Here is a 72,089-nt window from a genome sequence, read left to right as displayed (position 1 = left end):
CCCCACTTAAGCTTTGTGAAATTTTATGTTGCACCTCGTTAAAAAGTCTTATTGAGTTTATATTATTCATAATTATCTGCTAACACTACATTCATATTAGATAACTAATTATAATTTTTGATACACAGCAATTACCTTGTTGCTGCAGCAGTGAATTCTCAATATCATTCTCTTGACAGAGTAGCCCTTTGCAGATATGAATCTATGATTAGCCTAATTACATTTTAGTCATTTAGCAGACACTCTTATCCAGAGCAACTTACAGTTAGTGCATTTATCTTAAGATAGCTATAGTGCTGGGAAAAATGGGTCCCATTATGACTGACGAAAACCAAGCACTGCATTCCACAGTAAGAACTTCCTACCAACGGTCAAGCATGGTGGTGGTTGTGTGATGGCTTGGGGATTCTTTGCTGCCTCAGGACCTGGACGACTTGCCTTAATAGAAGGAACCATGAATTCTGCTCTATATCAGCAAATTCTACCTGAGAATGTCAAGCCATCTGTTTGTGACCTGAAGCTGAAGTGCAGCTGGGTCATGCAGCAAGACAATGAGCCAAAAACACACAATCAAGTCTACATGAAAATGGTTAAAAAAACTACAGGGAGAGTACATCAACATTGCCTTTGAACAAAGGCGCATAAACCCCTGGGTGATCAAGGTAAATCAATGTCAAATCCCAAACACAAGCTTTGGACAAAAGAGATTAGCTTGAACTTTGTCTACTTTGACTCACACACAAAGCAGTCATTACACATCAGTAACTATTTTGCTGGTGGGGCAATGTTCTCATGAAAAATAGCTTAAATTCTCCCAGTTGAATCTTGACTTTGATATGACAATCCCCAGCACACCATGTCACCACACGGCGACACAAAGAAGAAATCAAACAGCACGCTAAGCCTTCATCACAAAGGAGAACACTGAAATGTATTTTCTTTTTTCCCCCCTTATCTTGCTCACTCTTAGAGAAGGGGATGTTTTAGAGTTTTATGTTATTCTAAAATGAACTTCAAGAAAGCAATTTGTCTTTGGCAAGAGTTGCTATGCGTCACCAAAGTCCAAGGGAGATTCAAAATACACAGTCTCAAAAGGCAAGGCTGGGGAGGGGGGAGCGTTCAGCAATCTGTGTAGTTTGTGTAAATCCCAAAGATGAATACTTCTGGGACTTGTATTGGGGCTTCATAGCTAAATTAAATGTCCTTGCTTCACATGTGATGGTGCAGAACAACCCAGGGACTCTCATAAAAATACAGCTGCTTCTCTCTCTCTGTCTTATTGGCTCCGGTCCCTGCTTGCTGAGGAGTTTCAAGCTCTTGCCACACATTTTCAAAGTGTGAACTTAGTGGCGGCCTGAAAAGTGAACTGACAAGAAGTGTCCGACTGCCATGTCTGTTAGACCACACTGTGAGTTATTGACAGTGATTCTCTTTTCCCCGGAGAGGAGAGATCAATCGAGGCAAACGTCTGGGTCATAGCTCTTGTCTGAGACCTGTCGAATCAAACTGACCTTATTGTGTCTCTCCACATGGGTGACTACAGAGCTTGTTTTTATGGGGGCAAGGCCGGCTCTAGCCTTTTGGGGGCCCTAAGCAATTTTTCTTAGAGGCCTCCCTGTGCATTTTAAAGTACATTTCCTGCAGTTCTACACATTTAGCCATGGAGAGAAAATGGTTCAATTTTATTACACATTTCATGCAATTTTACTCATTTTGCCTAGGAGCAGAGATACATTTGCAAAGTTTTAAAGTTAATTTCCTGCAATTCTACACAGTTTGCCATGACTTATGCCATGTTAATGATATCTGAGTGAGTGACTAGCAAAATTTATGGTGGCCCCCTGGAGGTCAGGGCCCCTGGGTACGTCCTCTATGTACCTGTTTGGTTTTCGGCCATGTTTAGATAACTGGCTAATTTACCAATCTAAAAATTGTTCGCTGACATGGTGACTGACAAAACTACAGGAAAACCGCTGATGCACAACCACATTTAAAACTTGTACCTTATGTATTCTACTATTCTAACTCTCAATTGTTAGTTGAGACCCCGACTGAGTTCATAAAAAAAGTATATTTTTATGTGTCTCGGGCCCCTTAAGCAACTGCTTTTGCCACTTATGCCTGGAGCCGGCCCTGATGGGGGGGGGGGGGGGGGGGTGAAGGCTGAAGTACGGCAATAAGATTTGCCACCAATGCTTCTTATAGGACACATCACTGCGCTCTATACTCCTCTGTTAACTGGTCATCTCTGTATTCCTGTCACAAGACCCACTGGTTGATGCTTATTTATAAAACCCTCTTAGGCCTCACTCCCCCCTATCTGAGATACCTACTGTAGCCCTCATCCTCCACATACAACACCCATTCTGCCAGTCACATTGTCACGTGTGTTCCCTCTCCGGCCTCTAGGTCACCAGGCTGCTCATTATGGCACACACCTGTCACCATCGTTACGTGCATCTGAAATTTGTGAAGTGGTTGAAAAACGAGTTTTAATGACTCAAATCAAATTTATTTGTCACATACACATGGTTAGCAGGTGTTAATGCAAGTGTAACGAAATGCTTGTGCTTCTAGTTCCGACCATGCAGTAATATGAGTTCCGACCATGCAGACTCCAACATAAGTGTATGTAAACTTCCGACTTCAAGTGCCAAATAAAGTTACAGGGTTGACCGTGCAGGGTTGACCTTGTAACAAGGGGAATGGAAGCTTGTGTGCAACAGGGAGTGGCAATTAGGTAACATAGTCTCTCAGTTTTCCACCACAAAACACAAGCAAAAACAATAGAACCAGCTCACCTGCTTTTACACTATGATTTGACTATGTTCAATGTTTTTTGTTGTTGTTGAAATATAAAAAAAGTGTAGTTTCACCATGTTAAAACAGGAGTTCAGTTCACTTAAAGTTCACTTATTTGACCTTAAAATGAGTTACATACGTAAATGAATCACGAATCACATGAAATAAATCATAATCTTCATAAATGACTTTGTTAGAACAACAGAATAACTAGAGCTTTACAATGATGTTGAAACTTGGAGACATTTTGGGGTGAAGTAGGTTAAAATGTTCCTAAAAGTCACAGAGGGTGCATGGAGGGACATGTCAAAATGCTGAATTTTGGCACTTTAGCAAGTCTTTATTCATATAGAAAATCATTTTTATTGAATTCTCCATGTGGTCTATATTAAAGGGCACTTCATTTAATATAACATGCTTTTATTGATTTGCATGTCAATATTGGTGCACAATTTCTACCATCAAAGGAATATAAAAGGCACTCATTTTGTGGAACGACCCATGTGTCATTTTCGAAAACTTGGAAATAGTACGTTTGACTTGTAATGCCTTTTATTTGCTTTTAGTTTAATTTACCTTGAAGGAAATAAATAAAACATTTGAGCTTCAAAATAATTTGTCAACATTAATATTTCACCAGTTAAGAAAACATTTGTGGTGAAGGGGACTTAGAATAAACTCCTCCCGCATGAATCCGGTTATCCCGCAGAGCAAAAGAAACCAAGTAATATTTTATTTCTTACTGCTGCTGAGGCTAGCTGGGATCTTTCTGCTCTGTTTGTCAATGTCATTGGTCTCCTGTCAGTTAAGAATGGAACAAATAAATGAAATGGAGGGACGGATGGAGAGCTCTCTGTTTGAAAGCATTTATTACTGTATGCAATACACTTACAGTGAAAGTCAAGGGAATGGCCTATTGCAAAGAGGGCAAAAAGCAAACAGATGAAGCACAATTCTGGGATAAATCTACAGTTATGTAAGAGCTTTTGCTACAGTGCCTTCGGAAAGTATTCAGACCGCTTGACTTTTTCCACATTTTGTTACGTTACAGCCTTATTCTAAAATGTATTAAATAGTTTTTTCCCCCTCGTCAACCTACAAACAATACCCCATAATAACAAAGCAAAAACAGGTTTTTAGAAATGTTTGCTAATTTATAAAATAAAATAAAAATGAAATACTACATTTACATAAGTATTCAGACCCTTTACTCAGTACTTTGTTGAAGCACCTTTGGCAGTGATTACAGCCTTGAGTCTTCTTGGGTATGATGCTACAAGCTTGGCACACCTGTATTTGGGGAATTTCTCCCATTCTTCTCTGCAGAGCCCCTCAAGCACTGTCAGGTTGGATGGGGAGCGTAGCTGCACAGCTATTTTCAGGTCTCTCCAGAGATGTTCGGTCAGGTTCATGTCCAGGCTCTGGCTGGGCCACTCAAGGATATTCTGAGACTTATCCCGAAGCCATTCCTTCGTTGTCTTGGCTATGTGCTTAGGGTTGTTGTCCTGTTGGAAGGTGAACCTTCGCCCCAGTCTGAGGTCCTGAATGCTCTAGAGCAGGTTTCCATCAAGAATCTCTCTGCACTTTGCTCCATTCATCTTTGCCTCGATCCTGACTAGTCTCCCAGTTGCTGCCGCTGAAAAACATCCCCACAGCATGATTCTGTCACCACCATGCTTCACCGTAGGGATGGTGCCAGGTTTCCTCCAGACGTGACGCTTGGCATTCAGGCCAAAGAGTTCAATCTTTGTTTCATCAGACCAGACAATCTTGTTTCTCATGGTCTGAGAGTCTTTAGATGCCTTTTGGCAAACTCAAAGCGGGCTGTCATGTGCCTTTTACTGAGGAGTGGCTTCCGTCTGGCCATTCTACCATAAAGGCCTGATTGGTGGAGTGCTGCAGAGTTTGTTGTCCTTCTGGAAGGTTTTCCCATCTCCACAGAGTAACTCTAGAGCTCTGTCAGAATGACCATCAGGTTCTTGGTCACCTCCCTGACCAAGGCCCTTCTCCCCCGATTGCTCAGTTTGGCCGGGCGTCCAGCTCTAGGAAGTCTTGGTGGTTTGAAACGTCTTCCATTTCAGATTGAAGGAGGCCACTTTGTTCTTGGGGACCTTCAATGCTGCAGAAATGTTTTGGTAGCCTTCCCCAGATCTGTGCCTCGACACAATCCTGTCTCGGAGCTCTACGCACAATTCCTTCAACCTCATGGCATTGTTTTTGCTCTGACATGCAGTGTCAACTGTGGGACCTTATAGACAGGTGTGTGCCTTTCCAAATCATGTCCAATCATTTGAATTTACCACAGGTGGACTCCAATCAAGTTGTAGAAACATCTCAAGGATGATAAATGGAAACAGGATGCACCTGAGCGCAATTTCGAGTCTCATAGCAAGCATCTGACTACTTATGTAAATAAGGTATTTCTGTTTTACGTATTGAATACATTTGTAAACATTCTAAAAACCTGTTTTTGCTTTGTCATTATGGGGTATTGTGTGTAGATTGTTGAGGATTTTTTCTTTTTTTAATCCATTTTAGAATAAGGCTGTAACGTAAGAATATGTGGAAAGAATCAAGGTGTCTGAAAACTTTCTGAAGGCACTGTATATGCTATTTGTATTTGTTATGGATCCCCATTAGCTGCTGCCAAGGCAGCAGCTACTCCTACTGGGGTCCAGAAAAATTAAGGCAGTTATACAATTTTAAAAACATTACAATACATTCACAGACTGTGTGCCCTCAGGCCCCTACTCCACCACTACCACATATATACAGTACAAAATCCATGTGTATGTGTGTGTATAGTGCGCATGTTATCGTGTGTGTATACATGTCTGTGCCTATGTTTGTGTTCCTTCACAGTCCCCACTGTTCCATAAGGTGTTTTTTTCATTCTAATTTTACTGTTTGCATCAGTTACTTGATGTGGAAAAGAGTTCCATGTAGTCATGGCTCTATCTAGTACTGTGCCACTTTCATTGTCTGTTCTGGACTTGGGGACTGTAAAGACACCTCTTGTGGCATGTCTTGTGGGGTATGCATGAGTCCGAGCTGTGAGCCAGTAGTTCAAACAGACAGCTCGATGCATTCAACATGTCAATACCTCATAAATATAAGCAGTGATGAAGTCAATATCTCTTCCACTTTGAGCCAGGAGAGGTTATCGGCCATACTACTAATATTAGCTCTCCGTGTACATCCAAGGGCCAGCCGTGCTGCCTTGTTCTGAACCAATTGCAATTTTCCTAAGTCCTTTTTTGTGGCACCTGACCACATGACTGAACATTAGTCCAGGTGTGACAAAACTAGGGCCTGTAGGACCTGCCTTGTTGACAGTGCTGTCAAGAAGGTAGAGCAGCGCCTTATTATGGACAGACTTCTCCCCATCTTAGCTACTGTTGTATCAATATGTTTTGACCATGACAGTTTACAATCCAGGGTAAATCCAAGCAGTTTAGTCACATCAACGTGCTCAATTTCCACATTATTTATTACAAGATTTAGATGAGGTTTAAGTGAATGATTTGTCCCAAATACAATGCTTTTAGTTTTAGAAATATTTAGGACTAACTTATTCCTTGCCTTCCACTCTGAATCTAACTGAAACTCTTTGTTAAGTGTTGCAGTAATTTCAGTCGCTGTAGTAGCTGACTTGTATAGTGTTAAGCAATTTCATAAATGTGTCAAGTGCATTGTCTGTTTGCTCCTCATTACACACCACGGACCAACATATATTCTATACATCAATAACATAGGCATCACTACAACACTTATTGTATGACCTCTTATACACTATATTAGGCCCAGCCTTAGAAACGTTGGTTTTCCTAGATATGGCTACAATATTGTCATCACTACATTCGATGGATCTGGATACTGCTTTCAAGCAAATTTATGCAGCATTAGTAAAGATGTGATCAATACATGTTGATGATTTCATTCCTGTGCTGTTTGTAACTACTCGGGTAGGTTGACTGATAACCTGAATCAGGTTGCAGGCACTGGTTACAGTTTGAAGATTTTTCTTGAGTGGGCAGCTTGATGAAAGCCAGTCAATTTTTAACCTGTTGGGGCTACAGGTTAGCAATGAACCCCGAGTCGGGATTGCTAACAAGGCTGGAAATTCAAAACATCAAAAATCGAATAATTTCAATTTCTCAAACAATCAACTATTTTACACAATTTAAAAGATAAACATCTCCTTAATCTAACCACATTGTTCGATTTTCAAAGAGGCTTTACGGCAAAAGCATAAAGTTAGATTATGTTAGGACAGTACATAGCCACAAAAGTACAAACATCCATTTTCAATTCAAGGTCAGGCGTCACCAAAAGCAGAAACCAGCTAGAATTATGCACTAACCTTTGTCAATCTCCATCAGATGACACTCCTAGGACATTATGTTATACAATACATGCATTTTTTGTTCCATCAAGTTCATATTTAGATCCAAAAACAGCATTTTACAGTAGCGTGAAATTCAGATTTTTTTCTTCTCTGAAATGCTTCCGGTGAACATAAAATTACTATTCGAAAACATTGGTAAATTATAATATTGTCATTCAAAGAATAATATATTATCATCTCGTAATTGCTACCGAATGGCCAGATCTCAAAATAACTTTACTGGGAAATCACATTTTGCAATAAACGGGGTGCTATGCTAAGAACAATAAGCTATGCTATACAGTTAGCATCATCTAATATCGATAATAACATTGTAAATATCCCCTTACCTTTGATTATCTCCATCAGAAGGCACTGCCAGGAATCCCAGTTCCAGAACAAATGTGGTTTCTTTTGACAAAGTTCATAATTTATGTCCAAATAACACCAAGTAGTTAGCGTTCATTATGCTCCCACAAAACGTGGTGGGAGGGGGTGTAAAATCCCGCCGAAAAGCTAAAAAAACCTAGTAAATAATCTATTTACGTTCGTTCAAACATGTCAAACGTTGTTTAGCATTAATCTTTTGGTCCATTTTTAACGTTAAACATCAGTAATATTTTCACACAACCTATCCTATGTCTAGATAAACAATTATGACAAACTCACGCTTCTCAGATTTATGCACAGGCGCAAAAAAATTAAGTGACGACATGTCAACTTCCTTGCATTCTAATTTGCTCTCTGTTTATCATAGACGCTTCAAACAACTTTATAAAGATCGTTGACATCTAGTGGATGCCGTAGGAGTTGCGAAATGAATCCTTTCTCACTATGGTATCTATAAAACAATGACACTAAATAGTACAGTCACAAAATTCACATTTTTTTAAATCTATTTTTCACAGGTTTTTGCCTGCAATATGAGTTTTGTTATACTTACAGACACCATTCAAACTGTTTTAGAAAATTCAGAGTGTTTTCTATCCGAATGTGTTAATAATATGCATATCCTAGCTTCTGAGTTGGTGTAGGAGGCAGTTAAAAATGGGCACATATTTTTTTCAAAATTTCTCAATACTGCCCCCTAGCCCCAACAGGTTTTAAATCACCCAGAAAATATCTGTTTGTTGATATCACATACATTATCAAGCATTTCACACATGTTATCCAGCTGCTGACTGGTAGCACTTGGTGTCCATAGCAGCTTCCCACTAGAATGGGCTTTAGGTGAGACAGATGAACCTGTAGCCATATTACTTCAACAGTATTTAACATGAGATCCTCTCTAAGCTTTACAGGAATGTGGTTCTGAATATAAACAGCAACACCTCCACCACTGGCATTTCTGTAAATGTTATGACTTTGTATTCCTACCAGTGTACCATCAAAGGTATTATCTAATTGAGTTTCAGAGATAGTCAGAATATGAATGTCATCTGTTATTAGCAAATTATTGATTTCAAAAACATTGTTTCTTAAACTAAATATGTTAACGTGGGCTAATTTGAGCGCTTTTCTTCTGGGGTACTTACTTGCTTTCATTGTTTTACTGGGAAGCTTAGCAGCAGTAGATGTGCTCATGTTATTTATGTTAGTGCAGAGTGAGCTGCACACAGTGGACTTCCTCCTAGGGCACACCGGTTTAGTGCTAACAGTATAAATCTGGTTCATAGGTACAGGATTACTGCATACATTAGCTGTAGGATCAGTAGAGGTATTCAGGGCAGTTAAAGGGAGATAAATTAGGTTGTTTGTATTGTGTCTACCGACGCCGCTGGTGTAATGTACATTTGCTGAAGCATTATGACAACTCTGCGTCACAATGGTAGGGATTAGCTGAGCTGGGTTTGAGTCATTGATAAGTCATTGTCTCTACACAGCCTTATAGTGCTGTGAAAGGATCCAGGAACCTGCGTCACAATAGTAGGGATTAGCTGAGCTGGATTTGAGTCATTGATAAGTCATTGTCTCTACACAGCCTTATAGTGCTGTGAAAAGATCCAGGATTCCAAATGATTTGGGTGGATCCCATATCCTCCTTATAAAAACTGTTTTGTTTCCAAAAGGTATCAGCATTTTCAAAAAATGTATACCCATTGAGCTGCAGTAATCACATAGCCAGTTGTGAAGAGAAAGAATCCTGCTAAAGTGTTCAATGCCATGATTCAGAGAGGGCACAGGGCCAGATATGATGGGTCTTTTATTAGTGTCTAGCAGATAGTCAATCAGCTCTTTGAAATCCAGTTTCAACTGTTCAGAGCTGCCCTTCATAATGCCATTAAAACCCACCGAAATTACGACTGAATCGATGCCCTGCGTAGTACATTCAGGAGCAGCTTAGTAATGTCATTTACTCCAGCTCTGGGATAGAACACTGTTTTTGCACCAGGAACAGTCACATTTCTTACCATGGAGATGCCCAGAATCACGGCTGGCTAGAAGGACGAGGAAATACGCCCACTCCCACTGTTACAGCAGTCGTCAGAAGGAGTGGACCAAAGCGCAGCGTGGTAAGTGTTCATAATTTATTATATATAATGAAACACTTAAACAAAGAAACAAAACGAAAGCCAACAGTTTTGTCATGTCACTGATAACAAAACAGAAAACAACTACCCACAAACACAGGTGGGAAAAGGCTGCCTAAGTATGATTCCCAATCAGAGACAACGATAGGCTGCCTCTGATTAGGAACCATACTCGGCCAAAACAAAGAAATACAATACATAGAATGCCCACCCCATATCACACCCTGACCTAACTAAACAGAGAAAAACGTCTCTCTCAGGTCAGGGCGTGACACCCACGCTCCTCAGGATTCAGAGAACCCTTTATGGATGGGCGAGAGGCATGGCTATGCCATAGCAAAGCCATGCATCGTCTTACTACAACTCTTTTCATTTTTTATCCTGTGTTAGGAAATTACTAGAGAGAATTTCATTATACTCAGCAGAGAATAAAAAGAGAATAAAAAGGTTTTGTTCGGAAGTGTCTTACGTTCGCTAACGTGTGATCGAAAAAAAGTGGCCGCCCTGTGGAGAGTGAATAACTATATTGTCGTGTGTGTCGTATACATGTTTGCAGAGAGTTAATCATACCTGCATCAGCACTAGTTATCAAAGCTAAATGTGCAGGGGAGCCATCTAACTTTTTGGTCTCTAACAAGCCTGCTGTTTGAAACAAGACAACTAATTTCTTTTCAAACTTGGCAATTACAGAGACAAAGAAAAGTTCTGCAGAGTTTTAACATTAATCATAGCCAACAGAGAATAGGGGGGTTGGGAAATTAAAATGAGTTTTGGAGCTTGGGGGTGTATTTCCAGTTTCCATTTCCACCACAATAGAATTAATTGACAAAAAAAATATTTCCTTAGTGTTCTCATTTTTGTTTAGTATCATCCTGGCAGAAAGTCACAAACAATATCTAATGAATGGAGTTGTTCTTTCACTGAGTCAGGGCAGCTATATCTGGAAATGAGGTGTACTTTAATATTGTATTTTTTTTGCAAGGCAATTTAAAAAGCATCATTACAATGTTCCAAGAAATAATCCCACAAATAGTTCCACAAACAGGGTTACAGCACTTATCCATCCTCAGACATTTGTACAGGACTCTCCGGCTCTGACTGAATCATCATTGAGTTCTGCACCAATCCCCCCCAAAATTATAGTCTGTAATGTCCATTCAAAACATTTTATGGACACAAACCACACAATACTTGAAGAATCAATAATGCATTAAAAAACATTTTTTATTATTTAGTAATGTTGAGGTGTAATTTATTAGGCCCAAATCAGGATGGGGAGACCACAATATGTTTGGTTTTCTGTGGCTATCCAAAGAGCATGTCAGTTTATACCTGGAATTGACCTAAGTCAGTGGACAGGCTGCTAGTGAGAAAATACAATTAGGAACCGGTCTGATCCCTGGTTCTCCCTGTCTAGGACAGAGCATCACTTTGGCCTTCACAACTAACTCCATCAGGGTAGGTCTTCCTGCATTTTCATAGTGCCATCAGAAAGTATTCAGACCCCTTGACTTTTTACACATTTTGTTGTGTTACAGCCTGAGTTTAAAATTGATTATATTGAGATTGTTTTGTCACTGGCTTACACACAATACCCTATATTGCCAAAGTGGAATGATGTTTTTTCAAAATGTTTACTAATTAATAAAAAATGAAAAGCTGAAATGTCTTGAGTCAATAAGTATTCAACCTCTTTGTTATGGTAAGCCTAAATAAGTGCAGGAGTAAACATTTGCTTAACAAGTCACATAATAAGTTGCATGAAATCACTCTGTGTGCAATCATTTTGTTTAAGATGATTTCTGAATGACAGCCCCATCGCTGTACCCCACACATATCATTATTTTTGAGGTCCCTCAGTCATGAAGTGAATTTCAAACACAAATTAAACTACAAAGACCAGGGAGGTTTTCCAATGCATCACAAAGAAGGGCACCTGTTGGTAGATGGGTAAAAATAAAAAAGCTTTGAGCATGTTGAGTGTTAAAACAGACAGCTTCAGTCAGCTGATTCTAGCCATCCTTTATGGTTAGTTCTAGTTGGGCAGCTTCATCCAAATACTTACAGTATCACCACATCTCGTTCAGCTTATCAGCAGCCTTGATTCCCAGGACTTCAGTTTCAGTTGGTTTATGACCCCAGCACGCTGTGTGGTCATCCTGATGAGCACTTCCACAGTTTTCCCTCCTGCGGATTGAATTCCTGAACCACATAGTTATGTCAGTTCTCACTGGAGATGATTCTCAGTTATCTGAACCATGAGTGGTCAGATGTGTGTGTGATGTGTGAATGTGGACATCTTCTTCCATTAAACTCCCCTTAACCTGGACATCCGCCTTATCCTTCTTCTGACCAGACATTCTGTAGTGGTTGCTACCGGCCAGCACCTAACGTTTCTTATTATATTCATGGTCCTTCGATTCTCTACCCTAACCCTTTTCAGTGAGGTTATTAATTACACTTTGGATGGTGTATCAATTTTTAAATTGATTTTACTTTTATTTAACCTCTATGGGCTAGGTGGGACGTTAGCGTCCCACTCTATTCAACAGCCAGTGGATTCGCGTGGCGCGAAATACAAATACCTCAAATGCAATAATTTCAATATTTCAAACATATGACTATTTTACACCATTTGAAAGATAAGACTCTCGTTAATCTAACCACATTGTCCGATTTCAAAAAGGCTTTACAGCGAAAGCAAAACATTAGATTATGTTAGGAGAGTACATAGACACAAATAACCACACAGCCATTTTTCAAGCAAGCATATTTATGTCACAAAAACCCAAAACACAGCTAAATGCAGCACTAACCTTTGATGATCTTGATCAGATGACACTCCTAGGATGTTATGTTATACAATACATGCATGTTTTGTTCAATCAAGTTCATATTTATATCAATAAACAGCTTTTTACATTAGCATGTGATGTTCAGAACTAGCATTCCCACCGAAAACTTCCGGTGAATTTACTAAATTACTCATGATAAACGTTGACAAAATACATAACAATTATTTTAAGAATTATAGATACAGAACTCCTTTATGCAATCGCTATGTCAGATTTTAAAATAGCTTTTCGGCGAAAGCACATTTTGCAATATTCTGAGTACATAGCTCAGCCATCACGGCTAGCTAATTTGACATCTGCCAAGTTCGGAGCAACCTAAACTCAGAATTACTATTAGAAAAATTGGATTACCTTTGCTGTTCTTCGTCAGAATGCACTCCCAGGACTGCTACTTCCACAACAAATGTTGTTGTTGTTCCAAATAATCCATAGTTATGTGCAAATACCCCCGTTTTGTTTGTGCGTTCAGGTCACTATCCAAAGGGTAACGCGCAAGCGCATTTCGAGACCAAAAATTTCAAAATGTTCCTTTACCGTACTTAGAAGCATGTCAAACGCTGTTTAAAATCAATTTTTATGGTATTTTTCTCGTAAAATAGTGATAATATTCCAACCGGACAATGCTGTATTCATTCAAAAAGGAAGAGAAAAAATGGCGAGGTCTCGTGAACGTGCATTTCCAATCTCTTAGCCACCAGGCAGTCCACTGACAAACTGTGCTCCTGTACTCTGCCCGGAGACAGGAGACACGTCAATCCGCTTTCTGAACGCTTTAGAGAGCCAATGGAAGCCTTCGAAAGTGCTACATAACCCCACGGGCACTGTAGTTTCGATAGAGAAGCAAAGGGAGAACTACAAAATTGCAGACAGACCACTTCCTGCTTGGAATTTTCTCAGGTTTTTTGCCTGCCATATGAGTTCTGTTATACTCACAGACACCATTCAAACAGTTTTAGAAACTTCAGAGTGTTTTCTATCCAAATCTACATATTCTCATTTCTAGGAAAGAGTAGTAACCAGTTTAAATCGGATACGTTTTTTATCCGGCCGTGAAAATACTGCCCCCTAAGCCCAGACAGGTCAGTTGAGAACAAATTCTTATTTTCAATGACAGAGTTAACTGCCCCTTGTTCAGGGGCAGAATGACAGATTTGTACCATGTCAGCTCGGGGATTAGAACTTGCAACCTTTCTAGTTTGCTAGTCCAACACTCTAACCACTAGGCTACCCTGCCACCCCAATACACCAAGTCACCACAAAGATACTGGTGTCCTTTGTAACTCTGTTGCCTGAGAGGAAGGAAATCGCTCAGGGATTTCAACATGAGGCCAATGGTGACTTAATAAAACTACAGAGTTTATTGGCTGTGATAGGAGAAAACGTAGGATGGAAGTTGGAACATCCTAATTGACAACGTGAAAAGAAGGAAGCCTGTACAAAATACAATTATTCCAAAACATGCATCCTGTTTGCAACAAGACACTAAAGTAATAGTGCAAAGCAATTGGGCAAAGCAATTCAATTTTTGCCCTCAATACAAAGTGTTATGTTTGGGGAAAATCCAATCCAATACATTACCGAGTACTACTCTCCATATTTTCAAGCATAGTGGTGGCTGCATCATGCTATGGGTAGGATTTTAATCATTAAGGACAGGGGAGTTTGTCAGAGTAAAAAATCGACAGAATGGAGCTAAGCACAGGCAAAATCCTAGAGGAAAACATGGTTCAGTCTGCTTTCCACCAGAGACTGGGAATTGAATTCTCCTTTCAGCAGGATAATAACCTAAAACACAAGGCATAATCTATACTGGAGTTGCTTACCAAGAAGACGGTCTAATGATGTTCTGTATTATGTAATTCTGTATTATGTTTTATGTTTTGTGCGGACCCCAGGAAGAGTAGCTGCTGCTTTTGCAACAGCTAATGGGGATCCGAAATAAAATACCAAATACCAAATGTTTCTGAGTGGCCAAGTTACAGTTTTTAGTTAAATTTGCTTGAAAATCTGTCAGGACCTGAAAATGGTTGTCTAGCAATGATCAACAACCAATTTGACAGAGCTTGGAGAATTTAAAAAGGAATAATGTGCAAACGTTGCACCATCCAGGTGTAGAAAGCTCTTAGAGACTTACCCAGAAAGACTCACAGCTGTCATCGCTGCCAAAGGTGCTTCTACAAAGTATTGACTCAGGGGTGTGTATTTATTTTCAATAATTCTGCAACATTTTCTAAAAACATGTTTTTACTTTGTCGTTATGGGGTACTGTGTGTAGATTGGTAAGAAAACCCCCTGATTTAATACATTTTGAATTCAGCCTGTAACACAACAAAATGTGAAATAAGTCAATGGGCATAAATACGTTCTGAAGGCACTGTAGCTGGTTTAGCTCTCTCGTTATCTCTTAGTGTATGTAATTAACTAGTTATTAACCAATGATAAAGTAATTCAGGGAGCAATGAGTCATATTCAGTATTTTGGTAAGGGCACATTGGTGATTCAATTCGTACAGTCAGAGTTGCTTCCTTAGACATCGTTTGTTCTATGTTTTCCTCTGTCAGTGTACTTGAGAGCAGAGGAAGAATTTGAGCTTGCTGACAAATTTGTTGAGAAGTTTCTTCATTCCAGAATATCTTTCGTTACAGTAAGTCAATAGTTTGTTTTGTGAGCTTGCAGAGAACTTCTGTCAGTTCACTTCCTTGACTTTCTAAATAGACACTTTGGAGAAGATTCCATTGCTGTTTGTGAATTCCAAGTCTGTATTCCAGGAATACTTTTTCCACAGAAGGCATAGCTATGGTTCCTTATATCCTCATGAGATGCTTTTTTTCTGACAGGTCCCCAAAGGAAGATGTTCCGCATGACAAATTAAGAGTTTCTTTCAATAACGATATATAGCCATTTTCAGAAATGTTGGAAAATTATTGTTTATTGTTAAAATAAATTATGAAAGAGATTGGAGTTTTTACACAACTCAATATTAGGAAGATGTTGCTAATGTTTGGTATACTCAGTGTTCTGTTTCAAATGTGTCACTTGAAGGTTTCATTTCAGAGAAACAAATAATGTATATTTTTTACATTTTACACAGTCAAATGTAACAAATAGCATTCTTTTTATAAAGAACTATACAAATAATATATTTGAAACAATATTTATAGTCTATTCACACACCTGTGCATCAGTCTAATTAACATAAGAAAATCAAAATCAGTCAGCTAGAGTTTGGCTGCGTCTCAATCCACTGCATCCACCTATGTCGGGCTTTCGCATCTGCGCTGGAAAGTGGCAGAGATACAGTGCTGTTTGTCAGACCAGGACACATCCCAAAAATCGGTCTTCTCATGAAAACGTCTGTAGTGTCTGAATGGTTTGGCCTACTAACTAATATAACCAAATAGAAAGATGTAAAGATGAGACTCTCACGAACACGGTGATGTTCTCCTCTATGACCCACACGGAACTCGTCTGAAGTTGGTACCGCCGATGTGCCAACTTCTGTCTGTAGCATCCAAACCATTTTGGCCACAAACTAATATGACCCCACTATGAACACAAGTGCCATGGGACTCGTCTGAAGGCCACCAGGTAATGGTTTAAAAAATGAATGGAAGTATGGAGGTAGTTTTGTGCCAACAAACAAAAAAGGGGGTAAATATGTGTATTTCTAAAATATTTCCTGAGCTTTCTTATTTCTCCTAGATTTATGACAGACTCTTCAAAACCTTATTCCTTATCATTTATTTTTTGACTGTCTTTTTTGCAATTGATGATGATGTTATTTAATGAGTTTCCATGGGCTGTAGTAGTAAAGATCAAATTCAATATTTTATAATATATTTTTACAAATATTTTTCGGGGGATACCTGCAGGGATCCTAAAAATGTAAATCCAATAGATAAATGATCCATGGTATGACATCTTAAAACAATTCCATATGTTTACATTTTACATTTAAGTAATTTAGCAGATTCTCTTATGCAGAGCAACTTACAGTAAGTGCATTAACCTTAAGATACGGAGGACAGGGTGTCACGTCCTGACCAGCAGATGGAGCTATTGTATTAGTTTTGGGGTCAGGACGTGGCAGTTTTTGTATGTGAATGATTGTGTTGTTGATTGGGACTTCCAATTGAAGGCAGGTGTGTTGAGTTGCCTTTGATTGGAAGTCCTATATAGGTGTGTGTGTTTTTCTTTGGGGTTGTGGGTGGTTGTTTTTGCACTGCATTTAATAGCCTGCAGAACTGTTGCTGTTGTCACCTTTATTGTTTTGTCAAGTGGATGCTTTACTCCTTTTTTGAAATTAAATATGAGTATTCACATACCTGCTGCGCCTTGGTCTTCTCTCCATGACAACTTCTGTTACAGAACCACCCACCAAAGGACCAAGCAGCAGAAGAGGAGGAAGCCATGGGAGAAAAAAATGGAGGAATGGACCTGGCAGGACGAAAGACAATTCTGGGAGGACAAGTTAACCTGTTGGGTCTAGGGGGCAGCATTTGCACGTCTGGATAAAAAAAATGTACCCGATTTAATCTGGTTACTAATCCTACCCAGTAACTAGAATATGCATATACTTATTATATATGGATAGAAAACACTCTAAAGTTTCCAAAACTGTTTGAATGGTGTCTGTGAGTATAACAGAACTCATTTGGCAGGCAAAACCCTGAGACATTTTCTGACAGGAAGTGGATACCTGATGTGTTGTATTGACTTTAAACCTATCCCATTGAAAAACACAGGGGTTTAGGAATATTTTGGCACTTCCTATTGCTTCCACTAGATGTCACCAGCCTTTACAAAGTGTTTTGAGTCTTCTGGAGGGAGATCTGACCGAACAAGAGCCATGGAACGATGATGTCCCATTAGACACCTGGCGCGCGAGTTCATGTTGGGTACCCTCGTTCCAATACGTTATAAAAGAGTATGCATTCGTCCACCTTGAATATTATTCATGTTCTGGTTAAAAAAGGCCCTAATGATTTATGCTATACAACGTTTGACATGTTTGAATGAACGGAAATATATTTTTTCCCCTCGTTCATGACGAGAAGTCCGGCTGGCTTACATCATGTGCTAACGAGACGGAGATTTTTGGACATAAATGATGAGCTTTTTTGAACAAAACTACATTCGTTATGGACCTGTGATACCTGGAAGTGACATCTGATGAAGAGAATCAAAGGTCATGGATTATTTACATAGTATTTTCGATTTTAGATCTCCCCAACATGACGTCTAGTCTGTATCGCAACGCGTATTTTTCTGGGCGCAGTGCTCAGATTATTGCAAAGTGTGATTTCCCAGTAAGGTTATTTTTAAATCTGGCAAGTTGATTGCGTTCAAGAGATGTAAATCTATAATTCTTTAAATGACAATATAATATTTTACCAATGTTTTCTAATTTTAATTATTTAATTTGTTACGCTGACTTGACTGCCGGTTATTGGAGGGAAACGATTTCCTCAACATCAATGCCATAGTAAAACGCTGTTTTTGGATATAAATATGAACTTGATAGAACTAAAAATGCATGCATTGTCTAACATAATGTCCTAGGAGTGTCATCTGATGGAGATTGTAAAAGGTTAGTGCATCATTTTAGCTGGTTTTATGGTTTTGGTGACCCTGTCTTTGACTTGACAAAACATTACACACAACTCTTGTAAATGTACTGTCCTAACATACTCTAAATTTATGCTTTCGCCGTAAAACCTTTTTGAAATCGTAAAACGTGGTTAGATTAAGGAGATGTTTATCTTTCAAATGGTGTAAAATAGTTGTATTTTTGAAAAATTTGAATTTTGACATTTATTTGGATTCAAATTTGCCGCTCTTGAAATGCACCTGCTGTTGATGGAGTGCACCACGGGTGGCACGCTAGCGTCCCACCTAGCCCCAAGAGGTTAAGGGAGCTAAGGGAACCCGAGAGGCAGCCCCAACATTTTTTTTGGGGGGGGCACACGGGTAGTTTGGCCAGGCCAGGGAAGAGCCGTAAGCCAGCTACCCGTGACTACAGGGAGGTGCGTATGAGGTGGAGGGCGCCATGTTACGCTGAGGTACGCACCATCTCACCTATACGGAAGCACAGCCCAGTCCGCCCAGTACCAGCACCCCGCAGGTGCCAGGGCAAGGTGAGCATCGAGCCGGAAGGGGTGATGCCAACCCTGCACTCAAGACCGCCAGTGCGCCCTTTCGGTCCGGTGTTTCCCGCTAGACGCACTAGCATGGAGGTGCGTGTCTCCAGGCTGGCACGTCCAGTTCCAGCCCCACGCATCAGGAGTCTAGTGCGTCAGCCCAGCCTCGCCAGTCAACAGTCACCAGAGCTGCCCGCCAGTCAACAGTCACCAGAGCTGCCCGCCAGTCAACAGTCACCAGAGCTGCCCGCCAGTCAACAGTCACCAGAGCTGCCCGCCAGTCGTAAGTCGCCAGAGCTGCCCGCCAGTCAAGAGTCACCAGAGCCGCCCACTAGTCAGGAGCCGCCAGAGCCGCCCGCTAGTCAGGAGCCGCCAGAGGGGCCCGGCTGCCCAGAGCTGCCAGAGTAGCCAGACTGCCCGGAACTGCCAGAGTGGCCAGACTGCCCGGAACTGCCAGAGTGCCAGACTGCCCGGAACTGCCAGAGTGGCCAGACTGCCCGGAACTGCCAGAGTGCCAGACTGCCCGGAACTGCCAGAGTGCCAGACTGCCCGGAACTGCCAGAGTGGCCAGACTGCCCGGAGCTGCCAGAGTGGCCAGACTGCCCGGAGCTGCCAGAGTGGCCAGACTGCCCGGAGCTGCCAGAGTGGCCAGACTGCCCGGAGCTGCCAGAGTGGCCAGACTGCCCGGAGCTGCCAGAGTGGCCAGACTGCCCGGAGCTGCCAGAGTGGCCAGACTGCCCGGAGCTGCCAGAGTGGCCAGACTGCCCGGAGCTGCCAGAGTGGCCAGACTGCCCGGAGCTGCCCTCCTGTCCTCCGGCCCAGCCCGAGTGGCCCTCCTGCCCAGCCCGAGTGGCCCTCCTGCCCTCCGGCCCAGCCCGAGTGGCCCTCCTGCCCCCCGGCCCAGCCCGAGTGGCCCTCCTGCCCCCCGGCCCAGCCCGAGTGGCCCTCCTGCCCTCCGGCCCAGCCCGAGTGGCCCTCCTGCCCTCCTGCCCAGCCCGAGTGGCCCGCCTGTCCTCCGGCCCAGCCCGAGTGGTCCGTCTGCCAGGGTCAGCCCGAGTGGCCCGTCTGCCCGGTGCAGCTATCGGCGCCACCAAAGTGGGCGATGCCGAAGGTGGAGCGAGGTCCATGTCCTGCACCTGAGCCACCTCCAGGATAGGTGGGTTGGGGAGGGAGGGTGTAGCACAGTGCCGTCGGTGACGGCAGCCACCCTCCCTTCCCTCCCTTATTGTTTAGGGGTTAGTGTTTATGGGTTTTTTGTTGGTGTTTTCTGTTGGTAGGTGCATTCCGGGGTCTGCACCTTGAGGGGGGGGGGGGGGGGGGGGTACTATCACGTCCTGACCAGCAGATGGAGCTATTGTATTAGTTTTGGGGTCAGGACGTGGCAGTTTTTGTATGTGAATGATTGTGTTGTTGATTGGGACTTCCAATTGAAGGCAGGTGTGTTGAGTTGCCTTTGATTGGAAGTCCTATATAGGTGTGTGTGTTTTTCTTTGGGGTTGTGGGTGGTTGTTTTTGCACTGCGTTTAATAGCCTGCAGAACTGTTGCTGTTGTCACCTTTATTGTTTTGTCAAGTGGATGCTTTACTCCTTTTTTGAAATTAAATATGAGTATTCACATACCTGCTGCGCCTTGGTCTTCTCTCCATGACAACTTCTGTTACACAGGGCTTGTCTGTCCTCCGTAAATAGAAAACAAATTGTGCAGGCTACTTTTATGTAGGTTTTAGATTATGGTGATATTATCTATATGCATGCATCGGCAAACACATTAAAACCACTGGATGCTATTTACCATTGTGCACTCAGGTTTATCACGGGTGATAGTTACAAAACTCATCACTGTATCCTATATCAACATGTGGGTTGGGCCTCTATCTGTGAGGCGAGAGCAACATGCTCTCTTGTTTATTTATAAAGCACTTCTTTTAAAACTACCTCCATATATATCATCATTAATTTCCACTAGATATACTAATTTTAAAACCAGATCACAGATGTGGATTACATTAGAGACTCCTGCGGTCTCCACAGAGTTGGGTAGGACTGCCTTTAGTTCCTTTGCACCTTATTTATGGAACAAACTGCAGATCCAACTTAAGTTAGACACTCTGGTGTCCCTTGCCTATTTCAAAAATGTTATGGAGGATGAATATGATGTTGTCTGTGATTGTTTCTGTTGAATTGTGTCTTTGTTTTGTATGTTTGAAATGTTCTTGTCTGTATGCCTAAAACTGTACATGTCAACATGTTTACACAGGGCACAGCCGTAAAAGAGATCCAGGTCTCAGTCTGTTTTCCCTGTTAAAATAAAGATAATAAAAAAAAGATAGCTAGGTGACACAACCACATATCACAGTCAAATAAACAGCATATGAACATTCCATTCCAGCTAAACAGTTGATATGTAGCGTTTAGCATTTATTTAAACATTTTTTATACACATCTATAATCAATGAATAAAACATCTGAGAACAGTAATATTTTCCACACACATGTATAAGCAATAATTTCTGATGAAAAAACACAAATGTGAAAAATTGGTGGATATAACATTTTGGAAATCAACTCTTCAAATATAGCCTCCTAATAGCAAAGGCCATGTTTTCTATCTACAGTGGGCTCCAAAATGACTGGCAACCCTGACTGGCAATGCACAAACAATACTTAAAATAATATAAACAATATAATTATAGAGATAAACTCAAAATAACAACATGTGAAAAATACTGTACTTTATTAATGTTTCAATGGAACCCACCAAGATAATACAATTATTTAATACAAAACACATTTCACCAAAATCAAGGTTTCATAATTATTGGCACTCCTCATTTAGCACTTAGTGCCACCACCTCTGGCAAGGATAACAACATGGTCTTTTCCTGTAATGTTTGACAAGGTTAAGGAACACATTTGTAGGGATTTTGGACCATTCCTCTATGCAGATCCTTTCAAGATCCTTCACATTCTCGGGTTTGCGCTTCTCAACTGCCCTCTTCAACTCAGCCCACAGGATTTCGATTGGATTGAGGTCCGGCGACTGAGATGGCCATGGCAGAACATTGATTTTGTTGTCACAGAACCATTTCTGTGTGGATCTTGAGGTATGTTTTGGGTCAATGTCTTGTTGGAAAGTCCACATACGGCCAAGTCCCAGCCTTCTGGCAGAGGCAACCAGATTGTCAGCCAAAATTGCCTGGTACTTGGTGGAATTCATTATGTCATCAATCTTAACCAGTGCCTCTGGACCTCTGGAATTAAAACAGCCCCAAAACATCACTGACCCACCACCATATTTCACCGTGAGTATGAGGTGCCTGTCCTTGTATGCATCTCTGTTTTGACGCCAAACATACCGATGCTGACCAAAACGTTCCATTTTGGTCTCATCTGACCAGAGCACCTTCTTCCAGTCATAATTTAAATGACATTTGGAAAACTCCAAGCGCTTGCGTCTGTGTCTTGGGGTCATTAATTAAGGGTTTTCTTCTGGCAACCCTTCCAAAGAGCCTGTGGTTGTGGAGGTGGCGTCTGATGGTGATTTCTTTAAACCTGGTGACCCCAAGACGCCACCAAGGCCTGCAATTCTTTCACAGTGATTCTTGGGGATTTTGTTGCTTCTCTCACGATCCTCCTCCCTATCCTGGGGGGCAAAATGCATTTGCGTCCTCTACCCGTGAGGTTTTCAACTGTTCCATATCTTTTGATTTTTTGAATAATTGCCCTGACAGTGCTCAGTGGTATATTCAATCGTTTGTGGATATTCTTGTAGACTTTACCAGATTTATGAAGGTCTACGACCATCTGTCTCTTTTGAACTGCCAGTTCTTTTCTTTTCTTCATGGTGTTGGATGACAGTGGGATATTGCATGTGTGTTACCTCATTTTTATACCCTAGTGAAACAGGAAGTGATGTAATGGCTCAATATCGTTCCTTAACACTTAGATAAACTTAAATAAGTGGGATTTAATTCCTGGTTTAATGTTGGTAGATGTTATTTACAATAGTATTTAACGGTGCCATTAATTGTGAAACTTTGATTTGGAGGACAATTATTTTTAATTAAATCAATAAATGATTTTGTTGGGTTCCATTGAAACATTAATAAAGTACAGTATTTTTCACGTTGTTATTTTGAGTTTATCTCTATAATTATATTGTTTATATTTTTTTAAGTATTGTTTGTGCATTGCCAGTCAGGGGTGGCAGTAATTTTGGAGCCCACTGTATATGTTTGGTGATATGCCAAATATATTACAGAGGAAAACTGGTAGAGGGGAAGAATACTGAATTAATATTATTGTTATTAAGATGCATCTTTGGTAAATTGTTGTCTATTCAGTCACTGATCAGAGTCTCATCAGGAAAAGAGACCTTTAGCCAGTCTCATCAGGAAAAGAGACCTTTAGCCAGTCTCATCAGGAAAAGAGACCTTTAGCTATAGAAGCAGATCATCTTTAACTGATAGGACATTATTCACTTAAGTACAACAAGGTCATTTTCATCCAGTCTCCAGACTTTCTATTCTCCAACCCCAAAATACCTAGAGTCCATAGCCTAAAGTCCATTGTAAACAGCAGGGGACGCCACTGCTCAGATAAAGTACTCCTTCTTGCTCTCGTCCATGGCATCCTGCAGAGCCGGGTCGCCCCGGAGCGCCGCATCCGCTGTTTCGGCAAACTCAGTGCCCTTGGCCTCGTTGGTGTGGTAGGTGCCCTTGTGCCGGTACATATAGCGGATTACTACCACCGCCAGGCACACCAACACCAGGACCACAGCAGCAATGACAGCTGCAAATAGAGATGAGAATGTTATAGCAAGGACTTTTGCCTCACAATGACAATGGCAAAATACAATGGGGATTTTTTTTCACAATAGCCCACAATTCTGCACAGGTAGGACTTCGACCTTGAAGTGCCATTGATCTTTGAAATGGCAAGGTCATTGGAATGTATGTGGATCAGAAGAAGACTGCTCCCTGATTAGACGGTAAACACCAACCCAAAAAGGGATATACACCTCTAAAATACACATCAAGCTCCAACCTGCCAACAAAGTGCAGTGCAAAACAAAAGTTTGTTATGTAGTGTTCAGAGATTATAGGCCTAACCAGAGTGTACAGGCTTAACCAGGGTGTACAGGCTTAACCAGAGTGTACAGGCTTAACCAGAGTGTACAGGCTTAACCAGGGTGTACAGGCTTAACCAGGGTGCACAGGCTTAACCAGAGTGTACAGGCTTAACCAGAGTGTACAGGCTTAACCAGGGTGTACAGGCTTAACCAGGGTGTACAGGCTTAACCAGGGTGTACAGGCTTAACCAGAGTGTACAGGCTTAACCAGAGTGTACAGGCTTAACCAGGGTGTACAGGCTTAACCAGGGTGTACAGGCTTAACCAGGGTGTACAGGCTTAACCAGAGTGTACAGGCTTAACCAGAGTGTACAGGCTTAACCAGGGTGTACAGGCTTAACCAGGGTGTACAGGCTTAACCAGAGTGTACAGGCTTAACCAGAGTGTACAGGCTTAACCAGAGTGTACAGGCTTAACCAGAGTGTACAGGCTTAACCAGGGTGTACAGGCTTAACCAGGGTGCACAGGCTTAACCAGAGTGTACAGGCTTAACCAGAGTGTACAGGCTTAACCAGGGAGTACAGGCTTAACCAGGGTGTACAGGCTTAACCAGAGTGTACAGGCTTAACCAGGGTGTACAGGCTTAACCAGGGTGTACAGGCTTAACCAGAGTGTACAGGCTTAACCAGGGTGTACAGGCTTAACCAGGGTGTACAGGCCTAACCAGATTGTACAGGCTTAACCAGGGTGTACAGGCTTAACCAGGGTGTTCAGGCCTAACCAGGGTGTACAGGCTTAACCAGAGTGTACAGGCTTAACCAGGGTGTACAGGCTTAACCAGGGTGTACAGGCTTAACCAGGGTGTACAGGCTTAACCAGGGTGTACAGGCTTAACCAGGGTGTACAGGCTTAACCAGGGTGTACAGGCTTAACCAGAGTGTACAGGCTTAACCAGGGTGTACAGGCTTAAACAGCTGTTTCTCTGTTATTTTCAAATAAGAATTGTTCAATCAAAGTTCAACGTGATGTTTGCCAACAGTGAATGGTAGCAGTACTGTGATAGGAGAGACAGTTTGTCCTACAGTGAACCGTTAAGTTTGAAAGAGCTGCCTGAGGCAGAAAACCACAACTTGTGAAGATGTTTTGTGACTTAATTGTCTATTTTGTGGAATGCCAGTTTCTTGGTAATAAAAAGGCAGTTTCAGGCTAGATTCTAATTTGAACACATTACTGGCAGAAGAAGAACAGTGTCTTTTTAAATGCATATTTCGTGGTCTGTTACAGCTGTTGGCAGACAACGGCAATATTTTGTGCCATAAAAATAACAGTAGCATTACATTTTAAATTTGGCCCGTTGGTTGACTGACTTCAAAAAATGGCTTTATATAGCTCTGTTCCAAAACATTTAGCAGACTCTGCTTGCTCTCTGAAAGAAAGAGAAAGAGATGTCTTTGTGTTGCATGCATCACCATCATTAAATTTAGGAGGATGTCTGCCTCCAGCATCAAATCTCTCAGCAACATCAATGTGGATGAGGTTTGCAGAGGGAGGCAAGGCATGGAAGGCCTTTGAATGTTCTGAGCATGAGAGGAACTCTATTATAACTCACCTCCTAGTATGGCATCCAAGTATCCATCGTCCACGTCGTAATCTAAGAAGGCAAAAATAAAGGGATTTCAGATCATGTGCTAATATACTGTAGGTTACATACATAAGTTACATACAGTACAGTGTGTAGTTATTATTACCTTCAATTTATGCCATGTATCTTGAACCACATTCATATTTATTTTCCACAGACTTTTTTTAACATGTGAATCTTTCAGGAGGCTTTTTATAGACAGCTGTCTCCCTGGTGTGTGTGCAGAGAGGTTTTTCTGTATCTGTCACCGGGGGACAGACAAAACTCTCATTGGAGAAAGTGATTAAAGGTAATCATGAATTATAGCGCATGCAACATCTGCCCGCCTTGACTTGACTTTCTTTGAAGGACAGTGAAAGAGTCAGTCAGCCAGAGACGAAACTATGTCATCTATAAAAACACAACGTGAGATCCAAAATGGAGATCGATCCTCACACGCTTGAGAAAGCGCTATAGCTAAAGAAATATATTTTTTCTTCATTACATCCCCAAAGTGCGCAATTAAAAGGCAGCCTCATTAATGCCTAATCACCCAAAACATCTAGGTGTTCGCCCACTCATTAGATCCTCATCACGATGCAATGTTTACAATGTGGACATATTCTCAGCAAATAAAGGGGCATTACAGAACCTGTTCATTGGGACGAAGGGAGAGACATTTAACAACAGATCCCAGTGTGTACTGTAGTTACAGCCTAAGTGAAGCAGCTATGGTGGGAAAGGGACAACTCTTAACATCACCATGGGTGTGGCTCTTTCACTAACTAAATCACAATATTTTTCTTAAATTTTTCTTAAATTCAGAGCTTTAGGACTATGGACTTTGACAAATGCTTGCCTGTTCCAGGTGGCCTCGATATGCATGTATGAATCCCAGAACCGTCATTAACTCTTGATTGGCCATTTTAGATGTAGACTCACAGACCTTCTCTGCTCCCTGGAATATATAACATTACTCAGAATGCGAAAACTCAAAACACATAATCGAAAAATCAGTGGTTATGAAGGCTGCTACTACTGTACACTCAGACCTATGAATGTACTGGAATAGCAGGTAGGACTTGGTTGTGGAATGCAGAGCAAGAGTAAGAAGACAATATTACTTTCACTCCAGAAACGTATAATCATAATAGTCTCCTCACTGTCTAACTTTGTAGTAATAGTTGCTGAAACAATATTTTTACATAATTACACAACAGGTATAACTGATATATACTGCTCAAAAAAATAAAGGGAACACTTAAACAACACATCCTAGATCTGAATGAAAGAAATAATCTTATTAAATACTTTTTTCTTTACATAGTTGAATGTGCTGACAACAAAATCACACAAAAATAATCACTAGAAATCCAATTTATCAACCCATGGAGGTCTGGATTTGGAGTCACACTCAAAATTAAAGTGGAAAACCACACTACAGGCTGATCCAACTTTGATGTAATGTCCTTAAAACAAGTCAAAATGAGGCTCAGTAGTGTGTGTGGCCTCCACGTGCCTGTACGACCTCCCTACAATGCCTGGGCATGCTCCTGATGAGGTGGCGGATGGTCTCCTGAGGGATCTCCTCCCAGACCTGGACTAAAGCATCCGCCAACTCCTGGACAGTCTGTGGTGCAACGTGGCGTTGGTGGATGGAGCAAGACATGATGTCCCAGATGTGCTCAATTGGATTCATGTCTGGGGAACGGGCGGGCCAGTCCATAGCATCAATGCCTTCCTCTTGTAGGAACTGCTGACACACTCCAGCCACATGAGGTCTAGCATTGTCTTGCATTAGGAGGAACCCAGGGCCAACCGCACCAGCATATGGTCTCACAAGGGGTCTGAGGATCTCATCTCGGTACCTAATGGCAGTCAGGCTACCTCTGGCGAGCACGTGGAGGGCTGTGCGGCCCCCCAAAGAAATGCAACCCCACACCATGACTGACCCACCGCCAAACCGGTCATGCTGGAGGATGTTGCAGGCAGCAGAACGTTCTCCACGGCGTCTCCAGACTCTGTCACGTCTGTCACGTGCTCAGTGTGAACCTGCTTTCATCTGTGAAGAGCACAGGGCGCCAGTGGCGAATTTGCCAATCTTGGTGTTCTCTGGCAAATGCCAAACGTCCTGCACGGTGTTGGGCTGTCAGCTCAACCCCCACCTGTGGACGTCGGGCCCTCATACCACCCTCATGAAGTCTGTTTCTGACCGTTTGAGCAGACACATGCACATTTGTGGCCTGCTGGAGGTCATTTTGCATGGCTGTGGCAGTGCTTCTCCTGCTCCTCCTTGCACAAAGGCGGAGGTAGCAGTCCTGCTGCTGGGTTGTTGCCCTCCTACGGCCTCCTCCACGTCTCCTGATGTACTGGCCTGTCTCCTGGTAGCGCCTCCATGCTCTGGACACTTCGCTGACAGACACAGCAAACATTCTTGCCACAGCTCGCATTGATGTGCCATCCTGGATGAGCTGCACTACCTGAGCCACTTGTGTGGGTTGTAGACTCCGTCTCATGCTACCACTAGAGTGAAAGCACCGCCAGCATTCAAAAGTGACCAAAACATCAACCAGGAAGCATAGGAACTGAGAAGTGGTCTGTGGTCCCCACCTGCAGAACCACTCCTTTATTGGGGGTGTCTTGCTAATTGCCTATAATTTCCACCTGTTGTCTATTCCATTTGCACAACAGCATGTGGAATTTATTGTCAATCAGTGTTGCTTCCTAAGTGGACAGTTTGATTTCACAGAAGTGTGATTGACTTGGAGTTACATTGTGTTGTTTAAGTGTTCCCTTTATTTTTTTGAGCAGTGTACTTACAAAATGCATGTAGGCAATGTTGCTCAATATTTAGTTACAAAACTGCACTCTTTCAACTTACCCAGAAAGACTGTAACAACTGTAATCGCTGCCAAAGGTGATTCTAACATGTATTGACTCAAGGGTGTGAATACTTACAGTACCAGTCAAAAGTTTGGACACACCTATTCATTCAAGGGTTTTTCTTTATTTCTACTATTTTCTACATTGTAGAATAATAGTGAAGACATCAAAACTATGAAATAACACATATGCAATCATGTAGTAACCAAAAAAGTGTTGAACAAATCAAAATATATTTGAGATTCTTCAAAGTAACCACCCTTCGCCTTGATGACAGCTTTGCACACTCTTGGCATTCTCTCAACCAGAATAATTAGGTAGTCACCTGGAATGCATTTCAATAAACAGGTGTGCCTTGTTAACCTGTTAGGGCTAGGGGGCAGTATTGACACGGCCGGATAAAAAACATACCCGATTTAATCTGGTTACTACTCCTGCCCAGTAACTAGAATATGCATATAATTATTGGCTTTGGATAGAAAACACCCTAAAGTTTCTAAAACTGTTTGAATGGTGTTGTGAGTATAACAGAACTCAAATGGCAGGCCAAAACCTGAGAAGGTTTCAGGCAGGAAGTGGCCTGTCTGACAAGTTGTGTTTCATCTTGGCTCTTTTTATTGAAGACTGAGGATCTTTGCTCTAACGTGACACTTCCTACGGCTCCCATAGGCTCTCAGAGCCCGGGAAAAAGCTGAACGATATCGAGGCAGCCTCTGGCTAATACACATTATCGCTTTTGGCAAGTGGCCGATCAGAGTACTATGGGCTTAGGCGCGTGCCCGAGTCGACCCCATGCTTTATTTTCTTTCGTCTGTTTACCTAAACGCAGATTACCGGTCGGAATATTATCGCTTTTTTATGAGAAAAATGGCATAAAAATTGATTTTAAACAGCGGTTGACATGCTTCGAAGTACGGTAATGGAATTTTTACAATTTTTTTGTCATGAATTGCGCCATGCTCGTCACCCTTATTTACCCTTTCGTATAGTGTCTTGAACGCACGAACAAAACGCCGCTGTTTGGATATAACTATGGATTATTTTGAACCAAACCGACATTTGTTATTGAAGTAGAAGTCCTGGGAGTGCATTCTGACGAAGACAGCAAAGGTAATCACATTTTTCTTATAGTAAATCTGACTTTGGTGAGTGCTAAACTTGCTGGGTGTCTAAATAGCTAGCCGTGATGCCGGGCTATCTACTGAGAATACTGCAAAATGTGCTTTCACCGAAAAGCTATTTTAAAATCGGACATATCGAGTGCATAGAGGAGTTCTGTATCTATAATTCTTAAAATAATTGTTATGCTTTTTGTGAACGTTTATCGTGAGTAATTTAGTAAATTCACCGGCAGTGTTCGGTGGGAATGCTAGTCACATGCTAGTCACATGCTAATGTAAAAAGCTGGTTTTTGATATAAATATGAACTTGATTGAACAAAACATGCATGTATTGTATAACATAATGTCCTAGGGTTGTCATCTGATGAAGATCATCAAAGGTTAGTGCTGCATTTAGCTGTGGTTTGGGTTTATGTGACATTATATGCTAGCTTGAAAAATGGGTGTCTGATTATTTCTGGCTGGGTACTCTGCTGACATAATCTAATGTTTTGCTTTCGTTGTAAAGCCTAGTTGAAATCGGACAGTGTGGTTAGATTAACGAGAGTCTTGTCTTTAAAATGGTGTAAAATAGTCATATGTTTGAAAAATTGAAGTTTTTGCATTTTTGAGGTTTTTGAATAACGCGCCACTGGATTACACTGGCTGTTACGTAGGTGGGACAATTTGGTGCCACCTACCCTAGAGAGGTTAAAAGTAAATTTGTGGAATTTCTTTCTTTCTTAATTTTTTTGAGCCAATCACTTGTGCTGTGGCAAGGTAAGGGAGCTATACAGAATTTAGCCCTATTTGGAACAAAGACCAAGTCCATATTATGGCAAGAACAGCTCAAATAAGCAATGAGAAATGACAGTCCATCATTACTTTAAGACATGAAGGTCAGTCAATCCGGAAAATTTCAAGACCTTTGAAAGTTTCTTCAAGTGCAGACGCAAAAACCATCAAGTGCTATGATGAAACTGGATCTCATGAGGACCCCCACAGGAAAGGATGACCCAGAGTTATCTCTGCTGCAGAGGATTAGTTCATTAGAGTTAACTGCACCTCAGATTGCAGCCCAAATAAATGCTTCACATTGTTCAAGTAAGAGACATGTCAACATCAACTGTTCAGAGGAGATTGCGTGAATCAGGCCTTCATGGTCGAATTGCTGCAAAGAAACCACTACTAAAGGACACCAATTAGAAGAAGAGACTTGCCTGGGCCAAGAAACACGAGCAATAGACATTAGACCGGTGGAAATCTGTCCTTTGGTCTGATGAGTCCAAATATGACATTTTTGGTTCCAACCACCGTGTCTTTATCAAAGTTGCCCATCCCTGGTTTAAAGTAACTATCCAGTGTTTCCAGATTTTTATGAAATATTACTTATAATTAATTACAATATGAGTGAAAGAGTTTTCCTTCCAAATGTGTATTTACTAAGTATGTTAAAAAGCTGCTTTTCTTTGTTGGAATGGTGTAGGCGTACACAAACAACAGAATGGTGTGGGTGTATACCGGTAATAAAAAAATTAAAATATTAATGCGAGTAGGCTGCTAATTGGCCAGGTCATCCTCCTTTATTGATGAAATAGCAAGCATTTTTTAAATGGTCTGTTTAAGATACAAGTTTGAGGTGGGGTTTTTGAAGTGTTTTTTTCTCAAATTTGTGCTTTGGCCACACACAAATAGGATGAGGCAACAACATCTTTAGGGTATGAATTAACAGAATATGAACTTTTAAAAGTGAGATTTTCACTGGACAGTTACTTAAAGTTGCTACTAAGATGCTTGGTGAAATTCAGAGGCAGGCAAGCAGCCTATCCTATTTTAAAAGCAAAAATATATCCATCTATAATTCAGGGTAGGGGAACGGGTTAACGTTTTAACGGGTTAACTCTCCATAGCCGATGTGAGTAAGACCTTTAAACAGGTTAACATTCAAAAGGCCGTGGGGCCAGACGGAATACCAGGACGAATGCTCAGAGCATGCGCTGACCAGCTGGCAAGTCTCATTTTCAAACTCTCCCTGACCCAGTCTGTAATACCTATGTGTTTCAAGCAGACCACCATAGTCCCCGTACCTAAAAACGCCAAGGTAACCTGTCTAAGTGATTATCGCACCGTAGCACTCACATCTACAGCCATGAAATGCTTTGAAAGGCTGGTCATGGCTCACATCAACACCATCATCCCAGACACCCTGGACCTACTACAATTCGCATACCGCCTCCTCAGATGACGCAATCTCTATTGTATTCCACACTGCCCACACCCACCTGGATAAAATAAATACATATGTAAGAATGTTGTTCATTGATTACAGCTCAGGATTCAACACCATAGTCCCCTCCAAACTCATCACCAAGCTCAGGACCCTGGGACAAAACACCTCCCTCTGCAACTGGATCCTGGAATTCCTGACGGGCCGCCCCCCAGGCAGTGAGGGTAGGTAACAACACATCCGCCATGCTGCCCCTCAGGGGTGCGTGCTTAGTCCGCTCCGGTACTCCCTGTTCACCCATGACTGCGTGGCCACAAATGACCACGACACCATCATGTGCTGACGAAACTACGGTGGTTGGACTGATCACTAGGGATTAACACCGGGATTGTCCTGGGACCACTATTCACATTTCCTGAAAATATTAAATGACAAGACCCAGGAAATGATATAGCCCGAGCCCAGGCCTAGTCCGACATCGCAGAAATGAAATGAGCCTGAACACGAAAAAAAGCCACATTTCTAGAAAACAGTAGCCTATAGGTATTTAAACTGTTGCCACCTCGGCTGGCAGCGGAGTGAGGAGATGAGGAAAAAGCTCAGAGAGAGGAAAACTCACTTTAGTTATGATCAACTAAATGATTAAGATATTGAATAACGGGGGGGGGGGGGGGCTTTACTTGGCTCATCACGCTCTAGCAACTCCTTGTGGCGGGCCGAGCTCCTGCAGGCTGACTTCGGTAGTCAATTTCCTCCGACACGTTGGTGTAGCTGGCTTCCGGGTTAAGCGGGCGAGTGTTAAGGAGCGCGGTTTAGCGGGTCATGTTTCGGAGGGTGCATGATTCAACCTTCACCTCTCCCGAGCCCGTTGGGGAGTTGCAGCAATGAGACAAGATCGTAATCGAAATTGGGGTAAAATATAAAGATAAAATAAAATATTGGAATAAAGTAGGCTAATGCAATTGAAGTCATGTATAACATTTTTGCTTATACTGAAACTTACTGTAATATAAAACCACTATACTAATTTAAAGTTGTGTGTGGTCACCTAGATGATCATTTCAGCACCATTTTGATTGAGACAGCGCCATCGCACTGCTTTGAGACAACTGTGTCAGATTTTTGTTTTCACTGTTACTACGTTATTTTATTTGGCAACAGTTAGGCTGAGGAAATGTTAGATAAATGGAGGTGAGTGCTAATGATCATCTTTATTCTAGTTTGCTTATATATTAGCTGATCAGAACATTTTGCTAGCATGTTATACAAGTGGATTTTTCTCTTCAGCCTGTCCTACTCCCTACCAAAAGCTTGTGTCTGATAATCAATCAATATGATTTTGTTTCACTTAATCTCTTTGTATATTTGGTTAATTAACCTTTGGAACAAGTGGAAGTGGTAGCTAATTTATCTATCACTGATCAGAAACATTTAGCATACAATAATGTAGCCTAAATCAAGTGTATTTTGTATCTATTGAGTCACGTGGTAGCCTTACTGTATATAGCCTTATATTTTATTTTATTTATTTTTATTTCACCTTTATTTAACCAGGTAGGCAAGTTGAGAAAAAATTCTCATTTACAATTGCGACCTGGCCAAGATAAAGCAATGCAGTTCGACACATACAACAACACAGAGCGTAGGCTATTTACCTATTGTCCCAATCCCACTAAAACTCCAAATCCTAACTCCTGTGTTGCATGAAAATTCCTAACTTTATTCTGTAATCCATACATTGCATACTATGCATGTCAAAATACCACTGTAACATATTCCCCGGCTCGTATTGCTGCCCATAATATGAGAGCTTCGGTAGAGAATGTGTGATTAAAAAACAGTATGAGACTAGATGTGCATATTTTTTAAACAGAGTTGATCCCTGATACTTTAATATTTTAACTATTTCCACTTTTCATCTTCCCGTTATCTGTATAATCATCAACTTGATTTTGCCAAGTGAGAGATATTCTGTCATTCGTTGGAGGTTATCTAGCAAGCATAGCAACTTTTGTCATTTGACTTTTGTTTGACTGCCATTAGAAAGTTTGAATGAATCGGCAACGCTATCGCCTACTCAGGGTGCGCTCTGTTCGTCCTGTGTGTCGAGATAGCCTAGGCCTACAGCTGAAATGTGCTGAATTAATTGAGTAACATGATAATGCTCGGAATGAATGGCCTGTTTCGCAATTCACAACATTGTTTTTGGCGATCAAATGTACTCTTATTACTAAATATTACTTTCACTTGCTGTGAAATCTTTACATAGTGGCGCAGCAGGCAATGTGGTGCAGCGACAATCTTATTTGGGGAGAAGCCTGGCATAGTGCCCATATCTTGGTTGTAAACGCTTTAAATGACTCTGTGCACACACACTGGTCTCTATCCACATGCCTACACATACATAACATGCACACACATGCATAATGACGCCACACACACACTTTCACACTCACCACATGCGCTGATGCTACTGCTCCAATGTGGAAGACACATTTCAGTTTATTTGTGTTCAGTTGTACAGTGTGTTCGGAAATTATTCAGACCTCTTGACTTTTTCCACATTTTGTTACGTTACAGTCTTATTCTAAAATGGATTAAATAACTGTTTTTCCTCATCAATCTACACAAAATAACCCATAATGATTTACTCCCTGTATATAGCCGTGTTATTACCTGGTACTTCCTGTATATAGCCATGTTATTACCTATTACGTTCTGTATATAGCCATGTTATTACCTGGTACTTCCTGTATATAGCCATGTTATTACCTATTACTTCCTGTATATAGTCATGTTATTACTTGGTACTCCCTGTATATAGCCATGTTATTACCTGGTACTCCCTGTATATAGCAATGTTATTACCTGGTACTTTCTGTATATAGCCATGTTATTACCTGGTACTCCCTATATATAGCCATGTTATTACCTATTACTTCCTGTATATAGCCATGTTATTACCTGGTACTTCCTGTATATAGCCATGTTATTACCTGGTACTCCCTATATATAGCCATGTTATTACCTGGTACTCCCTGTATATAGCAATGTTATTACCTGGTACTTTCTGTATATAGCCATGTTACTACCTGGTACTCCATATATATAGCCATGTTATTACCTGGTACTCCCTGTATATAGCCATGTTATTACCTGTTACTCCCTGCATATAGCCATGTTATTACCTGTTACTTCCTGTATATAGCCATGTTATTACCTGGTACTCCCTATATATAGCAATGTTATTACCTGGTACTTCCTGTATATAGTCATGTTATTACCTGTTACTTCCTGTATATAGCCATGTTATTACCTGGTACTCCCTGTATATAGCAATGTTATTACCTGGTACTTCCTGTATATAGTCATGTTATTACCTGTTACTCCCTGTATATAGCCATGTTATTACCTGGTACTTTCCGTATATAGCCATGTTATTACCTGGTACTCCCTGTATATAGCCATGTTATTACCTGCTACTCCCTGTATATAGCCATGGTATTACCTGGTACTTCCTGTATATAGCCATGGTATTACCTATTACGTTCTGTATATAGCCATGTTATTACCTGGTACTTCCTGTATATAGCCATGTTATTACCTGGTACTCCCTGTATATAGCCATGTTATTACCTGGTACTCCCTGTATATAGCAATGTTATTACCTGGTACTTTCTGTATATAGCCATGTTATTACCTGGTACTCCCTATATATAGCCATGTTATTACCTGGTACTCCCTGTATATAGCCATGTTATTACCTATTACTTCCTGTATATAGCCATGTTATTACCTGGTACTTCCTGTATATAGCCATGTTATTACCTGGTACTCCCTGTATATAGCAATGTTATTACCTGGTACTTTCTGTATATAGCCATGTTACTACCTGGTACTCCCTATATATAGCCATGTTATTACCTGGTACTCCCTGTATATAGCCATGTTATTACCTGTTACTCCCTGCATATAGCCATGTTATTACCTGTTACTTCCTGTATATAGCCATGTTATTACCTGGTACTCCCTATATATAGCAATGTTATTACCTGTTACTTCCTGTATATAGCCATGTTATTACCTGGTACTCCCTGTATATAGCAATGTTATTACCTGGTACTTCCTGTATATAGTCATGTTATTACCTGTTACTCCCTGTATATAGCCATGTTATTACCTGGTACTTTCCGTATATAGCCATGTTATTACCTGGTACTCCCTGTATATAGCCATGTTATTACCTGCTACTCCCTGTATATAGCCATGGTATTGCCTGTTACTCCCCGTATATAGCTATGTTATTACCTGGTACTCCCTGCATATAGACATTTTATTACCTGGTACTTCCTGTATATAACCATGTTATTACCTGATACTTCCTGTATATAGCCATGTTATTACCTGTTACGCCCTGCATATAGACATTTTATTACCTGATACTTCCTGTATATAGCCATGTTATTACCTGTTACGCCCTGCATATAGACATTTTATTACCTGGTACTTCCTGTATATAACCATGTTGTTTTTGACTCCTAATTGTTATTTGTTATTCACTGTGTATTTCATTCCTTATGTCACTATTTCTTCTTTAACTCTGCGTTGTTGGAACTGGACCCATGAGCATGTCACTGTTAGTCTACACCTGCAGTTTACCAAGCATGTGATAAATTACATTTGACTTTATTTTATTTGTAGATCTGGGAGCCGAGGAGAGAGTTCAAATCCCTGATAAATTTGCCAAATTTGCCCGGAGTTGTCTCCTCATTAGCCTCAGATCCAAGATCTGCTCGCCGCTGCAACATGGAGAGTGGCACCGCCCGATGGGGACAGCTGAGCCACACCCAAGGGCAGATTTCTCTTCCCATCACCGGTACCCAAAGGGGCTGACAGGCAGGCCAAGGCGTGTTGGAAGGTGTTGGAGGGTGGTGGTGGGTATCGGGTGCCACAGAGCATGAGAGCACCATCATTCATCCCCTCCTCCTTCTTTCACTTCTTTCACACATTTCGCCAACACATCCGCAGAAGACCTTGCCCCGGGAGCGAGATACACTGCTTTCATCACATTCCCAGAAGTGGCGTTAATCTTGCCGAAAGCCGACTGTGAAGCAGGGCTGGTAAGTGTCTCCCTGTAGGAAGGAAGGGGGAACTGGAAGCCAAATTAATTCCACCCTGCAGGTCTATGGCTGACACCAGGCTGATATGGTATTCCCAGGAAATAAATAAAGCCTGGCTGCAATCTAGCTCCAGTAGCTCTTCGTCCCTAAATGGTGGTCCAATTTCAAGTTTCAAGTTTTCAAGTTTTATTCGTCACATGCGCAAGTACAGTGAAATGCTTAACTTGCAAGCCCTTCCCAATAGTGCAGTATAAAAACAACAAGAGAAATAAGGAATAAAAAAGGAGAATGTAAGCTGTATACAGGGTCAGACCCAGTACCAATTTAGTGGCCATTGTAAGGAAAAGTAAATCATATTAATTTAAATGTTAGATACTGTGAGAAGCAAGATGGAAGCCTATCACACTGCATGAACCAATCTTCATGAAAATTGTATCACGTAGTGTAGTTGTTTCTCTAATGTAGTTTCTAGCATGGGAGTATGGCAGTGGGACAGTCCGTTTCCTGGTTCCCTCTCTGGGCCAGCTGGCACAGGGCATGTCATTAATAGACTTGTGATAAGTCTTGAGAGGTAACCATGACAATAACAACACTCTTGGTTTTCTGGCAGCAGTCACACTTGAGGCCATCCGTGCTGTGACAACACAATAATGTTTCGAAATCAAATCAACAGTCGTCACGTTGTTGGTCATTTGTACTCGTTGGGTGAGTTGAGATGTTCATTTTGTTAGTTTATTGGCCCCAATAAAGTGGCAGAAGGAGTTTGGGAATAATCTTCAGCTCAGTCTGAGAAGTAGGGCCTATCAAACAACATGAGTTTGGGAGACTAAAATCAGAAGTGTTAAACATGGAGGCAATAGATATGAATTCTGCTAAAACTGCAAGGAGAATGGAAATAAAAAAACCCACCAACTCTTCAAAACTTATTTCGAATTTCAAGGATGGACAGACAGCGTTCAAAGACAGCATTCATATTTTCACCGTGTCTCGGTGGATTATAAATAAATAATTGAAAGGGTGTTTCTTTCTACTGTATTTCCCACCTGTTGTTGTCTGGTGGATATGACGGACTCCTGATTTCCTTCAGCAAACAGCTCAGCCGTGGCCCGCTGCCTGTGCCTAACTTAGGGTGAAAACATCCACTAAATGCTGGGCTAAACACCACTCTCTCTCTCCACATCTCTCTCGGCTCTTCCTCTTTGGGTGACGTTCCACAGAGATGGATGCTAATCTTGTATTATTCAACACGCGGAGGGCAGCTGTCTAAAAATAAAAAAACGAAGTGTCCTTTAAAATGAAATGCACACTTTTGGAGGTGTGGAGCAGGTGGAGAGGCTGTACCTTCGTTAAACATAATCGTATTGCAGTTCCTCTGGTGCTAAGAGTTATTTATTTATGTATTTATTTATTATACTGTGTACTTCATTTTCAGAATATATAAATATTGCATGTCGAAAAAGCCTACTGCATGTTCAATATACAACATTTGTGCTTGTGGATGAGCTACGCACCAACCATTATTAACACTTCTATTCTTAGTTATATCTTACATAAGTAACCATGAGCAATGATAACCACTCACACCAAATACTCCTCTGGTATTGAGACTGCAGGTCTTAGTACATAAACATTTTTTACTTCCTTCCAGCGTCAGGGTCGTAGAAAGCATTAAGATTTTGCTCCTGAGGAAAATGTTCAATGTTTAAATTTGCTGGCCAAAGGAACTTCATCCTCGCAGATGAGTTTTAATATGCGAAGTTCGCATCGTCTCTCCCTCTCAGACTCCTTTCCTGGGCTCCAAAACATATTTGACTTTTGAAAAACTTTAATCTATAATTAATTGTACATGTGATCTGAACCCTGCCTCTCTTGCACACTGCAGGTACTAAAAAAATCACTTTGGACTTGCTCATTCATTTTCCTCGTCACATCACGACACATTTCTTATTTATCCCCTGCAGTAAGAACACGGTCAGAGTAAGACTGGTATGGTACTGTACAACTAAAATAATATCGTAATGGACTATTTAATGAATAGGTAATAAATTGCTGACTGAAAAATGTAATTTAATCACCAGAGTCAGCAGTTCAAAGCTCTTTTTGAGGAACTGAAAGGCTGAGCTTACTGCTTCCATTCCATTAAGTCCAACAGTGGAACTTCTGGATAGACTACACAAAGGGCAGAATGGACAGGTATGTATGAGTGTGTACAATGGACTGCAATCCAGTCTTACTCCATTTTCTTGGTTACATGAACTTTGTTGTCAGAGAAAACAATCGTGCCCCATTAATCAAAATGGCTACTTTGTTTGAGCTGACCAAAGCATCCTTTTCTCTGCCACGTTCCAGACACATTTTTCCCCCTCAAATATTCTATTCATGCACTGACCTCCAAGTCACCTTGTGATAAGGATACGGAGGAAATGAAGGGTAGGGATGGGAGGGAGGCATCTTATCAGCTCTAAAACCATGCACACATGCAATTTTAAAGGGGATTCATATGAGAGGTTTGATTTGCCTCTGTGAGTTCATTAGCTAAATACAGATCCCTAATGGGAACTGCCATTTCACGTTTTCTTTATACCGTAAATGAACAATGTGAATGCTAGTTACTCTACTTTAGGACCCTGACAGTACTGACAGTGGACGGTATCTTCACTGATGAACTGTACATGTTCAGTATTACCAGAAAGCATTGTGTTGAGAGATCTCATGCAAAACACAGTTGAAGCTGCATGGCAGGCATTTAGGCTAGATATAGTCTTGCGTTGCTATACCTCCAAAATCACCTCCCAAGCCTGGTTCTCGGCGAGGCTAAGCTAGATATTGGTGTTCTAGTGCGTTCTGTATCAGCGATGCAGATTGATCATATTTTACATTTGTATTTTTTAATTTTATTTAACTAGGCAGTTAAGAACAAATTCTTATTTACAATGACGGCCTACCCTGGCCAAACCCAGACAACGCTGAGCCAATTGTGTGCCGCCCTATGGGACTCCCAATCACGGCCAGATGTGATATAGCCTGGATTTGAACGAGGGACTGTAGTGACGCCTCTTGCACTGAGTTGCAGTGTCTTAGACGGCTGCGCCACTCGGGTCTTGATAATAGAGGTTAATGACCGCCTGAGGGACAAAGCAGCAGAACGACTTCACATTTGAATAAAGTTATCTCTCTGAAAACGGCCTGCCAGGCATAACTAATCAACACATTCTAATGAGTTTCTTTCTTCTGCTGCTTTAGACTGGGTTGATTGGGAGGAGCAATAGTGCAGTCTCTTTTCAATGGCAGTAGATTCTTTGATGAAACTCAAGCAATGCCAGTGTAAAGGACGTCACGCTGCTTGCTTAGCGAGTACCACTTCCTCCTGATTCGGCTCACACCGAAGCTTGAACCCAGGAAGCTTGAACCCTCCGGAAGCATCTTAACACCAGCTGATGTCACGGGAAAAGAAAGCTATTCGCTGGCGCAAGTGGGGACACTTCAGACTGAGAAGTACCTTTCACTCATCTCCATGTGTTACACCAGTGCAATCGAGCAATATGGGAACATCGTTAATGAACTTGCAATGAGGTCTTTACAAACTACCGCAAAGCAATTATCAGAATAGTTCTGTCTACATGGGCAGAGAGAGAGAGGGAGGTAGTTTAAAGAAAACAGCTTCAAGGTTTCATTCAATCATGAAATCTTGCTGGGTATCTCAATCAACACAGAGTGTACAAAACAACTCATCTTCTTTTACTCAATCCATTTTGCAGATACATTAGGGCATTTTATATATGTGGGATCATAACAGCCAGCTGTTATCAGTGAATTAGGGTCCACTGAACAAACACAATTATCAGTAACCTTAGTCTACAAACAGTAGATAATGCACTGTCTGTGTTCAAGGTAAATTGGGATGTCGTCTGAGGTCTTGTAATTGTACCAAGGTTACTAAGTGAAGCTAATTTCTGGAGTGAAATTATGTATACAGAGTAAGGCCAGGCCTCATTGTAGCCTTGAGGGGAGTGGCGTAAAAGCCCAATTTATCATCCAGTTAGTGGGTGAAGTGTTGAGTTGGAGTGTATTGCTTGTCAGACACCTTTTTGTGTTAAACTGCACAGACTTCACAAACCTGTATTTTCAGTGTTGAAAACTTTTTATTATCAGGCCTCCGATCAACCTGGGGTGAAAAGCATATTTCTTCTGGCTGTAGGCGTGATTGTAAGAGAGATCCTATCAGAAAATGTGTCCTTGAGGGAGCACTTCTTGGGACCTGAGGTTGGGACCTGACCATGTTATGTGTTGTGTTGTAACAAGTTAACTATGCTCAATGTTGGTTTCTGGAAACCTACCCATGTGCCATGATCATCCTAAATGCCCCTTTTTCCTTCCACGGCTATTTCCCTGCTCATTGCTACCCTGACAACCCTTATCCGTTTTCAGACAGAGGATCAAATGCTGATCAGAACCAGAATTCTCAATGAAAACATTTCAATCACAGCTCTGTAAGGAAGCAAGTGAGCGAGTAGGCCAACAGCTGACAGTGTGAGGGATAGAAAGCTGACAGTGTGAGGGATGGAAAGCTGACAGTGTGAGGGAAAGAAAGCTGACAGTGTGAGCGAAAGAAAGCTGACAGTGTGAGGGATGGAAAGCTGACAGTGTGAGGGAAAGAAAGCTGACAGTGTGAGGGAAAGAAAGCTGACAGTGTGAGGGAAAGAAAGCTGACAGTGTGAGGGATGGAAAGCTGACAGTGTGAGGGATAGAACGCTGACAGTGTGAGGGAAAGAAGGCTGACAGTGTGAGGGATGGAAAGCTGACACTGTGAGGCATGGAAAGCTGACAGTGTGAGGGATAGAAGGCTGACAGTGTGAGGGATAGAAAGCTGACAGTGTGAGGGATAGAAAGCTGACAGTGTGAGGGAAAGAAAGCTGACAGTGTGAGGGATAGAAAGTGGAAGAAATGGAGAGAAATATAGGAAGAGGAGGACAAAGAGATGAGCTTGTAAGTATATACAAAGACAGGGAGAGGAAGAGTGAAAGGTAGAGGAAATAGAGGGGTGGGGTTTCCGTGCTGAGGCTAAAGGGAATTGGCAGAACTGCTTGTTTGTCATCCAGTGGGCTGTACTGGGCCCCTCCACTCCCCTCCACCCACTCCCCAGAACCATTACACTGAACCGTTACACTGTGTCTCAAATATTTGGCATTACTCTCCCTTTTCACTTATCTTGCTTCTCCCCCACATCCTCTCTGTGCTTTCCTCTGTCTGTATCCAGCTGTGTTCAGGCTTTCCTCTCGCTATCTCTCTCCCACTCTCTTAGACTCCATAGGCTCCATCTGCTAGTTTTGTTGCAAGATCAAAGTTCTCCTCCTACAATGATCTATGACAATGTTATCATCGGACTGCCATGGAATACTCTAAAAGTAATTAACCCGGCGAGGAAGCCTCTAGATTGGCATCTGATCATTTACGATGACACCATGACGACGGCTCTCAATAAAACATTGGATCCAACATCCCAGCTCTGACTAAGATAAAACAAATGATTTTTCTTCTCCTTGTAGCTTCACTTATTCATCGGACCCAGAGCTGTCATAGTGATGATGGGTTAGGATGCGGCCCAGATCCCCTCTCCGAGACCACCAGGAGCCATACAACCTATCCAATAACTTTACATTTTAGGTCAAAACCTCCTGGGAAGCACAGTGGTAACTTCATATAGTTGTGAGAAGGATAATAACAAAATTGATCATTTCATGATAATTATATCCTGTATATTCCAAACATTGTAAAATATATAAAAGTGTAATATATTCTCCTTGTCAGAAAACGACATGTCAAAATTCATGGGTGTGTAAAAAAATAAATAATAACAGTAATAATAGTCAGTGGCCTGAGTGACCAGCTAAGAATGATATATAACACTGTGGACACACATATTTCCTGAGTCAATGGGTGAAGCAGGGCTGTCCCTTTGCCCATCCTGTTTGATGACAATGTCCAATATCACACTTCAAAACAAAGACCGAAAATGATAACAAATACAACTGGAATTTATAAGTCGTTGGGAAAAAACTGAAATAATAGTAACGTGTTTACCAAGCACAAGGCCAGTTTAAAATAGTGTTTACCAAGAATAAGGTCAGTTTAAAATAGTGTTATCCAAGAACAAGGCCAGTTTAAAATAGTGTTGACCAAGAATAAGGTCAGTTTAAAATAGTGTTATCCAAGAACAAGGCCAGTTTAAAATAGCAGTTACCAAGCACAATATCTGTTTAAAGTGTTTACCATTTACAAGGTCAGTTTAAAATAGTGTTTACCAATCACAAGGCCAGTTTAAAATAGTGTTTAACAAGAATAATGTTAGATTTAAATAGTGTTTACCAAGCATAAGGTCAGTTTAAAATAGTGTTTAGCAAGCACAAGGTCAGTTTAAAACAGTGTTTACCAAGCACAAGGTCAGTTTAAAATAGTGTTTACCAAGCAAAAGGTCAGTTTAAAATAGTGTTTAGCAAGCACAAGTTAAGTTTAAAATAGTGTTTACCAAGTACAAGGTCAGTTACAATAGTGTTTACCAAGCAGAAGGCCAGTTTAAAATATTGTTTACCAAGCACAAGGACAGTTTAAAATAGTGTTTACCAAGAATAAGGTCAGTTTAAAATAGTGTTTACCAAGCACAAGGTCAGTTTAAAATAGTGTTTACCAAGCACAAGGTCAGTTTAAAATAGTGTTGACCAAGAATAAGGTCAGTTTAAAATAGTGTTTACCAATCACAAGGTCAGTTTAAAATAGTGTTTACCAAGCATAAGGTCAGTTTAAAATAGTGTTTACCAAGCACAAGGCCAGTTTAAAATAGCGTTTACCAAGCACAAGGCCAGTTTAAAATATTGTTTACCATAATGTTAAAATAGTACCAAACACAATATTAGTTTACAAGTGCATGAAGGAAAATGTTTTACCTTTTAGAGAGGTAGAAATAGAGGAAATGTATTGTTAATTACTGTGAGAGTTGACATGTGGAAGATTGTGAATGACCCATTGGTCACCAGGTGACATATATAGTTTTTAGCGACTGGGAAAGAATATTATGTTTCAGGGAGATCATATTGGAGAATGAAGCTAGAAGGGAAGCGAGGGCTGGAAAGCCCACGGGCCTACGGCCAAAACAGTTTGATGACCTACGATCTAATGAAGGTTTGGGATGATATTGTGTTGGACACATACAGTAGTAGCAGCATTGTTCTCCTGTTCCCTCATCTTTCCCTTTCTCCTTTACTTTGTTACAACATGGAATGAGGAATAGTGACAGAATAGATTTAGAAAGTCACACAACTTTAGAGAAAAAGGTGGTGCCCTGAATACGTGCCAATCATCAACCTTAAACAAATAGACACCCCAATAAACATGATTTAACCAGGCAGACCAGATTACAATTCCACTATGTTCCCGAAATCCTTACTTGACCTAACAGACCAAAGTGAACCAATCCCCCAGCTATGCCAACAGCGTTGCCCAGCCCCCACAATTGTTACTGAAATGTAGGCTATTAATACCCAACTTAACACATGTCCCTCGGCTGAGACACTTATTAGCCTTAAATCAGACACTGTCACCTGGAGACTTTGCCTCAGATATTTTCTAAAGGATTGATATTTGAGAAATGAAATCACTCCAGATCCTTTCAATTACCTCAGTGCTCTCCTGCAGGTTCAATAGCAGAGTCACACTACATCATTATGAAATCACACAGAGGGGAAATAAATGTAGGCAATGGGTTACTGGCAGCAGTAAGGAAGAACTCTCCCCCTGTGAATTATAGGAACGCAAGTAGTTGCCTTGTGTTTAGAGATGGAGTGGCTTATGAACAATAACAAAGATCTGTTTTATTTTGGAGAACAGCCACTGGCTGCACCATGCACTGTACAATCTAAAATAGGCTAATATACACAATAAAGAAAAGTTAGGGTTCATGAACTTTGAACTTTTACATTGTTTGAGACCATGGCGACCCAAAACCTTATGTAAACCTGTCTTTCATTAAATACTCTATCCTGCTGAATTGTTCTAGTCTGGGAACTGTTGTTAATGACTGTTGTTAATTCTCAAGATGGGGATATTTGCCAATTTTTTGGCAATATTACTTTAGTGCCTTGCCGCGAACAGGATGCTTGTTTTGGAATATTTTGTATTCTGTACAGGCTTCCTACTTTAAACTCTGTCAATTTGGGTTAGTATTGTGGAGTAACTACAATGTTATAGATTCATCCTCCGTTTTCTCCTATCTCAGCCATTAAACTCTGTAACTGTTTTAAAGTCACCATTGGCCTCATGGCGAAATCCCTGAGCAGTTTCCTTCCTCTCCGACAACTGAGTTAGGAAGGACGCCTGTGTCTTTGTAGTGACTGGGTGTATTGATACACCATCCGAAGTGTCATTAATAACTTCACCATGCTCAAAGGGATATTCAATGTTTGCTGCCAATGACTGGAACGAATTGCAAAAATCACTGAAGTTGGAATCTTATATCTCCCTCTCTAACTTTAAGCATCAGCTGTCAGAGCAGCTTACCGATCACTGTACCTGTAGACAGCCAATCGTAAATAGCACACCCGACTACCTCATCCCCATATTGTTACTTATTCTCTTGCTCTTTTGCACCCCACTATCTCTACTTGCACATCATCATCTGCAGATCTATCACTCCAGTGTTAATGCTAAATTGAAATTAGTTCATCTCCATGGACTATTTATTGCCTTACCTCCCTACTCTTCTACATTTGCACACACTGTACATATATTTTTCTATTGTGTTATTGACTGTACGTTTGTTTATGTGTAACTCTGTATTGTTGTTTTTGTTGCACTGCTTTGCTTTATCTTGGCCAGTTTGCAGTTGTAAATTAGAACGTGTTCTCAACTGGCCTACCTGGTCAAATAAAGGTGAAATAAAAATAAAATAAAAAATAAAATAATGTGACTTGTTAAGAAAATATTCACTCCTGAACTTATTTAGGCTTGCCATAACAATGTGGTTGAATACTTATTGAATCAAGACATTTCAGCTTTTAATTAGTAATTAATTTGTAACGATTTGAAAAAGATAATTCCACTTTGACATTGTGGAGTATTGTGTGTTGGCCAGTGACCAAAAATCTAAATGTAATCCATTTAAAATCCATTTTAAATTCAAGCTGTAACACAACAACATGTGGAAAAAGTCAAGGCGTGTGAATACTTTCTGAAGGTGTCCACACCCTTTCCTGTTTCTGTCTCCTCTTTCTTCTTGGTTTGCAGAGAACTCATCCCTCTATTTACTGGCTGCCTTGGGGGGTCATATCTGGCTGGGAATATAAAATGGAGACTATCGCTTCCAACCATATGGCACTGGCAACTGTGGAACACTGCTTTCCCTTTTCCCGTTCCTTGTTCTTCCTTGCCTTGTCGTGTAAAGGCAGCAGTTGTACCATTGCGGACCAGGTAAAGGGGGAATGGGAAGGGTCTGCGCCAGTTTTTTAATGGCTATGAAATCTTATGACAGGATCAGATGACTTGCTTCAGGCATGGTTGAAGCTGATTAGGGACAGATGGTGCCTTGTCCCGTGCTCCACGTTGCCTTACCGCCTATGGGGATGTGTAAAGAGGTTTGTTCTCTGCCGGGCTAACTATTATAGACACAAACAGACAGACCAGTGAATCAGGGAGAGAGACTGAGACAGATAAACAGATAAACAGAACTGTCTAGACCGTGGCAGATAGGTTCAGTGCCTGGCAAAGGCTGTTGCTATTTCATAGAAAAGCCTTGAAAGTTTGCTGCCATGGTTTAGACCTATTTAACTGTTTCTCAACTCTGCACCCATGGGGAATCCTTTTCATTTGATTAATTGAAAAAAAAATATATATATGTATTTGTAACTAAAATCTGAACCAACTTTTAGATATTACTAATAACATTTAGTTTGTGTTTAGATAGTGATGTGTGTGACACTTCGCACTGGGATTTACACTGCATGGGAGTGCTATAAACATCTCAGAGTTGTCTCTCTTTACCCTGGCTGGAATCAATTAAACACCTCTCCTGTCTCCAGAAACTGTCAGACGGACACTCCAAGGGAATTGGAAACTTAGTGGACAGCTATCCTCCAGGACCATCATCCAGCCTCCCTGCCAGGCCCCTGATTGGCTCTCCCTGGTGTGAAGCTAGCAGCAGCGTGAGGCAGAGAGGGAGAGTGTGAGGTAGTTGGTGCTGCTGGGGGCAGCACATCTGTCGTGTTATCTCAGGAGCATTGAGCTGATGGGATTGGGGGGATGGGGGAGGAGTCTCTGGGGGGGCTAAGATAAACAGACACTACAGAGATGCCTCTCTGGGATTGTTGTTGGGTCTCTCCCGTCTCGCCACACTGGGTTAGAACTCCCCCATCTCTCCTCAATTCCCTTTTGGACAAATAACTCCAACCCCTGCGGTTCCAAAGCCAACATCCTGCTCCAAGAAGATAGGAAGGGTTATTTCCTGTTTACTTTTACTCCAGTTTTCTTCATTTATTATGTTATTGATTTCTCCAACTAACCCATACATCCCAGCCTCAATCTACAGGTAACTGCTAAATAAAGGAAACTCCAAAATACAGTAAAGTGTCTTAATAGGGTGTTGGGCCAGCACAAGCCACCAGAACAGCTTCAATGCACCTTGCCATAGATTCTACAAGTGTCTGGAACTCTATCGGAGGGATGGGAAACCACTGTGTATCCCAAATTTACTCACGTTTCCTTTATTTTGGCAGTTACCTACAGTTGAAGTCAGAAGTTTACATATTCTTCAGCCAAATACACTTAAACTCAGTTCTTCACAATTCCTGACATTTAATCCAAGTAAAAATTCCCTGTCTTAGGTCAGTTAGGATCACAACTTTATTTTAAGAATGTGAAATGTCAGAATAATAGTAGAGAGAATGATTTATTTCAGCATCACATTCCCAGTGGTCAGAAGTTTACATACACTCAATTAGTATTTGGTAGCATTGCCTTCAAAATTGTTTAACTTGGGTCAAACATTTCGGGTAACCTTTCAGAAGCTTCCCAAAATAAGTTGGGTGAATTTTGGCCCATTCCTCCTGACAGAGCTGGTGTAACTGAGTCAGGTTTGTAGGCCTCCTTGATCGCACACACTTTTTCAGTTCTGCTCACACATTTTCTATAGGATTGAGGTCAGGGCTTTGTGATAGCCACTCCAATACCTTGACTTTGTTGTCCTTAAGCCATTTTGCCACAACTTTGGAAGAATGATTGGGATCACTGTCCATTTGCAAGACCCATTTGCAACCAAGCTTTAACTTCCTGACTGATGTCTTGAGATGTTGCTTCAATATATCCACACCATTGTCCCCTCCTCATGATGCCATCTATTTTGTGAAGTGCACCAGTCCCTCCTGCAGCAAAGCAACCCCACAACATGATGCTGCCACCCCTGTGCTTCACGGTTGGGATGGTGTTCTTCAGCTTGCAAACATCCCCCCCTTTGGTCATTATGGCCAAACAGTTCTATTTTTGTTTCATCAGAACAGAGGACATTTCTCCAAAAAGTACGATCTTTGTCACCATGTGCAGTTGCAATCCGCAGTCTGGCTATTTTATGGCGGTTTTGGAGCAGTGGCTTCTTCCTTGCTGGACTGCCTTTCAGGTTATGTCGATATAGGACTTATTTTACTGTGGATATAGATACTTTTGTACCTGTTTCCTCCAGCATCTTCACAAGGTCCTTTGTTGTTGTTTTGGGATTGATTTGCACTTTTCGCACCAAAGTACGTTCATCTCTAGGAGACAGAACGCGTCTCCTTCCTGAGCAGTATGACGGCTGCGTGGTCCCATGGTGTATGTACTTGCATACTATTGTTTGTGCAGATGAACGTGGTACCTTTAGGCGTTTGGAAATTGCTCCCAAGGATGAACCAGACTTGTGGAGGTCTAATTTTTTTTGCCTGAGGTCTTGGTTGAATTCTTTTGATTTTCCCATGATGTCAAACAAAGAGGCACTGAGTTTGAAGGTAGGCCTTTAAATAGATCCACAGGTACACCTCCAATTGACTCAAATGATGTCAATTAGCCTAACAGAAGCTTCTAAAGCCATGACATCATTTTCTGGAAATTTCCAAGCTGTTTAGGCACAATCAACTTAGTGTATGTCAACCTCTGACCCACTGGAATTGTGATACAATGAATTTTAAGTGAAATAATCTGTCTGTAAACAATTGTTGGAAAAATTACTTGTGTCATGCACAACGTAGATGTCCTAACCGACTTGCCAAAACTATAGTCTTCTTAATGCTAGAGGGCAGTACTGCTTGTTACTCAGGCCCAGAAGCTAGGATATGCATATAATAGCATTGGATAGAAAACACTCTGAAGTTTTTAAAACTGTTAAAATAATGTCTGTGAGTATAACGGAACTGATATGGCAGGTGAAAACCCGAGGACAATCCATCCGGAATTAATTTTTGAGGTCACAGGCCATTTGAATACTTTTCTATGGATATTCAAAGGAATTCCTCCCAGATTGCAGTTCCTATGGCTTCCACTAGATGTCAACAGTCTTTAGAAAGAGTTTCAGGTTTGTTTTAAAAAAATAAGTTAGTAGTTGTAGTTTTTCAAGGTGGCTCTCATTTGGACTGTAGTCTTGTGGCGCACGTGGATGAGGGCGCCACATACTACATTCCGTCTTAAATTGTATCATTTATTTACATATTAGGGAACCTGAGGATTGATTCGAAATTATATTTGACTTGTTTGGACGAAGTGTATTGGTAACTTTTGGGATTCCTTTGTCTGTATGTTGAACGAGTGGAACGGGTGGGTTACTGAATCAAACGTGCCAACTAAACTGACTTTTTTGGGATATAAAGAACGACTTTATCGAACAAAACAATCATTTGTTGTGTAGCTGGGACCCTTGGGATTGCAACCAGAGGCAGATCTTCAAAGGTAAGTGATTTATTTTATCGCTATTTCTAATTTTTGTGACGCCTCTGCTGGTTTGGAAAATGTTTTTAATGCTGGTGTATGCGAGGCGCTGTCCTCAGATAATCGCATGGTATGCTTTCGGCGTAAAGCCTTTTTGAAATCTGACAAAGCGGTTGGATTAACAAGAAGTTCCGCTTTTAAACAATGTGAGACACTTGTATTTTCATTAATGTTTAATATTACGATTTTTGTATTTTGAATTTTGCGCTCTGCAATTTCACCGGATGTTGTCAAGGTGGGGCGCTAGTGGCACGCCTAGCCCAAAGAGGTTTTAACAAGACATTTGTGGAGTGGTTGAAAGAAGAGTTTTAATGACTCCAACCTAAGTGTATGTAAACTTCCGACTATATATCTCTGCAGCACTTTCTCTCAGTGGTGGAAAAAGTACCAAATTGTGATACTTGAGTAAAAATATTGATACCTTAATAGAAAGTTAAAATACTACTTGAGTAAACGTCTAAATGTATTTGGTTTTAAATATACTCAAGTATCAAAATGAAATGTAATTGCTAAAATATACTCAAAAGAAAAAGCAAAAGTAGAAGTATAAATCACTTAAAATTCCTTAAATGAAGCAACATAGACGGCACCATTGTTTTAAAAATGTACGGATAGCCAGGGGCACACTCCAACATTCAGACATCATTTACAAATTATGCATTTGAGTTTAGTGAGTTGGTCAGATCAGAGGCAGTAGGGGTGACCACGTGTTCTCTTCATAAGTGCGTAAACTGGAAATATTTCCTGTCCTGCTAAGCATTCAAAATATAACAAGTACTTTGGGTGTCAGGGAAATGTGTGGAGTAAAAAGTAGATTATTTTCTCTTGGAATGTAGAGAAGTAAAAGTAAAAGTAGTCCAAAATAAAAATAGTAAATTAAAGTACAGATACCCCCTTATGTACTTTACAACATTGCTTGATCTCAGCCTCGCCTGGACTGTTCCCCTCTGTTACTCTCTGATTCTCTATCTTTGTCTGCCTAATTCTCTCACTCTTTCTCTCCCTCTCTTCTCTCTCACACTCTCACTCTCTCTCTCCCTCTCCTCTCCCTCCCTCTCTCTCCCTCTCCTCTCCCTCACTCTCTCTCCCTCTCCTCTCTCTCACACTCGCTCTCTCACTCTCTCTCTCCCTCTTTTCACCTGTCTTACTTTTGAAAGTAGAGTATTTGTATTTGTATTTATTTATTTTTATCAGACTTATTTGCCATACCTTTCGTCTCATCCCTCTCTACCATAAACTGTTTCAATTCCTCATCAATCCAAGGAGATTTAACCGTTTTTCCAGTAATTTTCTTAATTCGTGCATGCTGTGGCAGACGGCAGGGAGAGGTGAGGGGAGTGTTATTTGAGGAGCGATATCTTGCAGGTAGCTGGCTCCACCCCCAGGCCTTATATGGACTTCCTGCCCCAACGAGGAAAGGCTGTGGGTCGTTAAGCCAGTGGGTGCTTCTGGATAAAGGAGGAAGCAGCCTGCATAAAGGAGCAGAGGAGGTGAGAGAAACAAGAGCGGTATGAAGAGTGAGAGAAACAAGAGCGGTATGAAGAGTGAGAGAAACAAGAGCGGTATGAAGAGTGAGAGAAACAAGAGAGGTATGAAGAGGGAGAGAAGTGAGAGAAACAAGAGCGGTATGAAGAGGGAGAGAAGTGAGAGAAATAAGAGCGGTATGAAGAGAGAGAAACAAGAGCGGTATGAAGAGGGAGAGAAACAAGAGCGGTATGAAGAGGGAGAGAAGTGAGAGAAACAAGAGCGGTATGAAGAGGGAGAGAAATGAGAGAAACAAGAGCGATATGAAGAGGGAGAGAAATGAGAGAAACAAGAGCTGTATGAAGAGGGAGAGAAGTGAGAGAAACAAGAGAGGTATGAAGAGGGAGAGAAGTGAGAGAAACAAGAGAGGTATGAAGAGGGAGAGAAGTGAGAGAAACAAGAGAGGTATGAAGAGGGAGAGAAGTGAGAGAAACAAGAGAGGTATGAAGAGGGAGAGAAGTGAGAGAAACAAGAGAGGTATGAAGAGGGAGAGAAGTGAGAGAAACAAGAGAGGTATGAAGAGGGAGAGAAGTGAGAGAAACAAGAGAGGTATGAAGAGGGAGAGAAGTGAGAGAAACAAGAGAGGTATGAAGAGGGAGAGAAGTGAGAGAAACAAGAGAGGTATGAAGAGGGAGAGAAGTGAGAGAAACAAGAGAGGTATGAAGAGGGAGAGAAGTGAGAGAAACAAGAGAGGTATGAAGAGGGAGAGAAGTGAGAGAAACAAGAGAGGTATGAAGAGGGAGAGAAGTGAGAGAAACAAGAGAGGTATGAAGAGGGAGAGAAGTGAGAGAAACAAGAGAGGTATGAAGAGGGAGAGAAGTGAGAGAAACAAGAGAGGTATGAAGAGGGAGAGAAGTGAGAGAAACAAGAGAGGTATGAAGAGGGAGAGAAGTGAGAGAAATGAGAGGTATGAAGAGGGAGAGAAGTGAGAGAAACAAGAGAGGTATGAAGAAGGAGAGAAGTGAGAGAAACAAGAGAGGTATGAAGAGGGAGAGAAGTGAGAGAAACAAGAGAGGTATGAAGGAGAGAAGTGAGAGAAACAAGAGAGGTATGAAGAAGGAGAGAAATGAGAGAAACAAGAGAGGTATGAAGAGTGAGAGAAACAAGAGAGGTATGAAGGAGAGAAGTGAGAGAAACAAGAGAGGTATGAAGAAGGAGAGAAATGAGAGAAACAAGAGAGGTATGAAGGAGAGAAGTGAGAGAAACAAGAGAGGTATGAAGAGTGAGAGAAACAAGAGAGCGAAATCTGTGTGATTGCCCGTTGTGACCTGAACTGTTGGACTAACCCCTTTGTGTACCGGACCGGATTGGCTGAGGACCCGAGTGTGAAGATTACCCCTGGAAAACGGAACGGACAAAGAAAACGGCTTGTGGACTGTGAGGTGATTGGTGAATTCCCCCTTCTTTCCCCATGTACGAACATCCCTAATAAACTCTATTTGTGCTACTGGTGCCTGTTTTGTTATTGAACTTGGTGACGTGGAAACCCCACACCCTTGATCTTGCTACAATGCTTATTAGTAACTGGAATAAGTAATTTCATAAATGTGTCAAGTGCAGCATCTGGTTGCTCCTCATTGCATACCAGCAAATATTCTTTACGTCATCAACATATGATTCACTACAAAACGTATTGTATGACCTCTTAAACTATATTAGGCCCAGCCTTTGGAACTTAAGTTTTTATACAGTAAAAACCCTGAAGGTCAAAGTAGAGGAAGGGGAAAATCTCACTCACTGCCTCCTCACAAGCAGCGCCTCGGCTGAATGCACTGCTCCAGCAGCCCAAACAATTCAAGGTCCGCTCTGCTGTCATCTCTCAGCTCCTTTAAGACACATGCTAAAAATGGAGTCTCCATTTTTCTGTCCTTTCCTTACTGTCTGAGATGCTACATAAAGGTCTCTGAACTACAACTGAGAGGTTAGCGTGCGGGAGGGGGGATAGCTCTATTTCCATGTCTGGGAAAATGATGGCTGCTGTTTTACGACCTCCAAACCAACTGTGCTTTTTCGCATTGTTTAACTTATTTTGGACATAATGTTGCTGCTGTGGGGCCAGACGGATTACCAGGACGTGCACTCAGAGCATGCACAGACCAACTGGTAAGTATATTTGGGCGGCAGGGTAGCCTAGTGGTTAGAGCGTTGGGCTAGTAACCGAAAGGTTGCAAGTTCAAATCCCCGAGCTGACAAGGCACAGATCTATCATTCTGCCCCTGAACAAGGCAGTACCTCTTGTTCCTAGGCCATCATTGAAAATAAGAATTTGTTCTTAACTGACTTGCCTAGTTAAAGGTAAAAAAAAAAGTCACTGACATTTTCAACCTCTCCCTGACTGAGTCAGTAATACCTACATGTTTCAAGCAGGCCACCATAGTCCCTGTGCCAAAGAAAACAAAGGTAACTTGCCTAAATGACTACCGACGCGTAGCACTCACGTCTGTAGCCATGAAGGGCTTTGAAAGTCTGGTCATGGCTCACATCAACACCATCCCGGGAAACCCTAGACCCACCCCCATTTGCATACCGCCCCAAGAGATCCCCAGATGATGCAATCTCAATCGCACTCCACACTGCCCTTTCCCACCTGGACAAAAGGGACACCTATGTGAGAATGCTTTTCATTGACTACAGATCAGCGTTTAACACAAAAATCATCACTAAGCTAAGGATCCTGGGAATTAACACCTCCCTCTGCAACTGGATTCTGGACTTCCTGTCGGACCACACCCAGGTGGTAAGTGTAGGTAACAACACATCTGCCACGCTGATCCTGAACAAGGGGACCCCCGGGGGTGTGTGCTTAGTCCCCTCCTGTACTCCCTGTTCACTTACGACTGTGTGGCCAAGCACAACTCCAACACCCTCTTTAAGTTTGCTACTGACACAACAGTGTCATTAGCAAACTGCCTGATCACAGACAACTATGAGACAGCCTATAGGGAGGAGGTCAGAGACCTGGCAGTGTGGTGCCAGGACATCCACCTCTTCCTCAACGTGAGCAAGACAAAGGAGATGATCGTAGACTACAGGAAAAGGAGGGCCGAACATGCCCCCATTCACATCGATGGGGCTGTTGCGGAGTGGGTCGAGAGTTTCAACTTCCTTGGTGTCCACATCACCAACAAACTATCATGGTCCAAACACACCAAGACAGTTGTGAAGAGGGCATGACAACACCTTTTCCCCCTCAGGAGACTGAAAAGATTTGGCATGGGTCCCCAGATCCTCAAAAAGTTCTACAGCTGCACCGTCGAGAGCATCCTGACCGGTTGCATCACGGCCTGGTATGGCAACTGCTCGGCATCTGACCGTGAGGCACTACAGAGGGTAATGCGTACGGCCCAGTACATCACTGGCTCCAAGCTTCCTGCCATCCAGGACCTATATACTATGCGGTGTCAGAGGAAGGCCCAAAAAATTGTCAAAGACTCCAGTCACCCAAGTCATAGACTGTTCTCTCTACTACTGCATGCCAAGCAGAACTGGAGCGCCAGCCAAGTTTAGGTCCAAAAGGCTCCTTAACAGCTTCTACCCCCAAGACACAAGACTGCTGAACAATTAATCAAATGGCCACCTGGACTATTTACACTGACATGAATAGTCGCTTTACTATGCAATGTCACTTTACCCCTACCTACATGTACAAATGACCTTCTTTAACCTGTACACCCGCACATTGACTCTGTACCGGTACCCCCTGTATATAGCCTCGGTATTGTTATTTTACTGTGTTACTTTTTATTTTTCACTGTAGTTTATTTAGATTAATTTTTTTACTCTAATTCTTGAATTCTTGAACTGCATTGTTGGTTAAGGGATTGTAAGTAAGTATTTCACCTGATGTTTTCGGGGCATGTTACAAATAACATTTAATTTGATTTAATGTTTCCATGTCTGTTCTTTGTTGCAAAAAGTTAGCATGGTACAGTACCTACGTGCACTAATAACACACATATAGAGGGCCTCTTTTCTATAGTAGGCTAATGACAACTGACAGCCACCAGACCAGCTGACTGACAGCCACCGGACCAGCTGACTGTCAGCCACCGGACCAGCTGACTGACAGCCACCGGACCAGCTGACTGTCAGCCACCGGACCAGCTGACTGACAGCCACCGGACCAGCTGACTGACAGCCACCGGACCAGCTGACTGACAGCCACCGGACCAGCTGACTGACAGCCACCGGACCAGCTGACTGACAGCCACCGGACCAGCTGACTGTCAGCCACCGGACCAGCTGACTGACAGCCACCGGACCAGCTGACTGACAGCCACCGGACCAGCTGACTGACAGCCACCGGACCAGCTGACTGACAGCCACCGGACCAGCTGACTGTCAGCCACCGGACCAGCTGACTGACAGCCACCGGACCAGCTGACTGACAGCCACCGGACCAGCTGACTGTCAGCCACCGGACCAGCTGACTGTCAGCCACCGGACCAGCTGACTGACAGCCACCGGACCAGCTGACTGACAGCCACCGGACCAGCTGACTGACAGCCACCGGACCAGCTGACTGACAGCCACCGGACCAGCTGACTGACAGCCACCGGACCAGCTGACTGTCAGCCACCGGACCAGCTGACTGACAGCCACCGGACCAGCTGACTGACAGCCACCGGACCAGCTGACTGACAGCCACCGGACCAGCTGACTGTCAGCCACCGGACCAGCTGACTGACAGCCACCGGACCAGCTGACTGACAGCCACCGGACCAGCTGACTGTCAGCCACCGGACCAGCTGACTGTCAGCCACCGGACCAGCTGACTGACAGCCACCGGACCAGCTGACTGACAGCCAGCAGAGCTGTTTATGCAAACAAACAACATCAGGCACTGGCTGCTTCACAGACACTGCTTTTGTACTGCTACTACCAGCTGGTTGCAAAACAGATCATTATTCTTCAACACCTATTCAATGTGTCCTGGCCCACAATTGGTGCTTGTTGAGCAAATGGATTGTTAACAGACCTGCATACATATAGATGATCAAATGTACATACACCTTAGTGTGTGGTTAAATCAATCTTGTATTCAGGGTTGTGTGTGCAGTCATGTAGTTATAAACTCAAAGCCTTATGTAAAAAAAAAACAGAATACCTCACTCTGCTAGTTGTTTATTTGACCTCAGCAACAAGATGTCCCCTACAAGGTCATATTGCAATCGTACGGTGAAGGATACATCACTACACAAGGATGACTCCAATGCAATGTTATGACTGCCACACACATGTAATTCATTTGAGGTTCACAAACGTGGCCCTGTGCTATAGGTAGGGAATGATTCAACCTGTAGGCATGGTGGCATGTAATTGTCAATTAACATTAAAATCACATTTGGCCCATAGCACTTTAGGAACATCAGCAGCCAAGCATGATGGCACATTTTATGCTCGCTTAATCATGATCATTTCACAGAGAGAGTTACTGGAGCTCATCCTCACTCACAAGTGACAAGTCAGTCTCTAAAGTTGGGTCTTTTTCTCGTGGATTTTGAAATAACCGGACCTCTTTTTTTGCTTCAACCCAATTCCTGTCAGTAGTTACTGCACAATATCAAATTAAATCTTAAAGCCCTCAAATATTATTTTACAAGTTTTTTTTTAGGTGTGCTGAGTAAAATGAATCTCTTACGAGGAGAAATAATAAGTTGTGCACAGATAAATAATGTAACGCTACCCACCCTTCATAAAGTTCATATGCTTCATGAGGTGGAGAACCAGTAACTGGCTTCAGTAGCAGCAGATCGTCGTTATATTTGCTGCTGTCGCTCCTCTGTTACTAAAATGAAGTTTAAAAAAATGCATCAACAGAAAATAGCAACAGTCAGGTCCTGAAAGACAGCGTTATAAATTCTAATGGCACTTGCTTCCCTCTCTCCTTGGCCTATAGCTGCCTCTGTCATTGTGTAGCCTACAGGTGTATTGTGTGATAAGACTTGCTATTACATTATTACCTTAAATGTTTGAGAGTACGATGTATGGAGAGAAAACAGGATCTAAGCACTGACTGGAGAGACACTAACTAAGCCAATGGCCGACGTGGTAGTATTCTCCACATTCCAATCACAGCCTCCCTTTGTGGTTCCACCATTTATCCTGGAACCCACAGAAATGGATATATACGGTAACTGACTATTACATTTTCGGCCAGGTTGCAAGGGTGCAAGCCTGAGAAATTTGCTTTGCTTCTCATATCCAGCCAGATTAACTGTTTGTTTGTCATTGCATCTTCTAATGAGAGTGTACATTTTTCTCATGATGCGATTGCGCCTTGTTAAATCAGAGATAAAAGTCCCATTAAACAGCAGTCTTAAAGTGCCTGGTTGTGAGAGCTGTTTTTATCCTGCAGGTTTCTAGTTGCCTCTCTGGCAATGGGTCCCTTGCTGTCAGGCCAGGGCACGGGGATCTGAGAAGGTCTATATTCACACCTGTCATATCGCCTGGCTGCTCCCTCTCCCCGACACCCGAGGAGACAACAGTAGCATGCACAAGGGACAGCATAGCTGCAGTCTCCCCTGACTTTGAAAAGTGAAGGCATTTCTAACAGACAAGCATCTACCTCCTTTCCTCCCATACTTGTGTGCCTCAGGTATTTTTCTATACATAACCATACACTTCCAGCATCTATTTGGTCTGATAGCAGGTGGCAACCTGTCTGTCAAAGCATATTCAATGATTATTTCAGTTTAACAATTGTATCATTCTTCTTCCTGCGCTGTCAATGTTAGGCCACTTTACAAGGCAGCTCTTGACAGGAAACACATGGGTGGAGTAAAAAAAAATGAACAAAAAACCCCTGTCAAATTCAACTGAACAATGCAAGACAGAGTAAAATAAAACAGCTGCTTGCTGCCATTCATTTTGTTTTGTTTTCTTGATTGCAACACTCCTGACCTCCCAGTTATACGAGCAGCACTCAACATGCCTCTTGGACCACCAGGTGTTTGATACATGTTATGCTTCAGGGGTTTTCTCTCTCAGGGGTCAACAAGGTCAGCAGTCATGTGCTTTACAATGTGGAGTACGGGGGTTGTCAGGAGATACAGTACAGTGAGTCTGTTTCAGTAGTTCTACTCCAAACTCTTCTCCTTTCTGTTTTACAGTGCAGCAGCAGAAGATGTCATATTGGAATTCCACGCATGCTTAGGGATTGTTCTGATCTGCAAGACCCAGGCCCCAGGCAGCTCAGACAGGTAAAGAGTGGTGTGGTGTGGTGGTTAAACGGTACCAGACCTGACCGTGGGAGAATACTCACTGGTTGGCATGAGTTGTGTCATGGCTTCTGGTTTCGCTTGGTCCGGGGTCGCGTTAAAGGCCACAGCCGTGGAGTTCTCCATGTCGAGCAGAGCGGGTGTCAGGCAGGACGTCAGGAGAGGGGGATTGAGGGGGACAGCTGACAGGGAGAGGAAGAGAAGGAGAAAGAGAGAGAGCAATAGAGAGATGGAATTTGGAGGGTAAAGGGGGATCCTGAAGGAGGAGTGTAGGGGTGTTACTCGGCTCTATGTATCAAATCTCTATAAGAAAGGAAGTCAGAGGAAATAGTATATTAATGTCTCAATCTCTCTTAGCCTGTTTGGTATAGGTGAAATAAACTTATACTGTACACACACACACACACACACACACACACACACACACACACACACACACACACACACACACACACACACATCACACACACACACACACACACACACACACACACACACACACACACACACACACACACACACACACACACACACACACACACACACACACACACACACGCACACGTACGTACACCATGGACTGTTGCGCTGTTGCACTCACTAGATCGTACTGTTCTGTCCCAGATTTAGGCATATGAATAACAGATCCCACCTCTCATTTCTACATAGACAATATCTAAGAAGTTTTGCAAGTATCTCACTCCAAACTGTCAATCAAATCACAGTGGGTCGTGACTCACCAAAAATCTGAGGCTACCTATCCTATCCCATTCCCTTGGACGTGGTCCATAATCCCTCCTCCCTCCCTCTGCTTCCGTGTATCTACAGCCTGCTGCTGACCCAACACCTTTCTAACAAACAGAGGAAGTGCAGCTTTGAGGAAGCATGGAGCCCAGCCTTATCACAGTCAAACAGTCAGATAGACAGTTTACTCTTGAGAGCTGAATAACTCTCCACTCACCCCCCCTCCCCGCCCTCCTCACACCAAACCTGTTTGTCCTGTCCTGTCTGCCGTCTCCCCTGTCTGTCCTGTCCTGTCTGCTGTCTCCCCTGTCTGTCCTGTCTGGCGTCTCCCCTGTCTGTTCTGTCTGCCGTCTCCCCTGTCTGTCCTGTCTGCCGTCTCCCCTGTCTGTCCTGTCTGGCGTCTCCCCTGTCTGTCCTGTCTGCTGTCTCTCCTGTCTGTCCTGTCTGGCGTCTCCCCTGTCTGTCCTGTCTGCTGTCTCCCCTGTCTGTCCTGTCTGCCGTCTCCCCTGTCTGTCCTGTCTGCCGTCTCCCCTGTCTGTCCTGTCTGCTGTCTCCCCTGTCTGTCCTGTCTGCCGTCTCCCCTGTCTGTCCTGTCTGCTGTCTCCCCGGTCTGTCCTGTCTGGCGTCTCCCCTGTCTGTCCTGTCTGCTGTCTCCCCTGTCTGTCCTGTCTGCTGTCTCCCCTATCTGTCCTGTCTTCCGTCTCCCCTGTCTGTCCTGTCTTCCATCTCCCCTGTCTGCCATCTGTCCTGTCTGCTGTTTCCCCTGTCTGCAGTCTCCCCTGTCTGTCCTGTCTGCTGTCTCCCCTGTCTGTCCTGTCTGCCGTCCCCCCTGTCTGTCCTGTCTGCCGTCTCCCCTGCCTGTCCTGTCTACTGTCTCCCCTGTCTGTCCTGTCTGCTGTCTCCCCTGTCTGTCCTGTCTGTCCTGTCTGCCATCTCCCCTGTCTCTCCTGCCTGTCCTGTCTGCCGTCTCCCCTGTCTGTCCTGTCTGCTGTCTCCCCTGTCTGTCCTGTCTGCCGTCTCCCCTGTCTGTCCTGTCTGCTGTCTCCCCTGTCTGTCCTGTCTGGCGTCTCCCCTGTCTGTCCTGTCTGCTGTCTCCCCTGTCTGTCCTGTCTGCTGTCTCCCCTGTCTGTCCTGTCTGCTGTCTCCCCTGTCTGTCCTGTCTGCTGTCTCCCCTGTCTATCCTGTCTGCCATCTCCCCTGTCTCCCCTATCTGTCCTGTCTTCCGTCTCCCCTGTCTGTCCTGTCTTCCATCTCCCCTGTCTGCCATCTGTCCTGTCTGCTGTTTCCCCTGTCTGCAGTCTCCCCTGTCTGTCCTGTCTGCTGTCTCCCCTGTCTGTCCTGTCTGCCGTCTCCCCTGTCTGTCCTGTCTGCTGTCTCCCCTGTCTCCCCTGTCTGCCATCTCCCCTGTCTGCCCTGTCTGCCATCTCTCCTGTCTGTCCTGTCTGCTGTCTCCCCTGTCTGTCTTGTCTGCTGTCTCCCCTCTCTGTCCTGTCTGCTGTCTCCCCTGTCTGCCGTCTCTCCTGTCTGTCCTGTCTATCCTGTCTGCTGTCTCCCCTGTCTGCCGTCTCCCCTGTCTGTCCTGTCTGTCCTATCTGCTGTCTCCCCTGTCTGCAATCTACCCTGTCTGTCCTGTCTGTCCTATCTGCTGTCTCCCCTGTCTGTCCTGTCTATCCTGTCTGCTGTCTCCCCTGTCTGCAGTCTACCCTGTCTGTCCTGTCTGCCGTCTCCCCTGTCTGTCCTTTCTGCCGTCTCTCCTGTCTGTCTTGTCTGTCCTGTCTACTGCTCTTCCTATGGTACTCAGTCAGCCTCTCTTATGTCACAATAGATGATGTTCTGTGTGATCAAGCTTCCTCTGTTCAAAGGAATAATTAATGTGTCTAACGGTCTAATATTTTGGCCTTTGTACTTTGTACCTTTGTGTTATATTTTGAAAGTTAGAGCATATGCGACTCCAGAACATTAGGTTCAGCACGCACAGCAGGTGTGATGCTCTGACATCACCATGGTTACACAGAATATGTCAGTAACGGTAATTAACTTGATTGGGACCGAATGTCCTGGATCATTTTATCTCAGAACTTCTGTGTCTTGGAGAGTCTTGCAGCACCCAACCAATGTTAGTAAACAACCAAAATGTTTTGACTCCAGGGTCTCATGTAGAATCCAAGCATTGATTCTGAACTTAATTTACCACAGAAGTAATTTTGAACAACGTTTTCAGTGTTTGGCGTCTAATGGCTGACTGGGTGCCACGACGAGGACCAGATGTCAAACCCAGCTGCACTGTCACATGAGCTGAAAGGGCAGTTTGACTTTTGTTTTCATAAAAACGCAGACTACTGCATCATAGATGCATAAACCCACCTAGGTTATTGTACATACCACTGTCTGCCTCCATTATAACTTAACAGAAGTGTCTTATGTGAGGAGACACAGGCACACTTTGACCAATGTTGAGGTGAGAAAAGAGCCTTGTGGTTGTCACAAACCTCCAAATGGAAATGGCAGCTTGTGTGAGTAAACAACCAATCAACAAGTTGCCTCGTCATTTCCTCCTTCAATAATAGTGACGATGTCACCGTATAGTATATCTTTGACTTCAGCGGCTCTTTTATTATGACAACTGGTCATCTGTCAAGAGCTGTCTCAGACCGTTCTCACTTGGCCCCTGTCCAAATGATCCTCTAACAGCATTAAGAGAATGCTGAAGAAAAAAACATACTTTAGAAGTAGTTTTCACAAAGGACCTTAAAAGGAGCATGCACTCACCAAATTTCCAGAGCTGCACAGCAACACGTTTCCAAGAATTCCTGCCTACACTCTCTAACTCCACTCTCCAAGAAGAAACTGTTATTCAGAAAAGAGCAACAGAATGTTTAAGGTCCGTTAGTCCTCCCTCTTCACCAATCTTTCACCTTATACCGTTCACTCAAACACTGTCTGTAGACAACCCTTTTTTTTTAAATCTCGCCCTGAAAACTGGGTGTGCTGTGCAGCATGTGAACTGTACTTTTTCCCCCCCAGTGCCTGTAAACTCAATCCCCTAACTAATGATCTCTTCTGCTCAACCAATGGACCGAGAGGCCCCTCCCAGCAACAAGCAAATTATTCCCAAGTTTCACTTTAGGCCAGGGTAGGCTAGAGGGAGGAGACAGGAAGAGGGAGGAGAAGAAGGGGTAGGGCATTGACCTCTATCCAAAATGTAGTCTGTGAAGGACTGCCGTTGACTGTTAAGGCTGTGGACCGAGCAGAAACACATTCATCATGGGAGTTATGTAGTCCAAAACCCTGGGATCGATTCGGGTAAGGTTTGCTCAAACTGACTTAAAGGAGCAATAACAAAGGGTCACCCCACTATTGTTTTGGTAAACAGCTGAGGAATGTGGCTGGAACAATTTAACCACTCTCAAGTTCATTAAACAGAACTATGGATCCAAGGACTGACAATACATGATATCAAAATGATAGTTTTAACCATGTTTTGAGGGTTTACAGTTTCTTTACAATTACATTTTTTGACGAACAAAGAAAAGCAAGCGCATATTTGGGTTCCGATGTGGTACAACTGTTGAACTAAGCTCTTGAGGCATTCATAAGTTATATTGGTCAAGAATCAATGGGTATATCATTTATTTAAAAGTCCAAAAATGGATGTACCAATAGCAGATTGCCCCTTTAACAGAGAGGGTTTTGAGCCTATAGGGAATTAAATCCATGGCTCTAGAGTTACAGTTGTGTGGAATGAGGGAGAGCGATGAGAGAACGGGACAGGAATTTGAACAGCTGCACAATACTTAGGGAGTGTTCATCTAAACGCCATCTCCAGTTGCACTACACAGTACAAGTAGCAAGAACAGTACAAACCGTGTCTGCCTCTGTTACCATTTTGTAAAAGATTCTAAAGAATTCTCGAGGTGTTCTAAGACGAACGAGGGATATTATCCAACAGATTATTAAGACTTAATGCACACTCCCTACAGCAGATATCGACTTTCATTTGGTCTGATGTATCAAGTCTGTTGTCAACATGGCAATTTAAACATACTATTCACTCAGTGTTACAATGAAAAGTATCGTTGAAAAGTATATTCATGTAACACTTAATACGTTAGCTCCAACTCGAAGCCAGAATCCTTTTTAATGGCCATGCTTGGCTCATTATGCGCGGTCAACTTTCACCTCAGCAAGACTCGATTGTGAACATAACCAATCCATGACTGAATGACAAAGAGGTGGGAGATATGTATCTGATCTCCATGTGTCAGTTCATTCTCATTATCCCTGACTTCTGCAGAGATCCTCTGCCAAGCTTGAAGCTAATCTTGTCCTTCTCTAGTCATGTTCCACGTTCCACAGACTATATAGAACCCAGGTGTCTTTCATCTCTGCACAAGGACCCAACTATACGATACTGAGATGACTGAATTATGCATAGAAAATTGGCATGATTACACAACAATACTCTCAACACAGCAAAACATGTTTTGAAAGGATGACGTCATCTTTTCATGATCAAAGTAGGAAGGTAGGCTACTGACTGTCAATGAGGCAATAGACTGAATATATCATTTTAGATTGAGCAAAGAATGCAACACCCATGAAAGCATCAATGATGGCTTTGTTACATCTACTCGAAAAACACTAACTGACAATTCATGTTTAATCTTGTTTTGTTAAACCACCATTTCAAACATATATTTTATTGTCCTTTGCTTATATTTAGAAAATATTTCCTCTGGCGCATTCATCTGGTTAGTGGCAGAGAGAAACTTTGAGGAATTAAAAAAGGCAGATGCTTGGTGTTTGGTGCAGGTGCCCTGAACATGTGGGATCTGTGTCTGTGGACCTAGTGGCACTACCACTAGGTGTAGATGGGGACCACTTTAATAGGTTTCCTGTTTCATGCCACATTTTGTTTAAATCTTGTGCCGTTCCAAGCCTAAGATAATAAGATATATGTTAACATTGTTTTAACATGTTTGTAGTAAAATAAGAATTGACAAAACACCACCTCCACATCTTTTTCAGGGGATGTATGAACTCATCGTCTCGGTTTACAGTTGACACATATCTTTATTCCTCCCTGTCTGACTTTCCAGGGTGTTTGTTTTCTGAGAGAGATGATATTGCTTATTCAACAGCATTATATTCATTTTGACATATACATGCAGTGGGATTGCTCATCATCTGGCCATTTATCAAAGATGTCTTGCACTCTATAAAATACTTCTCTCTGGCTCTACTTTCACACCGACACACACGATTTGACTAAACCCCTTCTGGCAAAGTCTTAAATCATCATGACCCAATCTTCCTATCTACGTTTGCTCAAATGCCTCTTGATTGCCACAACACAACTTCACGTCTGTCTGGATTGTTGTCATCTTCACCTCTGCCTTGCTCCAGCATTGTTGTCAACTTCACCTCTGTCTTCCTGAAGGATTGTTGTCAACTTCACCTCTGCCTTGCTGAAGCATTGTTGTCAACTTCACCTCTGTGTTCCTGAAGCATTGTTGTCAACCCAACCTGGTAAATGGTAAACAATTGTTATTTATTTACATGCATTTTCATTTATTTTTATTTGATCAGGTAGACCTAAATTGACTGAGAATACATTATCATTTGCAGCAACGACTTGGGAAATAGTTGCAGGAAAAAAGACAATTGGAAACTGGATGTATTGACCTTAAACATGATGTATTACCTGTAATACATTTAATGTTTACTTTTTAATTAGATAAAGACGATCAGGAAACACAATGGAAAAGAACTGGGAAGTAAAAATCAGTAACTAACAGAGAAGGAAAGATAAGCCCCTGTTTTTTAATCACATACTGTACCTTTGAATAACTGTTTTATTTTCTCTGTAGCCGAGAGATAGTATCTAAGAAACAAGCCTCAGACTCATCGATAGACAGGAAAATAGCGAATACTATAGGTTTCACAACCTGCTTATATAGAAAATAATAATAATAAACAGAAATACAGGCCAAATGTAATTTATCCTGAAATAAGTGAATCGAGGCTGTTTAGAGATAAAAGTGAGTTATATTGTACCCATCACCCATTGAGCGGAGAGTGATGTGGGGGTCCTCGACACATTGATGGACTGCAATTTAAATAAAGCTTGGCTAGCTGGAACTGAATAGCTTTTTAATTGCAACCATTTTCTTTAAAAAATGGGGGTGACTGGTGACTGTCAGGGACTACAGATGCCAGGCAAACAGTTTTTATACCCGTCTCGGTGGCACCAGATGTTTGCCTGTCATTTTAGCTATTACATTAATTACCTAGAAAACTCATTGTCTCACTGCATGCGTTGAGTTACTGAAGTGGTGATACTAAACATGAGCATAAAAGCTCATTTATTTGCATCACCAACCCTCGTGAATTTACGCAGTCACAGAGCATGGCATACCAAACGATAAGAATAACACATATCAGTCATATCATATGCAGTGATGAAGTGTTTGCATACTGTAGGTTCCTGTAGTAGTCTGATATATACAGTAGCTTACACCATATAACCCATATAATAGCCTGATCTATACATAACCCCATATAATAGCCTGATCTATACATAACCCCATTTAATAGCCTGATCTATACATAACCCCATAACCCCTGGGGCCAAGCTTCCTGCCATCCAGGACCTCAAAACCTCTATAAAAAGGTGTCAGAGGAAGGCCCTAAAAATTGACAAAGACTCCAGCCACCCTAGTGGGTGGCTGGCTCCGGTACGGCAAGCGGTACCGGAGCGCCAAGTCTAGGTCCAAAAGGTTTCTTAACAGCTTCCACCCCCAAGCCATAGGACTTGCTGAACAGCTAATCAAATGGCTACCCAGACTATTTACATTGAACTCCCTTTTTTATGCTGCTGCTACTCACTGTTTATTATCTACACATAGTTACTTTACCCCTACCTACATGTACATATTACCTCAATTACCTTGACTAACCTGTACCCCCGCACATTGACTTGGTACCATACCCTGTATATAGCCTCGCTGTTGTTATTTTATTGTTGCTCTTTTATTTTTTACTTTAGCTTATTTAGTAAATATTTTCCTAACTCTTATTTTTCTTAAAACTGCGTTGTTGGTTAAGGGCTTGTAAGTAAGCATTTCACAGTAAGGTATACCTGATGTATTCAGCGCATGTGACAACGTCATGGATCCCTCCGGAACTCTGTCATTACACACACCTGGTCCCCATTTCCCAGATTGTAATTGTATAAATGTGCCCTTTGTTTCATCATTGGGCTGTCGATTATTGTTCTAATGTCCGTTGGTCGTGTGAGTACCTGTGCTGTGTAGTTTTGGCTTTCGTGCTGCATGTATTGAAAAGATGATTACGGATCTCGTCCCGTGTAAAATCATTGTGTGCCCCTGTGTTGCGGGTCTCGCGCCGGTGTATTTACTTGAGGAACTCCTCGCTCTTTTGTTTGGGTTTCAACACTGTGTTTTGTATATGTGTTTGTTTGTTCTTCGTCCCAGTGCATTTAGATGGCACACTGTAATTTGGGTAAATAAAAAACCCTATTACGCATTCCTGCGCCTGTCTCCCGATCCCTTTATACCGAAGTGACAGACAAATACAATTTGATCGGATTTTGATTTGATAAATACCTAACACCATAAAACCCCATATAATAGCCTGATCTATACCTAACCTCAACACCCCATCAACCCTAGAGATGTGTAGAAATAGACCCATGTGAGCTAAATTGTATTTTTTTTAATTATTCAAGATCAGCATTCTCTGCGTACTGTATCTTCATCTCTAGTGAAGGTGTTTGCTGCCTTGTGCAGTAAAACCCAGCTCTCTGTTCCATTAGTGAGATGGGCTGGTTGTCGTTTAAGTGATAATGCCCAAGAAGCCGGTGTTTGGAGGATGTTTTCAGGCCTGAGACGAAGTCCAATATGTCCTCCAAACTACGGCTTTGAGGACATTATCACATTTATTTAACGGGTTACCAACATATTCAAATAATGATTGACATATTTTCATTAAAAACGTTATTTTGATTAATTTATTCATACTATTTCATCCTTCCACAAGATATAGTCCCAAAACAAATATACGGTTGCAAAATAAGAATTTGTTCTTAACTGACTTGCCTGGTTAAATAAAGGTAAAATAAAAAATAAATAAAATACGTCTAATTTACAGACACAACAAACAGTGCAGACGGAATAACAACAGTAGCTGCATGTTTAAGCTGTTTTCTAGTGACATTCATTTAGAAACATCCATAACAATGAGCTAATGAGGCACGATTTCACCTGGCATAGAAAATTTGCTCTCTCGTCAGGACACTGTTGTTCAGAGGAGCTAGCCAACAACACAGCTAACACAATCACTTCAAACTGAAGCTGGAAAGATTGTAACCTAGCTGCACTTCATTTCGTTGTACCTTTTTTCAATTGACATTCATTTGTATATATCCATAAAAATGATGCCAGCTGATTCATGATTTTGACTGGCTGAGAAACACTGCCTGTCTCTCTCTCTTGTCCCGACTCCTGACCCCTACATGTTCATTACTGGACAGTTGGAGATCAACTTTTTCATATTGAAACAATGTTGCAAATGTGTGAGAGACAGAGGGCAAGGTTTATACAAATCTCTGCTGTTGAGAACTAAATGTTAGTCTAAAAGAAATGTGAGATAATGTCTAGATGCTTTTTATAGTGGAGATCAAGTTTTTAACTTCCCTGCCTGGGCTGATGAGACAGTGGATTGCGCAATGAGATGAAACAGAGTAAATAGGCATTTTAACGTCATAGATTTAGCCGGTAGTAACTTGTGGAGTAGACACCGGCTGGAATGCACTTTTAACCAATCAGCATTCAGGATTAGACCCACCCGTTGTATAAACTTAGTGAAAACACTGCTCCATTCACACAGGCAGGTCCAGGAAGACTTCTGATGATTGGTTCTGGACACACACCCACACACACACACACACACACACACACACACACACACACACACACACACACACACACACACACACACACACACACACACACACACACACACACACACACACACACACACACACACACACACACAAATTGATTCGGGAGTAAATTGAGCAAACTATGATTCAACGGTGTTATTGCGTATGAAAGTGTAATCACTGCGAATATATTTCTTATAATCTCTGTTCCCATGGTGATGCTGACTAAACATAGAAAATTGTTTTGTCAGTATTCTTCAAAGGATACATTTTCTGAACTAATGCATAACACCACTGTAACAGCACATCATATCACAGCATCTCGCTAACGAACATGCTTGCTTTAACATACAGTACTCACAAGTTTAAAACTCCTCCCATGTATTTACATCCACTTCAACGTACTCATTTCTTCTGTCTTCATTTTGGGGATTGAATCTGTTATTCTCTTAATTACTTTACGCCAACCCTCTGCAATTGAACAAAGTGTATCCTGTGACTAATTCAACTGTGTACAGTATGTCCTTATTTATTCTCATTTTAAAACATATGTAATAAGTGTCTAATTGAATCAAAATACAAACTCAAAGGACACAGCTCTAATGGGGTTCAGCTCTAACGGGGTTCAGCTCTAACGGGGTTCAGCTCTAATGGGGTTTAGGTTAAACGGGGTTCAGCTCTAACGGGGTTCAGCTCTAATGGGGTTCAGGTTAAACGGGGTTCAGCTCTAATGGGGTTCAGCTCTAATGGGGTTCAGCTCTAATGGGGTTCAGCTCTAACGGGGTTCAGCTCTAATGGGGTTTAGGTTAAACGGGGTTCAGCTCTAACGGGGTTCAGCTCTAATGGGGTTCAGGTTAAACGGGGTTCAGCTCTAATGGGGTTCAGCTCTAATGGGGTTCAGCTCTAATGGGGTTCAGCTCTAACGGGGTTCAGCTCTAATGGGGTTCAGGTTAAACGGGGTTCAGCTCTAACGGGGTTCAGCTCTAATGGGATTCAGCTCTAACGGGGTTCAGCTCTAACGGGGTTCAGCTTTAATGGGGTTCAGCTCTAAATAACCATCTGATCTGACTGTATATTAATGAAAAACATGTTAATGAGGGAGTTCTCTTTCACGGAAGTCATGCCAACTTTAGGTTGACGGTAACTAGCAGTGTCAGAGTGAAAAAATTGTTAAATACGCATTCCAGCTATTTTTTTTAGCTTTTCGTATTGGAAAACAATATCTCACGTAAAGATACAGTACTGTACTGCAACAAAAACAATCACAACAGTGGAGGGCCTGTGGTGCTGTTTCCCCCTACTGTCCATTCCATCTCTAATTGTAAAAACATAGTTTTTAGCAAAAACATTACTTCAAGGAGTAAGCCATTCAAGGAGTTGGTCTGAAGGTGCCCTCTGATGTCACCCCCCCAACACTTGTCCCATGTCATGAGGTGAAAAGAAGACTGGACTGCTACTTTAAACAATGGATCACATTTATTTTAAACAGAGATTTATTTCACTAGAGGAAGACAAAGATAACATCATCACACGCAGAGTTCTGTGTTAAGTTTTCATTATTCTTTGACTGTTTTTGTGAGAAACTTGAGATAATGACAGGATGAGATGTGTGATAGGTGACACAGACAGTATACCCAGTGGGGATTCTCAGTGTTGGCATTTGGGGCTTGACAGTACTAGTGTCTCGTCAGGTGCCAGAGGCCGATACCAGATAGAGAAATGAGGAAGGTAAAGCACAGTAGGATGGAATAGAACTGATGTCAAACTTGAAACCATAGAATTACAATTCTATTTCTATACCTGAAGCAGTGGGAGATTGAAAATTACAGAGTACAGCCCTTCTGTTTCAAAGTTAAATCTGTTTAAAATGAGAGTAGTTAGCAACGTTTTCCTGATTTCACGTTGACTATATACAGTGAGGGAAAAAAGTATTTGATCCCCTGCTGATTTTGTACATTTGCCCACTGACAAAGAAATGATCAGTCTATAATTTTAATGGTAGGTTTATTGGAACAGTGAGAGACAGAATAACAATAAAAAACTCATGTCAAAAATGTTATAAATTGATTTGCATTTTAATGAGGGAAATAAGTATTTGACCCCCTCTCAATCAGAAAGATTTCTGGCTCCCAGGTGTCTTTTATACAGGTAACGAGCTGAGATTAGGAGCACACTCTTAAAGGGAGTGCTCCTAATCTCAGTTTGTTACCTGCATAAAAGACACCTGTCCACAGAAGCAATCAATCAATCAGACTCCAAACTCTCCACCATGGCCAAGACCAAAGAGCTCTCCAAGGATGTCAGGGACAAGATTGTAGACCTACACAAGGCTGGAATGGGCTACAAGACCATCGCCAAGCAGCTTGGTGAGAACGTGACAACAGTTGGTGCGATTATTCGCAAATGGAAGAAACACAAAATAACTGTCAATCTCCCTCGGCCTGGGGCTCCATGCCAGATCTCACCTCGTGGAGTTGCAATGATCATGAGAACGGTGAGGAATCAGCACAGAACTACACGGGAGGATCTTGTCAATGATCTCAAGGCAGCTGGGACCATAGTCACCAAGAAAACAATTGGTAACACACTACGCTGTGAAGGACTGAAATCCTGCAGCGCCGCAAGGTCCCTCTGCTCAAGAAAGCACATATACATGCCCGTCTGAAGTTTGCCGATGAACATCTGAATGATTCAGAGGACAACTGGGTGAAAGTGTTGTGGTCAGATGAGACCAAAATGGAGCTCTTTGGCATCAACTCAACTCGCCGTGTTTGGAGGAGGGGGAATGCTGCCTATGACCCCAAGAACACCATCCCCACCGTCAAACATGGAGGTGGAAACATTATGCTTTGGGGGTGTATTTCTGCTAAGGGGGCAGGACAACTTTACCGCATCAAAGGGACGATGGACGGGGCCATGTACCGTCAAATCTTGGGTGAGAACCTCCTTCCCTCAGCCAGGGCATTGAAAATGGGTTGTGGATGGGTATTCCAGCATGACAATGACCCAAAACACACGGCCAAGGCAACAAAGGAGTGGCTCAAGAAGAAGCACATTAAGGTCCTGGAGTGGCCTAACCCCCCCCCCAGGTCTCGGGTATTGACTCGGTCTAGATCCCCCCCTCCCGATCTCGTTATTGACTCGGTCTCGACCCCCCCCCCCCCCTCCCAGTCTCGGTATTGATTCGTCTCGACCCCCCCTCCCGATCTCAGTAATGACTCGGTCTCGACCCCCCCACCCCCCGGTCTCTGTATTGACTCGGTCTCGACCCCCCCTCCCGGTCTTGGTCTTGAATTGGCCTCGCTTTAGGTGGTCTCACACACAACACTAGTCAGCCATGCCAAACTGCACCAGTTCCCAATTATCAGTTTCATTGGGTCTATTTTGCTGGTGGTTAAACCTTATCAGAGCCACAGTCTGTTCTGTGCTTTGTGCTTAATTGGACAGCTATTCTTGATTAAAGCTTGTGCACGATTCTCTCAGAGTAGGCTGAGGCTCCCTGGGAGCAGTCATGCAGGAGTGTGAGAATATGTTGTGGTTGAGTCACGATCACCATAATACTGACGGTCAGTTATGGCCAACATTATATGAAAACAATTAACACTCTCATTATGTTGTCTCTGTTTGACTACACTAAAGAAATGGATGTATAGCGAAACAATGGAAGTTAGAAATAACAGGTAAAAACAAGAATTTTTCAGCTGAGAATAGAGTATAATCAAAAAGTATTATGCCCATGTACGGGCACACACACACACACACACACACACACACACACACACACACACACACACACACACACACACACACACACACACACACACACACACACACACACACATGCATAGCTATTTGGCTATTTCCTCCTACACGCCACTTTCAACTTTCTACTTTCCTTATCATCTT

At 42.3% G+C, this 72,089-nt stretch overlaps 1 protein-coding gene across 1 annotated transcript; it reads right to left on the bottom strand.

Moving 5' to 3' along the window:
* Positions 1–21,121: 21,121 nt before the first annotated feature.
* Positions 21,122–62,106, bottom strand: glpc (Glycophorin-C). Its single transcript, NM_001146555.1, is given in 5 exon segments — positions 21,122–21,364; positions 22,990–23,506; positions 25,396–25,437; positions 58,519–58,777; positions 61,988–62,106. Coding segments are annotated over 3 exon segments (321 nt in total). The 5' UTR covers positions 58,601–58,777; positions 61,988–62,106; the 3' UTR covers positions 21,122–21,364; positions 22,990–23,309.
* Positions 62,107–72,089: the final 9,983 nt, after the last annotated feature.

The sequence above is a fragment of the Salmo salar genome, chromosome 21 (genome assembly GCF_965601325.2).
Source record: "Salmo salar chromosome 21, fSalSal1, whole genome shotgun sequence".
NCBI classification, from domain to species: domain Eukaryota; kingdom Metazoa; phylum Chordata; class Actinopteri; order Salmoniformes; family Salmonidae; genus Salmo; species Salmo salar.
The sequence above is the reverse complement of the archived record's forward strand: the minus strand, read 5'-3'. Positions and strand labels throughout refer to the sequence as shown.